Here is a 72,089-nt window from a genome sequence, read left to right on the forward strand (position 1 = left end):
ATCAAATCATGTTCAATTTAAACTTACACAATGACATATGTCAATTATATTTCAACAAACCTGGATAAATACTATTGTTCCTTTGCACAGTAGATAAAGAATCCACTTTTTCCCCTCATAACCAGAGGGTCCTAAATTACATAGTATTTAAAACTGAGAGAAAAAATGTCATTGTACAGAATTCATGATATGTTTATCTCTGGCTCCAGCTCCGAAAAAAATAAACCAACTTACCAGTTTTGTCTGTCTACAATATTTAGCAATAGTTCTTTCACTCTGCCTGCTCTTGTTTTTATTGACTTCTCCCTGATGATCAAAAATATTCTTGCTCATAGATGGAACTGGAGGTTTTCTTGGGGAAGCCATGCCCACTCTGCAGACCAACCCCAGGTCCCCAGGAACTTGGCCCAAGGCAAAGGACAGTGGCCCTGAACTGTGTTCTTCCCACCTTATTTCAGAGACTTAACTTGGTGATTTTTAAACAAATTTTGTACGCATAGTAAAAATAGCAAATGGCGTTAAAGCAAATATTAATCATAAACTTATTGACATTTCCTATTTCTACCTCTCTTATTCTTATTTTATTATGAACATGTATTTATTTTATAATCAGAAATATTTTAAGATTTTGTTACATGGCTTCCAAACACTCAATAAAATGTAACAAACAGATGAAGGTTTAGGGGGATGGGAATAGAAATTTAGAGGCAATTACTCTGGCAGCAATGAAGTGACCATTGACAGGCTAATATCAAGAAAAGTGACAGAAAAAGGAGCACATTGAAATCTATTGTCACATAGAAATGTATGCTCATTTACGATGTTGAGCATGAGTAATTGAGAAAAGGTTAAATATAGTGCCACGGCTTGTGTGTTAGTGTAGAAATGTATAAACATGTTATAAAAATTTAATTCCAAACTGTAAAAAATAAATTGCTTGACATACAAAGGGGTAAGAGCAAGCGATTAGGAAAATAACAGTTAATTAAATACCACTTTTTTTGCTTCTGGGTAAATGAGACATCAATATAGTTCCACATAAATATGTACTAAACTGTGCTACATTTAGTTAGCTATTTTCAACTGTCTAGTTTTTGCCTAAATGTTGTCATTATAGTCTGTTAACTTTAATTTGCTGAGTGGAAAACAGAAAAGGCCCATCTTTAATTACTGAGCCATGGAAATTCCAAACAGGGAGAATGATACCCTCGGTCTTCGTGGCACGGAAGGTGCTGACAGTGAGGTAGGCCGCCTGCTGTCTGCTAAGAGGCCTCACTGTCCTATCCAGGGCGTCCTTATAGTACAATAATTCCCTACAACATTTTCCCACAGACATATAGAAGACACCAGGCAGTTTTTAAAAGAAATCTAGAAAAATCTTATTTTTAAAAATGTCATGCTTACAATATTTAATCACTTTGAACCTAAAACGAGACCCTCCCTTTTCAAAAGGTTATTGTGATGCATGTCCAGCTTTCCTCATTCAGGTTGGAAAGGCTGAACCATCATCAGTTTAAAACTAGCTCTATAAATCTTCTTTCAATAACTAACTCATATGCCAATATTCTCTGACTGATATATAATACACACCTAAAAGAGACATTGCCAATTTCTGGGTTAGAAAAGTTCTTTTATGTTTTGCAAATTAGATAGACCGATACTGTTATATGAAACACTCACTTACTATCCTCGATTACTCCATTTTTGGAGTTATGTTTCAGAAACAGTAGATTCCCCTGGACACTTTCGTTCCCTTGGGGTCAAAGCACCTGTGGGTGTCTCTAGATATCAATGTAGTCACTGCAGCATTATACAAATGTCAGTGTGGAAGTGCCCTCACTTCACACACTCCACCAACTAAAGCTAAGTTGGTCACAAATTTTTAAGCAAAACCCAAAGTATACTTCTCTCTAGTTTAAAAGAACCCCATAATATTAAGAGTGCTTTTAGCCTTCCTCTAAATAGAAAAAGTGTGTAGTAGAGAAAATGATGAATGACGTTTGCCACATAGATCTCTTAGTAGGTGGTCATGCCTCTTTCAAATTTCTCTAATATAACATGATTGTCATCCTAAGTCTGTTTCCCTGTGATGAAATTCTAGCCCGTGCTACATTTTTCAGATGGAAGATATAGGCTAGACAATGAAAGCTTTCACATATAAACTAATTCATCTCAGAAAGAACATCAAGTTAGCATGTCTTGCAAGAGTACATAACCATTAGCAGTGTCTTTGTTAGAAAAAAATCTTGAAAAATAAATGGGGCTTACAACTCAAAGTACATGTAGCATCTTATAGTTACAAAGGACGGGTAGAAAAATCTGATTTAAGAAAAGAACACTAAAAGGTCCAAAGGTTCCAGTAATGCTTTAAATCCAAAATTCATTCTCATATCTAAATCAAGAAATAAAGACGCCCTATTTGTAGAAGTTTTTAATATAGCAGTGTCTTCCTGGTTTTCTGAAGTTTTGAGATGAGTTTTGTCCTCTATTTTCTTCCTACAAATATTTTAAAGCCTTCATAATCTTCCCTTTGCCCTGTCATCCTCTGTGAGCTGTGCTTTCAGAGCTTCAATAAGTTTTCCACTTCGCTATCTAGAGACGGGCTTTCAAGCATGAATGACCTACTCTAGTGGTAGATTAAGTTTAGATCTCATTTAGGTGAAAATTACACAGCAACCAAGAATTTAACTGAGTGGAAATTGTTCTTAATGCACACTCTATTTTTCAAGATGGCACATATAACCCTCATTGTAAACAGTTTATGTAAAAAGAAAAAAATTGTTTCTTAAATCTCATTCTTGGATCTCAACAAAAAATTGTTTGTACATTCCCAAATAATGCTTAACTTTCCTCTAATAATGTTTAATATTCTGAAATTAATTTTTAGCAAGAAAAATTAAACTACATTTAAATAAAGTTAAGAAAGAGGTTATATATTTGTCTTCCTAAAGCATTGTCCACAAATGCAATGGACTAAAATTCAATTATATAGTTATACATGGTGGATGCCTCAGTTAACTCATATCTTCACAAGCCACATGAGGAAAGACTCTACTGAATTAGCAGGGTAGCACTTCTACAGGTCATCAGAAGAGTTTCCTTGCTGTTTGATATAAGGTTGTGATGGCCCGAATTAAATCTATTTATATCCTTATCCCGTTATATCTTCAAATCTCACCATCCACCATATGTTCTAATATTTATATTTTATCTGATCTGTATTTCCAATCCTGCAAAATGACCAATCTTAGCTTTTTAATATTTTTATCTATAATTAATCAATTGATATAAAGAAAGTGAGAGAATTAAGCCATAAACAGAGTTGATACTACTGTAATATACTGGTTAAATGATTTAACTTGTTAGACTACTTAATTTTACATTTCAATTTTATTACTTGTTATCTGTGGAGCCCTGGATATGATAGCAGCACCTACTTTATAAGGTTAATATGATGAAATAAATATATAGAAAATGTTCTTTACACTATACCTGACAGGACCCAATAAACACTGTCATTATAATTAACAAGACAACATTGTCATTTGAGAGTAAAAATGAAGGTAATAATAATTCCAATATTCTGTTACGTGGATACCTTGATTTCCTAAATCCAAAAACTTCATCAGCAGATATCTAAGAATCAAAGGTAAGGCAGAAATGGAAAGAGACAAGGTTAACATTTATTAAATGTTAAGTAGATGTCAGGCATTATTTCAATATTTTTAAACCTTAGCTCTTATCCAAGTAAACTGAAATACCACCAAACTGACAAGCATAAAGCTAAGATATGAACTCAAGGCTTTGAACTGGCTTCTAGGTCCAGCCAGTGTCATCTAATTAAAAAGGCAAACAAGTAAGCAATTATCTATAAGGCAATACACATTGTATTAAGTACTATGTGAGACTGAGGGGATTAATCAATTCCAATTTGTCAGAATCAAATCAGGCAAAATAAAAGAGGTGGCTCTGAGTTTATTAAAATATGGGAAAAGAACAATAATAAAAAATTTGATATAAAATAAATGATCACTCTGTGCATGATTCTAATGCTTTAGCTGTGAAATATGTACTTGAGGGTGAGGAGATGTATTTTGGCAAAAAGACCAGACTATCAAGATTTGAGATAGAAGGACCATCATAGTTGTGTGTACCCAATGTTTGTGTACACAGGGGAAGAGACGGTGATAAAACTAGAAATGCAAAGTAAGGCCAGGTTTTGGGAAACTCTCTGGATACCATGTTAATAAATTTAGACTTTATCCTAGAGGGAAAAAAATAAGTTAGGTTTTAAGCCAAGGAATCATATAATCATATTTGAATTTATAGAATAATAATTGTTAGAGAGATAAAAGATGGAGTAGAGTTGGTGGTTCCTGAATTAACAAAAAACAAAAAAAAACATTAAAAACAAAAACACAGATACATTGCTCAAATTAAAAAATGAAATAAGTTCTAACTGTTAAACTGGTAGTGTGAATGGATCTAGGAGAGGTGGACACAAGATACCCTCTGACTTGACAGAGTTTGGTGGAGAAATGGTCACAAATAATAATGACAAGAGAAGTCTTCCAAAATATTCAGGTCATATTGCTAGTAAATATGGACATGTTTCTAGTAAAAAACATGTTTCTAGTAAGAAACAAGTCCATAATCCCAGGGAGAGAACACAGCTAGAAATAATAATAGACCATGGACAGGTGAAAGACCATTGACAGACAGATGGCTAGAGTTCATAGTACACCCATTGTGTATTTTTTATGTTATTGTAAGAATGTGTAATGTATATAAGATGGAAGTACTGTGTATTACTTCTATATAAAAATGTGTGAAAGTTCACGCCACAAGAGTAAATGAAGAAAAAGAGATTTCTCATTTGGGAGAGAATATGAAGTAATGTAAGAATGCTAAGGATAGACCTTTGGGAGACTGGGTCCACATAAGGGACAAGCACATGAAAAAAAGCATTAAAGAAGATTGGGACATTGAGACAGAGAGGTCAAACTTAGGGGGGAGACACAGTAAGGAAGAAAGTCAAGGGATCCCAAGGAGAATGGCTACAACAAATCAGAAGCATTCATTAATACCAAACACTGCAGAGAAATTCATCAGAAAAACTGGGGGAAAAGCCATTGACCAGGCAATTAAGAAATTTCTTCTACATGATTAGCCTTTCTGAAGACAGTAGGGTGTGGCTCAATGGTAGGTTAAGGAGTACAAGAAAAATTTCAAACTTTTATGATTAAGTTGGCAGTGAAGAAAAATATTGGGATAGCTTAAGAGAAACAGGAAAGTTTTTTTAAGATAAGGACAGACGTTTTTAATACGTAAGAGGAAGAGAGCAAAAGGAAGTGGGACATATTTTTAAATGGTCTACACAGGGAGTGACAGACAGAAGGAGATTTGGGGAAAGAAGAAACTGGCAAAGAGCAAGCAAGAGGAAGCCCCCCAAAGAAATACTCTGTTACCTGAAGCAGAAGAGAAAGGAAAACAAACTGGGTGCAGACAGAAGTTATTTTGAGCCTGAGAAGAGAGAAGCTGAGAGATTTCAGCACTGTGTGCATGTGAAGGGGCCTGTGCAGGCACAGTTATGTGGTATGAGTTGACTCATTTTGCTTCTTTTATTAGTAAAGACTGAGATGAAGTCCAAGGCAAGAGGGAAAAGCAAGTTGGGCAGAGGTTTGAAACACGGATAAAGGTTTGAAATTTCCTCTTTGAGAGGTAGAGAAATCAGCTGACTAGAGATAAGAGGACTGCTGGGCAGTAACTGAGACTCAGTTCCAAATGTTGGCAATCCAGACAGCAGAGGTGAATATTTTTCTTCATCAGCGCCTTGTAATTTTGGAGATAATTCCATCTGGGCTTGGCATTGTCTCATGTCTGGGGTGGAATAACAAAAGGACAAGAACAAAGAATGATTTTAAGACAGTTATTAAAATAGCTGAGTCAGGAATCTAAGTTTAGTATATAGGCCAAAGAGACCAGAAAGAGGGAGGGTGGAATAACAATAATGATAATGATGATGACAATAATAATGTTGAAAAGAAGAGGAGGAAGAGGACAAGAAAGAAGGAGAGGAAGGACAAAGAAGAGGGGGAGGGGAACAGGAGGAGTAAGGGAAAGAGAGGAAAGAGGGGGAAGAAGAGGAGGAGGAGGAGAAGGGAGCAAACACTTGAAGCTCTCACTGTGTGCTCGGCACTGTTTTATGTATTTTACATGTATCAGTCCCTTTAATCTATGTAAAATCATGTCATGCACGCAAAAAGTAGGTTTACTTCCACCTGGCTTAGTGGCTCAGTTGGTTGTGCACGGAAAGACTGTAGGTTTGATCCAGTCAGGGCACACACCCAGGGCTGGGGTTTGATCCCTAATCAGGACTGCGAATGGAAGGCAACCAATTGATGTTTCTCTTTCACACTGATGTTTCTCTCTCTCTCTCTCTCTCTTTCAGCAATAAAAAAATACCTTTAAGTGAGGACAAAAAAGAGAAAAGTTAGGTTTATTTCCTAACCTTATGTACACTCCACATCATATTCTCACTTTTAATGTGCTTCCTTTACAAGTACATTTGTATATAACATTTCCAGGACATATGGGCAATTTGTTTTCACTGTGTAATTCACATTTTAGATGGCTCTGTTTCAGCACAGGAACATTTAGTTCATTTTTCAAACATCACACTAATGCATGATTTAGGAAGTAAACAAGAGTTGAAAATAAAATCCTGTAGGATATTCTGTTGTTTTAAATCTGAAGGATTCAGTAATCCTTTAAATCTGTAATCACTAAAAAAGAAAGCCATTGTCACTAAATCATATGTAGCTCAACAGAAACAACATAATGAAAAGTTCTCCAAAGAATAGTTATTGTTAAATGTGACTATGAAATAATAACAGTACTTTATCAGGCTATTTATAAGCATGCTATTTTATCTGAAGTTATTGAAGTGTATTATTTCTTACAGTTCAGGTTATAGCAAATCCAATCGTGGTACTCATGTTACCAAATGTAAAAAAGCACTTCTCTAGTATTTGAAAAAGTATAAATATTCAGCAACAAACATAAATGAGATGTACCTGAATTAAAGCTGGCCTACTAGACCACGTCTATAATGAAGAGTTTACCACCCTGAAATAATCTGTAAGTTGATTTATTTAAACATGATTTATTATAACCACAAAACTACATGTATAATCTCTATATATTTATGTCAGTAATATTTGTAAATACAGTATATTTATTTAAAACTTTTACATCTTATTGTAATCATCACAGAGAAATTTAAGTTAAAACAGTACATGATGATAATTTATACAATTCTGAATATAATATTCTTTCACCTTTCCTTAAACATCACATCTTAATTTAAATTAAATACATTGTGCCTACTATTATTTGAAGATACTTTTCCCTCATAGTAGCCTTTCCTATTCTCTCTCTCATTGGTAAGATTATTTTTTACCTTAATTCTATCTGTAGCACCTTTGGTTCTTTCTATTTTTATACTATGAAAATATTTAGAAGCCTCATTTTAAAATTTTTAACTAAGCTTTCTGAATAAGATTAAGTCCAAACTTTTCCTTGTGACGATATCTGATCTTTAATGAATAACGTATGTAGAGTTTCCAATGAATTGTATTGATAACTAATAATAGTGCCCTAATCTTTTTGAAATTGCTCTCTGTCTTTAAAATCTGAGAAACTAGAATGAGCACAGGAGATTGAATGATGTTCAGTCACAGAGCATGTGAAGATTGGAACTGATATCCTGACATTCAGAATCTCACCACATTAATCAAACACAGAGAGGGCTATACCCAAATTTCCCATATCCATTCCCTAAACCCTCAGTATCCTTAAGGTTAATTTTTAAATCCATCTGGGAAGGCATTTTTAAATTTTCAGGAGTTTGAATAGCCGCTGTACAAAAAGCTTTCATGTGTAAATATATCTGAAACAGGCAAGTGATAGATAACACAATAGGCATTTTTTTTATCTTCCCAGCTTCAGGCTTTTGCTAGCTTATAAATTTTTAGAGCCAAAATGCTATTGAACTGATGACAGCAACAGACAAGAATTTAGAGACAGGAAGATTCCTTCAAACAGACATTCCCCAGACAAACTGATAGCACTTAAGAGTTTAAGTGACACCTCTTCTCTAAAATCCCTAGAACAAAAAAACAAAACCAAAAAAAAGCCATTGAATCTCATAGCATCAGACATAACCTGAAGCACGATTCATCCCTTGGATTATGTCATATCACCCTATAAGCCTCTGTGTTAACAAATCATATAGAATATGGCTCCACTTCTTTTCCTCTGGGAAGTGATTAGGCAAAATGTTCTATATTATTTTCATTTGCCTTTGATTGAAAAATAGCTGGCTGCCAAGAGGAATGTCCTATTAGGTAAGTTTCTCTATTTTTGTGTCAATTAAAAATATATATTTATGTTGATAATAGCCTGGAACATATTTAATTGAAATGTTAATAAGTTATGCATGATTAGAAAATAGTTGTATAAAAAGCATCTTTATATGTCCTTAATAACAATAAAATCATTTTTAATCTATCATAACATTGAATTCTAAATAGAAATGGGCCTGTGTGCTGTGTTGAAAATTATCCATAACTAGCAACCAGGTGGCCTGAGTTTGAGTGCCAGATCAGTCACAAACTACGTTGAAGACTGTGTACAAGTTGCTTTTGCTCTCTGAGACATAGTTTCCTCCTTCTTAATATCGACAGGAAAGAGCCAGGTGATTTTAGGCCCTTTAGAGTCCTATACTGTGTGTTCAAAGATAACATTTCCCTAAGTCACTAATATATTAGTATATTAGCTATGAAAGGGGCAATGGTCTCGGCACTCAACTAGCCTGGTGGATGACCTGACTTTCTGCTAAAGCATCTGTGGACAGATAGAAGTTTTATGTAAAACAGAAGAAGTTTATCTCCTCATTCAAAAGAGTCAGAGGATTTCTGGAACCTCTTTAAAACAACTCTTACCAAACATATTGTGATGAGTTATGTCTATCCTGATCAGAAACATATGTATTGAATTTTCCCAATGTCTAAAAAGTAAATGAAAAAAACATTACAAAATAAATTTTGAATTTTGCCAAAGCTGAAAATTATGTTATGTAAGACACTCTGTAGATTCAAGAAGTCACTGAGCTCTTGCCACTTAGAATGTCTCCTTTGCTACCCACTGTTATTTTTCTCAAACTATAAGTAGCCCATTGAGCATTCGGTTAGTTAATTTGTTAGGAAAATCAGACTCAAACTCATGTTCTCCACATGCTCAGAGACAGCAGTTATTGCCATCATTCTTTAGGTAGAATGGCCTCTCTAACATTCATGGGTAGCCTTGAAGCTGTGTGCCCTTAGCTAAGACAGACATATCAAGAGCAGGGACAAACAAGACCTATTGCAACCAAAAGATAATGGCTCCAAGTGCACTATTTTCCAAAAGAGAATCGGGATCTGAAGGACGGTGTGCTACAGTGATAGTATCTAGTACTATCAGCAGCTGGCAGCTACATATGATTACCTAAATTTAAATTAATTTAAATTGAAAAAACTAAATTTAGTTCATTAGTTGCAGGAGCCACATCTCAAGTGCTGGATAGCAACACATGGCAGATGACTATTCTACTGAACAGTGGAGATGTAAGATGTTGGTATCACCACAAAAAGCCCTGTTGGGATTTGTTGGCCTAGTGTAATGTCTGGAATGCAATAGGTGCATAATGAAAATTTTTAAGAACAATAAGTTAGTAAAGACATTTTGAGTAGTTAGATTAAGTCTGTTTTCAAAGGGAATGAATTTTTTTCTGCTTTTTTACAAGTTCAAGGTGTCACCTCAATCAATCTTCATCTTTTCAGGATATCTCAATATATACACTAAGCCAGAAAGAGTATTATACTGTTCAGTTGATATTATTGAAGTGGTTTCTAACAATAACTTAAAACATCTATACAACAATAATAAAACATCGATACAAAAACAACGACTCATTTCATCTATAGCTTTTCTCAATTATCATTAACTTTATCTTGTATTTATGTAAGTTTGATTCCATGGAACTCCTTAGCATATACACATTTGCATGTTAATTTCGGATTCGCGGATGAGAACTAAGGATTATCATTCCTGTTTTACAGAAAAGGAAATATGTTGATGCCATGAAATGACTTGTTAAGCTTACGCAGCCATATTCAGAGTTAGAGGAATCAAGTGATTGTTTACAGTAGCACAATTAATAACAGTATGCATCCAGGAATTAAGCCTTATTTTTCTGTCTTAAAATCCAGACCTCCTGGCACCAAACTATGTATAATTTTTTGGCAAATCAATCAATCAAAGTATAAGGTATATATTTAGATTTTTTTAATTTGAAGTTTCTATATCATATCTTAATATAAATAAATACATCAGTAACAAAGTGAGAGAAAGAAGGTATATGCCTAGATGTTGAATTTATACAATTTAAGCTAAAATGCCAGGTCTGAAGTAACAGATTATAAATTTGACATTCCCCCTTGGTCACGTGCACATGCTGGGAAGCATGTTCAGGTTGCTGTCCATGTGGACAGTCACATGCTTCCCATCACCAGGGGCTTTCACTCACATCAACCACAGTGTGCATCATTTTCTGAAGTAGGGCAACATCATGGTCCTCAGCTTCAGCAAATGAAACCTTGATGATTAGTTTCCAAAGATGGCTCCCAATAAGCAATGAGCCTCTAATATTCATGTCTTTGTATGATCTGCCTCCACATTGGATACTGGGCTGACCTTTTGACTGGCTTCAACCAATAGAATGTGGTAGAAGTGACACTATTCTAATGCAGGGCCCATGTCTTAAAAAGTCCTGAAAGCTTTATCTCAGATATTTTTGGGAGCCCTTGAGCCCCCATGTAAGATATCCATCTGACCTGGTAGAGAAAGACCATGTGGAAAATCCATGTGGAAAGACCATAAAGAAATAAAGAGGCCTGGTTATCTTATCATTCCAGTTAAACTCAACCTTTCCAATCATGCCTCCTAAGGCACTGAAAGCCATCTTGAATGTTCTAGTCCTGGCCACCATTTGACCACAACCACAGGAGTAACCCTAAGACCAGCAGAAGAACCATCTACTTGAGTCTTAGTCAATCAACAGAAAGGGAAATGGAGGAGGGGGCAAGGGCAGGGAGGCTGGGATGGAAAAATAACCAAAAACTGTTCTTGAAAAATAACTTAATTTAAATGACTTGTGGTCAGGTGCTTTGCTGTGTATAAATAAATAACCAAAACACCTAGAATTAGTTACAAAACTACATGTTAATCTTCAAAATCATTGTAAACATAGATGCTAGTTAAGGCTTTCTACCCATTGCCTTCTACTCTTGAAAGTCTGTTTATATATACCCAGTGCTTAATTTTTCCTAATACAGACTTTTACTGCTTAAGCAAATCTGGTTGACCTATTCTTTTTAGAACCTCTTTCTCATATTTCTACATCTTGTAACCATAGCATTTTTACTACCTGTAGTATTCCCTTCTTTCTTAGAAACTAGCCTATTTTCATTTTCTTCTTCCAGGAAGACTTTCTTAACTTTATTTCTATTATTCCTTGGCTCATGTATACACATTTTGTACCACACAAATTTGCTGATATATATCTATAGTATATTATTTATTTAGAATGAAGTCTCAATCCAACTTCCTCTTTGAAGACCAGTAGTCTGTTGATTTTCTCCCCCTGTGCAGTATTTCGTATATTGTACTGCTCCACATACAGATCGTGTTCCAGGGACAGACGAAGATTACCAAGCTTTAGAAATAGCTGACTATAATACTAACGCTTTTTAAAAATGTATATAAAAGAACAGTGATTTGAAAGGTGGCTGAACACTAGACAATGGTTTTATCACATTAGGGTACTTTTTCACCTATATACAATCAATATGAGAAGCCGAATCATAATCAAAATTAGCTTCATAGGTACAATGCTACTTCTATGATTTAAATGTCTAGTAACATTCATGTAATAGAGACCTGTGTAGCAATATGTACAAAGAGGTTGTACCCATTGCCTAGCTAGTAAGTCTTTAGAGCGGGCATACTCTTTCCTAGAATGTATTGACTAAATGATCCTTAACTGAATTTTCATTTATTCAAAAATATTGACTAAACATCAAGCAAATGTCAGTATTAGGGATAAAGCAGTGACCTAAAGAGACAAAAATGCTTATCATAGTGGAAGTTACATTCTATAAAAAGTTTTCTGGCTGACTGCTTAGCTACCTAAAATAAATTCTTAAAAATACTATTATGTGTTTATACATATGTTCCTATTGTTTTTCTGTATTAAAAAATTACATCTTACTGAGAATTTTGAACTTGTAATATCATCAAAATTGGCAAGTATCCTGCTAACGTGATGAAGAACTGCTGTTTTCTAGATATATAAGCAGTCAAACCATACCTCTTAGTGCATGAATTGCAAAGTATTAAAATATTAAAACCTGTACTAACATAAAAATCATTATAGACCTTTACTTTAAAAATGACTTAGAATTTTTAAACAAATACAAAGCAACTGTCTAGTGCATTCACATATTTTAAACAAATGCTTATTTCTTTAAAAAAATGGCCACAATAAAAATTATAAGCCAATCAGTTTCATAGGAAAAAATGGCCAAAATAGCTAGAGAGTGAGAGGAAAATCTTATTTGGTACAATCTAATGTCATCCTACCTCTGTTAATGTGAATGTCATTATCAGCTAGCAGGAAACAAATGTGCTTTGCCTTTTACTAACCTAATAAAGTATCCAAGGGTTCATTTATATGTAAGAATTTTTTAAATATTTAACTAGTCCTTTTTCTCCCTATCTCCTACTCTCTAAAAATATAAGTATTTAGTCTTCAGTAATACAGCTTGAGTGACCTGAAAATGTCTGTAAACACATTTTCCCTGCTTATCTAGGGTGCCCTCCATTCATTGGGATCAAATTTAGATTATTTGCAAAAAAGGGACAGCACCTCATCAATGCCTGTAAAATGTCAAAGGGTCATCTGAGCTTGAGTCCACTATTGGAGCCTGGAAGGAATGCATTTACTTTTAACAGGCTTCACGTTTAGCCTGTGAAAAATTAGTATGTCAAGGGATAGCCATTTAAGGAGAGTTAGTGTGAAGTTACTCTACCATTAACCCTCAGGAGTGAATCGACGGGCACTTCAAGGAAGCTCAAGAGCATTAATGGAAAAAGGAAATGATGACAACGTGGAGAATGGTAAAACTACAAGTTATGGTAGTAAAAATGCTAACAGGAATGCTTATGTAATTCAAAGGTTTACAAGTGTGAATTACTAAATGGGGTTTCTAAAAAGATTCCTCATTGTAACTCTAGACTGCTTTTTCTGAATAATCACCTCTGTAATAGAGATACTTTCTCAGCATATTTTAATATCTTCTGCTTTCTATTTTAGAAAAGTACAAGATACATTGTAGCTGTTGTTATTTGTGTCTTATTTAGACTTTCCACTTATCAATGGGAACATATGAAAGAAATATTTTTGCTGAAAGTTTTTACTACAAGTCTTAACTCTTGATAAACTCAGAACATTTATGATCAAATTTTGTGATCTGCTTAAGAGAAGGTTATGTGGGCTCAGGAATACAGAAGACCATCAAGCCAGATAGGTATTTATTAGCTATTTTTCACTAACTTCTGTTTCCTCACCTACTAAAATGAGTATAATAATATCACTTCAAAAGGTTGTTATCAGATTGAATGAGTGTGAAGTGCCTCTAATGTTTCCAAATCCATAAAGGTTTGTCAGGTCTTTGTTATAGACTATGTAAAATAACAAATCATGCTTAGAAAAAATGAGACGAAGAAATTCTTAAGCATCCAAAATATTTAATATTCATTATCACCATCATGCAACCCATTCAGGCTTCTTCCTAAGACAAAAAGAGTAACAATAACACAGTAAATCTTTTTCATTAAGTGCACTCCTTTCAAGAGACTAAAAAGAGATCTAGCAACTCAAAAACAAAGGACAAGAATTTCCCTAAGGTAACGTGCAGATACGGTTTTCAGCTGGGCGCTCCGAAGCCCTCGGTGTGGCTCTCTCACGTGACCATCCTTTGGGCTGAGAATGGAGCGCAGCAGTACAGTTGGAGACTGCCTTGTGTGAATGTGCCTGGCCGTCAGGTTTGTACAGCTAACAGTGTTGACAGAGAAACTTGTGAACTGTAAAAAAAAATAATAACCTGTAGACAAGGGTAACACCCACTCTGGTTTGCTCTGAGAGCAGTTCTTTGAAAAATCAAGGCTATGGGTTACATGATTTTCCAAGAGCAGAAAACTAAATGAGTTTAATGCTCCTTTATTTTGTTACCTTTCAAATATATCGTCTAAATCTCTACCGTTACAGTCCCTTCCTTGTCACTTCAGCAGAAAGAGAACAATTCAGAATCCAGGGAATTATATTCCTAAGAAAGCCAGGCCTATGCAAAATCTAGTAAGAGGATTAGCACAGACTTCTTGCCCTCTGAGTTTTTATTTATGCAGGATTCATAGAGGCACGCTGCTGATTCCCATTTAGCTTGTTATCCATTCTAATCCCATTATGTTTCTGCTACTGTTGCTTCACCCTGAAATGTTCAGTCTGTGTCCTTAGGGTAGTTTTCTCTTTCTGGATGAATTGCTCTTTATTGTCTCTAGCAGACCTCATCCAACTTATTAAAGGCATTTTGAAATGAAATGTCCTTTCCCAGTATCTCACTTTTGGGGGGCAGTGAAATGCCTGCACAGATATGGATAATTGACAAATAAAGTTGTCATTGACAAATAAAACTTACACTGAATAAACATTAAAAAGTGATTATGGCATTGCACAGATTACAGTGGGTAATATAAAGACACATAATGCTTCCTCTGTCTTCATTCAAAGTGATCTACATTTCCTGGGAGGCCTGACCTCCAGAAAAGACAACCAGAAATACAAAGAGGGTCTGGAGTTCAGGAGAGGCAAACAGTCTCAGAAGGAGAAGTTGAGGTAGTCAGTGAGCAGCTGTGAAGGAAGGTTAGAATGTTGTTAAAGACAGTGATCAAGCATAATTTAATTTCTCTTAAGAGGGAATTTCTATGACTGGGGCAAGGGACCCAGTTTTAGCAAAAACAGGGAATTTCTGGAGGCCATTTGAATCATAATGAGGGGACAAAGGTGCCTGAAGCAAAACTTCACCCAGAGGCTTAGGGAGAGAAAAGTTAAGGGATGGGCCAGACTAAGGGGATCATTCAAAGCTAGATCAGGCTGTCAGAAATATTTAACAAGGTTGTATGGTGAAGTGGCTGAAGTGCAATCAGAGAAACTGAGGACAAATCCCAGCTGGCTGTGAGTCCTCGGGAAAGTTACTTGCATTTATTTTTCTAGGTGTAAAGTAAGGATCCTGGTCATTCCCATATCCAGTGCATGCATGAGTATACAAGACACCATGCGCAAGGCGGTCACTAAGGTGGGCCCGGGGCCAGGCACCGTGGTGGCACTAAGGACCGAGGTGAGCAAAACATGGTTGACCCTTGTCATCGGTGGTTTAAGGTAAGGAGTTTCGATTTATATTGGGTTGGATGAAAAGCAGTAACTTCGTTGTTGTTTATTTTAAACAGAGCAGTGATAAAAACTAACCTGGAGGTAAGTAGTCTAGTCATTTTATAGGGGAAGACTTATACAGGGTAAGACAGCTAAGGGCAGATACCCGGTAGGGGCTTCACAGCAGAAATATTAGAATGACTTTCTATTTAAAACTTATGAAAGATCAATACTGTAAATTAAATGGTATTTCTTTCATTTGCATGTTTGGCTGAGATCTGAAGTGGTATAATAGACACATCATAGTTAGAAGGGCACATGTTCCTGCTACAGAATATACTTTAGATTGCACAATCACTATTTCTATTCAATAAAGAAGTGAGAAATTAATAGTGATGCATGATTTAACCTTCCTGAGATGTTACAGCTGATTGTACCAACTTAGCACCAGACTATATCAAGACCAAAGAAAACCCAGGAAATGAAATTATCTCTATCACACATTAATTAAGAAACAAAGATAAGTTAATGGAAAGAACACCGAGCCGAAGCAAAGTGGATGTAGTTTAAGTGCTATTGTTGCCATTGAATCCTTGAAAAAAATTAATCTCTATTTTCTGGCTCTAAATTTCTTCAACACAAATATACAGGAACGGAGGTTCTCAAAGTCCTCCCAGCTCCCAAACTCCAGGATTTTAAGACATAACTCAGAGTGTTGATCATTCTAAACAATCTACTCTGGTAGAGAACATTGTAATGTTTTCTTGAGGGCCACCATAATTTTCAGTGCTTTAATTAGGAGCAGATTGCACCTAAAAACATAGAAGGTTTATATGTAACACGTTATTTTTCCAGTGGTGTGTGAAAGCCAGCATTGCTAGAACCTATTGTTAAATTTTCAGTAATATTAAAGCCAGTTGACATCAGACTGTTAGGTTGGAGGTAATCATGGTGAGATGATTTGTATCCTGTGTATTTGCAAATAATACAAAATATGTTTTTTATGGAAAGCCAGTTGTTAAACATTTGTCAACACATTAGGCACATTAAGTAAGAATAGTAAATTACTACTGTTAAACAACAAAGGTCCTCTGTTTTTGCAGTTTTTGAATTATATTCACTCCAGGCTCAAAATAGTAGGAATTATTTCAAAGAGTAATTCAGAAGAAATTATGCACATTTAAAACAAAGTGCACTGAGATGTCATAAATATCAGAACTACCCTTCCATTTCATCTTTTTATTATTGTCTCAAGATTACTTTCATTTGTATAAATAAAAGCTACCAAGAAAATATGGACCCTAATCCTACAGCCAAATTGGAAAGCATAGTTAGGACTGCTATCTATTAAGAGAGCGACTGGTCCTTAGGGGGATGTCCTAGAAAGTGGATTAGCTTTGCATTAAACATCATCAGCAATAAGCAAGAAAAACTCCCCCTAGAAGCACTGCCAGTGGTTTACCATGAACCCACAGAAAGAGCTCAAGGCAAGCATTACTCCTAATAAATACCTTGATATTGAATCTAGGGGACTCTAAATTTGGTTTGCAAGATTGCCAACACATGTTACAGCACTTCCTGGGGCCCAGCACTAGCACAGAACCATTCCAAACAGAGCCAACAGGAGTGTGTGAGAGAAAAGCTTTAAATCTGGATTTAATTTCTCATAAATGAAATCAATGTGTCTCTTTAAGGTTTTTTGCATGCTTATTGACAAAAAAGGGGAAATACTGCAGATTTACACGCTAGGAGAGTATAGTTCTAAGAGTCTTTCAGAAAAGTGAAATGGTGGAAGCTAATTCATTACAAAATCCTGCCAGAACACTTGGGATGATAGAATTTGCACTGAAGACAGTGAGCAAGTAAGAAAGATTTTATCCCTAGATTCTTTTCTCTCGTTTTTTAAATCAAAATGTATTCTGTACAACAGTAAGAGTAGCAAAATAACTGACATTATTACTATTTGACACTTCATCAGATGTTAGGCAGTGCCAACAAACCTGAGTGGTGAGTATACACCCAAATGCAAGTGTGATTTTTAGAGAATTGTTAAGTTGCTTAAGACAGAAATCAAAACATACATCCTAAGTCTTCATTTCCATCAGGAGTATGAATTTTGTATTTTCCAATTGTGTTCAACACAGGATTTAGTCTTAATTAATATTTCTAGAAATAGGCCCATAAAATGATGTATTCATTCTTCTATGGAACTATCAAGCCAACAACTATTAGAGCTATTAATAATAGCAAAATATTAAAGTGTAAACCATTTAGCAGTCACCAACTTTTACTAACTAGTCCTATAATCATTCTTAGAAAATAAAAAGATTTTCTACAATAGGAAAAGATCTTCAGTTTGAAAATTAATGTCAATGTCATAAGCCTTAGCCCAAGTCTGTGTCCTACGTCTCAGATCTAAGTGTTTTGAATCTATAAATAAACACTTCCTGAGATAATGATACAGGGTGCAGCCAGGGGGCCCCCCAAAAAAACAGATTTGGAATGGTGTCCAGAATTCAAAGTGTATAGAAATATTGGAGAGACATATAAGATGTCCTCACCCCTCCCCCCAGGGGGAAGGGATGAATGGAGCCAGGCCATTGAGAGCTATTTTGCATAGCAACAGTTTTGGAGCTAACCTCTGGAGGAATGGTTATTTAACATATGTATAACCTTTAACTGGTTTCATAGATATGTTAAATAGCAGTGGCCAAGTTTGGAGCCAGGGAGAAGAGAGCAGCTTGGGGACTCAAGATGGAACTAGCAGGGACTCAAGAGGGAACTAGGGGCTGCACTCCTGAGTGAGAAGGGTTTGGACTCAGGATGAAACTAGGAGCTGGACTCCAGAAGGGAGAAGGTTGTGGCGGAGACTCAGAATGTAACTAAGGGCTGCTCTCCTGAGTGAGTGGACTGGGACTCAGGAGGATGTAACTAAAGTCTGGACTCCTGAGTGAGAAGGGCTTAGGGACTGAGGATGGAACTTGGGGAACTCAAGATGGGAACTAAGGTCTGCTCTCCTGAGTGAGAGGGCTTGAACTCAGAACGTAACTAGGGGCTGCACTCCTGAGTGAGAAGGGTTTGGACTCAGAAGGTAACAAGGGACTCCTGAGGGAGAAGGCCTGGGTGAGAGCTTGGAGAAGACTGGCTCCAAGACATGAAGGGCCCCCGCTTGGCCAGAAGAGAGAGAGCCATGCGGTTTCAGCAGAGTGAGGACCCCCTCTTGGTGAGGTGAAAGAGGGAGCCACGTGGTTTTGGCAGGGTGCGGACCCCCTCTTTCCCAGGTGAAAGGGAAGAACCACACAGCTTTGCCAGAATGGAGATCCCTGCAGCCAGGTGAAGAAGAAAGCCACATGCTTTTGGTGGAGTGCGGACTCCTGCAGCTTTGGTAGAAGAGGCCCACGCGGCTTTGGGGTGCCCCCTTTGGCTGCGGGGCCTGAAAAGCAAGAGAGACTTTGACTGGAACTGGGTACAAAGGACTCTTGCCAGTGGACCATGAGAGGGTACCACAGTACTTTGGATTAACTCGAGATCCTGCACAGTGACCCAGCTGACGGTGCCAGCGGCCTGCAACACAGACGTGTGCTCTTTTCCTGATTTACGGTACCCGGAGTTGGGACAGTGGGAGAAGGGAGTGCTGTGTGGGTGTAGGTGTAAACCCTAAAGGACTTTGATATTTTAGTGGAGGCATTAGGCCTGAGTAGCATTAAATAAACATTTTGTTTCCTTTTCACAAATCTCTGGCATTAAGAGATGTCTTTCCAATTGGCGGTGGACAGAAGGGCCCAGTAGATTTTAGTATTTTGTTTTTGGGAGGGGCCCCTGTTGTATAGCAGTTTTGGGCATCCCTAGGTGGGCCAAATATTGTATTGCCCCTCCCTAGGACCTCCTCTTGTTCGGTAACAATAAGATGAAATGAAGAGAAGGACAAGAAATAATCTTAAAAATAAGGAAGGCATCAAATTAAGCTTTCTAGGAATAACCTCATTCTCTTGCTGGTATTGATTTTATTATTCATTATTGAGATTATGAAATAATACAGTGATATAGTTTTAATAGAAAAATTAGCAAAGTTGCTCTCATGCTGATGTAAAATTACTGTAAAATATGAACTCTATAGTAGCTCTCAAGAAAGATAATTATTGTTTGCATGTAGCTGTTTTATTTCTGTTGGAGTAGTTGTATATATCAGTTGGACTTACCAAAAAAAGCATTTGTAAAGCAAAACTATCCACTCTGAAATTCCATTCACTTTCAGCAATGAGAAACAAAACCTGTCAACAATTCATGTCGAATGCAGAGGATTCCTGCTCCTGCTACAAAACTAAAAGTAACCACACCAAACCCATTATAGACATCACACTAACCAAGCCTGACAATGCTAGGGTTGGGAAGCAGACATAATCTTATTACTTGGCTGCAGTTTGGACAGCTTCTAGGCATGACTTGAAAAAACAGAATTCAAAAGATTACTTTCTAAAATGGCATTTTCTCATTCAAGCTTCTGTTTCCAATTTGTATTCTTTCGCACACTCCATTCCTCTCCTTGCTCCACTTTTTCACTCATCCTTTTCTTCCTCTCTTGGTCAGCCCCTCCCTTCCCCTCCTGGCTGCTTGGCCAGCTATTTGTGAGGTGGTAACACACTTCCACGGGGTTTCCTGTTTTCCCAATAGGAACAAACGATGTCAACATTATGCTAATCATGAGAGGCTGGGTTAGCTGATGCTGTCTCCTGTGTGCAGTCATTGTTGTGTGGGGAAGTGCTGGCACAGAGCCAAATTTTTAAGTGAATTTACCAAAGGCCATAATCAAAGAACTAGATTTTTGGAAACATTTATGCAAAACATGGTGATAGGGGAAACCAGATGCTTTAGTTTTTATTGCAACACTTTTGTGCGGTGGTTTTTTTTTTCTCCCCTAGTATAAAGAAGAAGTTTCCACACTTTATCATAGACATGTGCAGTAAACTGTATCAAAGTTTGTCTCCACTAATCTGTGGCTGTTATTAATATCAAAGGAAAAGAGCTATAAATTCTACCCGGACATTACTTCAGTGATGTGAACCTCAGATCTTCTCTAATCCCAAGATTAGATATTTAAATGCTGCTTCAGTTGTACAATATTATCACATCGTATCACTTGGCCCTCTTTCAAACTGGAGCATTTATTGACAATACTTTCCAAGCTGTTGCTAAGTTGTGAGCACTGCACCTTATCTGTTGCTCCTTTTACAACCTGAGCTAGCAAGACTCTGAAAGAAGTGTCCTGCTAATCATACCAACAGATACACCTTGGTTTTTTTCAACCCCTTTAATACAAAAGGTCCTTCATGGTCAAAAACATGTATTTATGCACACTTACTTTCCACAATGGAAAGATTAGTTTTTTTGATTTTTTGACCAATGCTAATTTTATGTTTCTGTTTCTTCTGTTTGAACTTCTTATTGACCTCCTGAAAACCATGTGAGAATAAGAGGAAAAGGCCTTTAAGGCCTTTTATTTGTTTTTGTGAAAGATTACTTATGCACCTCTCTTCAAAATGAATGGTGAATTAAGTAAGCACTTTAGGTGATCAAGTAGAAACGAGTAACCTTACTATAATAGACAATAAAAGAAGGGAAAATAGCTAGGCATAACTGGCAGAAAACATACCTTGTCAGCTGCAAACAGAACTTTCCAAGTTTTCTGGTCATTGGACTTTTACAGATAATGCAATTACCTAAACATATGCACACCCAAAAAGCAACAGTGGATAATATTGAATCTGCTCAGCATCTCCCTGGGACATCTAAGTGGAGATAAGTTGTGAAGCATCTCAAACTCAATAGGGAGCAAAAGTGAGCTGTGGATCATCCCAGCAAATTCACTCTTTTGGCACTATTTTCTTCCATTCTATAGCCAATCATTCAATAGATCCTGTGGCTCAAAACTCAAATCCAACCACCCACACCTCACCACTACTTCTCTGGCCCAAGCCATTATGTGTTCTTATGTAAATTTTTACATTTGCATCTTAATCAGTCTTTAGCCATTTACTTCCCTTCCTCGTATTTTTTCTTAACAGAGCAGCCAGAGTAATTCTTTTTAAAGCATCTCAGATTATAGCAATCTTATACACGGTGGCACAAAAGTAGATTTACAGGTGTGAGTACATGAAACAGACTTTATTCATATAGTGTTACTTAGTAATTATTATATTGTTTTCCACAGGAACAGCTGTAAAGCTGTTCCACCCTCTATTCAAAATTTTACAAATGGGTTCCTTCCCAAAGGAAAAACAGCAATGAAATCCATTAAAATGGTCTACAAGACCATGCAAACCCGGTCATCATCTTCTATATTCTCCACCTTTCCCACTTCCTCCAGCAACACAGGTCTCCTTGCTGTTTCTCCAACACGGTGGCCAGACTCCCCTCCAGGGCGTGTGCACTCCATGTTTACTGGTATTTCGAGTGTCCACAGGAGTCACCCCTTTGCCTCCTTTAGGTTTCAGCTCCAGTGTTAGCTTTTCTGTGATGTGTTCTCTGCCCATATATTTCAATGTTTATGCCTCACATCCCTCTCCATTCACTTTTCTGGTTTCATTTTTCTTCTAACAGCTTTTCATAATCTGTATACACTTTATTATTTACTATGTTTACTGCCTGTTTCCCTCACTAAAAATAAGCTTCATGAAGACAGGCATGTAGGTTTATTTGCTGCTTTATTTGCTCTTATATTCACAGCACATAGAAAGCATCTGGAACATAGAGGCACCTAATAAACATTTATGGAATATTTACATGCCTCTGTATCTTTCACGTAGCATTGATATGTCATCTGTGTTTGGTATGCTTGCATAATAATTTTTTGCATGAGGAGAGCAGAGGCAAAGGGTTGACTAGAATTATTAATATTAGAATGAAGCAAGGAAAGTAAAATCAGATTTTATTTATTAACTTAGCCTCTATTAACATCATTGTCATCTTTTCATTTTGTTAAAGAAAAGTAACAAAGACTGCACATTTTTATTGGCATTTTATTTAATTTCCTTAATAACTGTTAGTAAAAATAATAAAAAATAGGTTTCATACTTCCAGATGTCAAGATCTCCATGTATACATCGTGTATAAGGAAAGGTTGTAAAATCTGAGGAAGATACAAATAAAATGATTGAAACTCAGTACACATAATAAATAAATTGAAACAACTAGACTCACTATTCTGTTCCACTGATCTATGCATCTGTTTTTCATCCCAGTACCATGTTTTGATTATTTTGGCTTTAAAATATACTTTGATATTAATTCATGTAATTCCTCCAACTTTGTTCTTCTTTCTCAAGATCACTGTTGCTACTTTAGGCCTTTTGTGGTTCCATATAAATTTTTGGAATATTTGTTCTAGTTCTGTGAAATATGTCATTGAAATCTTGATAGGGACTGCATTGACTCTACAGATTACACTGGGTAGTTTGGACATTTTAATGATGTTAATTCTTCCCATCCATGAACACAATATGTGCTTCCACTTATTTGTATCTCCTTCAATTTCTTTCTTCAGCATCTTAAAATTTTTTGAGTACAGGTCTTTTACATCTTTGGTTAGGCTTAGTCTTAGGTATTTTATTCTTTTTGAAGCAATCGTGAATGGGATTAGTTTTTTTTTTTTTTGATAGTTCATCATTGGCATATAAAAATACATGTAATTTCTGGATGTCAATTTTGTATTCTGCTACTTTAGTGAATTCATTTAGCAATTCTAGTTTTTTTCTTGGTGGAATCTTTGGCGTTCTCCATGTACAGTATCATGTCATCTGCAAATAATAACAGTTTTACTTCTTCCTTTTTAATTGGGATGCTTTTTATTTCTTCTTCTTTTCTGATTGCTATGGCAAGGACTTCTAGTACTATGTTGAGTAAGAGAGGTGAAAGTGGTCACCCCTGTCTTGTTCCCAAACTTAAGGAGAATGCTTATAGTTTTTGCCTGTTGAATATGATGCTGGCAGTGGGTTTGTCATATATGACCTTTTTTATGCTTACATATATTCCCTCTATTTCCACTTTGCTGAGTGTTTTTATCATAAATGGGTGCTGGATTTTATCAGTTTTTTTCTGCATCTATTGGATTTTGTGGCTTTTATCCGTTGTTTTTTTATGTGGTCAGGATAGAGAACCCAGAAACAAAACCACACCTTTATAGTCAAATAATGTTTGACAGAGAACATTATTAATCAAGTACATACAATGGGCTAAAGATAGTTTACTCAGTAAATGATTATGGAAAAGTTTCACAGATCACGGATGAAAATGAAACTAGACCACTTCTTATGCCACACACAAAAATAAAGTCAAAATGGATTAAAGACTTAAATGTTAGACCCTAAACCATAAAAATTCTCAAAGTAAATATAGGTAGTAAAATCTCAGAGATTGCTCATAGCAACATTTTTCTGATGTATTTCCTCAGGTAAGAGAAACAAAAGAAAAATAAACAAATGGGACTATATCACACTAAAAGGTTTTTTCAGAGCAAAGAAAATCATCAACAAAACAAAAATGACAACCCACTAAATGGGAGAACATATTTGCTGATACATCCTATAAGGGGTTAATATTCAAAATTTATAAAGAATTTATAAAACTCAACACCAAAAACACCACCCATAAAAAATGGACAAAGGACCCCAACAGACACTTCTCCAAAGAGGACATACAGGTGGCTGATAGACATATTAAAAGATGCTCAAAATCTCTAATCATCAGAGAAATGCAAATTAAAACTGCAAAGAGATACCGTCTCACACCTGTCAGAATGACTATCAATAAATCAACAAACAGCAAGAGCTGCCTAGAATGTGAAGAATGAGGAACCGCTCTGCAGTGTTGGTGGGAATGCAGACTAGTGCAGCCACTGCGGAAAGCAGTATGGAGTTACCTCAAAAAAAGTAAAAATGGAGCTGCCTTGTGACCCAGTAAATCCACTTCTGGCAGTTTATCCAAAGAAATCTAAAACACTAATTTGAAAGAATATGAGAATATCTATGTAAACTGCATTATATTTACAATTGCCAAGATTTGGAAGCAGCCCAAGTGTCCATCAGTAGATGAATGGATAAAACAACTACAGTACATTTACGAAATGGAGTACTACTCAGCTGTAAAAACAAAGAAAATTTTACCCTTTGTAACAGCATGGATGGACTGGGAGAACATTATGCTAAGTGAAATAAGCCAATCAGAGAAAGACAAATATATATGGCTTTACTCTTATGTGGAATCTAATGAACAAACTCAACTAGCAAGCAAAATGCAGACAGACTCATAGAGGTAGAGCAGCCTCCTGATAGCTCAGGAGTTAGGGGGTTGCATTATGTGGTACAAGGATTGAGCAAAAAAGAAAAAGAACTCTTGAACATTGTCAACACTGTCGTGATTGCAGAAGGGAGAGGGTTCGGTGGAGGTAAAAGAGAATGTAAGGGGGATAAATGATAATGGAAAAATAAAATTTAAAAAATGAAACAGCTAGGGAATATTAAAAGTCTACAATGTATGATGTTCACAAATCAACAGCTTTCTTGTTTTCTGATTTCTCATTCTACAATGTATTATATTCATCCACCACCAATAAAATATTATCTCAGGGGCTATAAGATATTTGCACAGTAAACTGCAAAAGTATTTGCATTTAATTATTTAATATACAAGTGTAGGTCTTGTGTAAGCCAGGGTTCTCTATTAGCACCTTCTCCAGGTTTTTTTGCTTGTTTTTTTTTAATCTATAGAAGTTCTAAATCCTTCTCAAGATTTCAGCTAATTAGTAGAGAACCACTGTCCTCTGCTCCACTTGTCTTTGTCCTTGTTCCTTTTCACCAGCTGTTTGGGTCTGTCAGCACATGAACTTTGGCATGAAAGTCAGCCCCCTTGTTAGTGGCACAAGAAAACAACTCTGTTTGATATTACTAAGATTTTAGAGGACCCTCTCAGATTTTTGTGTACCCTCACCTGCCCTCACACGTAGTGAGGTCCTATTGCAGGGCATGCAGCCTTCCACCATTTTTCCCCGTTCTTTGCTTTCCTTTCCTCATCTCATTTTTCTCTCTTTTAGAAGCAAAGCAAGTCTCTCTAGCTCCTGTTTAGTTGACCCTTGCATTCTGGTATCTCGATGCATGAAAACACTCTTGTCCCTGGCACTGTCATGTATCCATGCAGACGAGTAGATGTCTTTCCTGGAATGAAAACATTCCTCTCTATGAGTCTCAAGGAAAAATGCTAGTTACAGCCTCTACTACAGTAGTTCTCAACCAGTTCATTGTATAATGATCTAGAGCAAGAGAAATTGTTACTCTAGTAGCCTTTACAAAGTAAACTAAATTCACTTGTGAATAACATAGATAACAAAAGTTATAAATGTTGTATCTATCTAAAGTAAGTTTAGTTCACTTTGCTCAGAAACAATTTTTAGTTCTGAGTTTGTTGAGAGGCATTTCAAATTGGGAACCTAATCAATTCAATTATTCTGTTGCCATAAAATTTAAAAACAAATATTTTTTATAAAAATGAATTATCCACAGTATAAAGATTAAAAATGAAACCCCTACATCTTCATAAAAAGACACTTTGTAATGAAGTAAGCAAATAACCTCAGAACAAATAAAACTTAGTTGTGTAATCCTGACTCTAACTCTGTGGCAGGGTGTTTTGTTTTGTTTCATTTTGCCTCACACAATTATGAAGAATGTGAATGGAAAAGAATATGTAAAGTATTCTAAAGTTGAATTGGCTTGCCTTTATCATACTTTCTTTGTCCTAAGATTCCATCACAATAGTAGCAACTTACAACAAAAAGCAGTGAGCCAAGTCTATCATTCAGTTAATTGTCACTGTTGTTCAATACTGGTATCGTTTCCTTTTCTCATATTCCCTATGCCATACAGGGTTTAAGTATTTTGAATATGAACCCTAGATTAAAATTCCTGGTCAGGAGATATGAGTTAAGATATTAACACATGTTTAAAAGATGAAAAATGTATGGAATTTTATTGAAGGGCCAAACTTATTAGAGGAAACTTCTACTCAGACCCTTTGAATGAGAGGCTTTCAGAGAAAGTAGAAGCTATTCTTTTAAGAAGAATGTTAGAGAGGCCCAGGGTTCCATATTTGCAGCAACAAGAGACAGGGTAGGGCAGGAATTAATGAAAGTAAAACATGTAAGAAACATGTAAAAATGTATAAGGCTGGACCATGGGACTTAAATGATCCACTTCTTAAACAGTTGTATCAGTTGCCTTTTGTGTACCCTCACCTGCCCATGGAGCTTCTATTCACAAACAAAAGTGGTCTTCCAAATTGAAAAGTCGTGCCATGTGCCTGGGGAGGTTCAAGTGTAGAGCCTCAAAAACATCTTGATTATTCTGCTTTTTTATGAGATCCTTGTTCAACTGTGAGGCTCAACCACTTTGTACCACAAAGTAAAGCCTGCCAACCAGCCAGAAACTCAGGCAAACCTCTCACTTATGGGAAAGTCCACCAGGAACGTATTTACTTGCACGAAAGAGAAAACTTAATCAAGATATCTGAAATCATTACTTTTCCTTTCATTTTTTTCTTTTTTTATTGTTGTGCAAGTACAATTGTCTCCACTTTCCTCCACCCCACTTCCCCGCACCCCAGCCATCTCCACCTCCCACCCTCGGTCCTACCCCCACTTTGGCTTTGTCCATGTTCCCTGACAACCCTTGACAATCAAGAACCTCAAAATATATGAGATTTTTGAATTGGCAAAGTCAAACCAAAAATCTATAGTTGGTAGAAGACAGTATAGGTTCCTGTCTTGAACTGAGCCAATGAACTCCTTTCCTGCTATTTTTTTGTTATGAGGTCAGTAAAGTTGGCTTGGTCTCTCTATAGTCATTTAAGACTAATAGATATGAAATCCATAACTTTTACTATCTATGTTATTTTTCTACATAGAAAAAAACCAAATCTATAGTAAGACAGAAGAAGAAAATGGTCACTTAAAGAAAACAGAGATGAGGGACACAATGTTTTGTCAGCATTTAAATTATATTTGTTTATAGTTGTTTCTCAGGCTCAAATATACTTATGCTTTGTAAGCAACTTGGCACTGTCATTAATTCTATTAAATTTCTTTTTTTAAGTTAGTTTGAAGTGATTCCTAACAAATATTATCTTTATAGATTATCAAAGACATTATATATATTTTTTCATAGTGCACCAAAATTAACTAATTCTTCTGAAATTCATATATAAACATTAGATATGAAAAGATATAAAACCAGCCTGAATTTATTTCTTCAACTTGTATTTTCTCCTTCACACTATTCAAATACTGTATATATGTTTCAGTAGCACTGCTGACTTTAAAGATGTCTTTGAGACTTGGCTTTTGAAATTGTCTTCTGAACATTTTATAGAAAGCATTATGGTGTTTTAAGATTTGTGATGGAAGGTGGTAAATACCATATTTCAATTTTGAAGTTAGTTAGAATGTGAAATCTTAGGTACACTGAGTATGTGTGGGCAAAATGAAGATCGAGTGAACATGTTTAACCTCAGTAATTCAACATCTTAATCTCTCAGTTGTGTGCCAGAAACCACTGTGATGTTTTGACCATTGTGTTGTAAAGTATTTTTGTCTTTTGTTATAACAAAAATGATTTCTATTTAATCCATATTGGACCTTTATTTAAATATAAAGTAATACAGCATTTATATTTGTTTAGATTATATACATTATATAATTCCCAAATTTTCAGAAATACGTGTGAGTTTTTTGTTTGTTTATTCATAGAACATTTCCAGCATGGGATGGTGATGTTTGGTGAGGAGTGAGGATTCTGGCCACACCAGTTCCAGTGTGGGGATTTTCCCATTCCACCACACAATTTTTGGATATCAGCTGGATGTTCTATGGTTCAACTCAATTCAGACACTATCTACCCAGAGGTAGCATCAGATTCCACAGGTTAAAAGTTCAGTCCTATATGACTGCCACCTACCACCACCCCCTCCATACACACACGTAGTTCAGACACCAAGTGCTCGCCCAGATTGTCTCTTGTGCTTCTGAGCAACCAACTGTACAGCAGATGTCCCCTTGACCTCTTCCTTAGAGTCTGTTGATTAGATTACTGATTTATCACAGGGGATATTAATGGATACAAATCAACAACCAGGTGAAGAGATACATAGGACAGGGTATATGGGAAGGAGTGTGGAGTTTCTATAATCTCTGGGTAGTCAACTCTCCCAAATCTCCACATACTCACCAATCCAGTTCTCTGGACCCCATCCTTTTGGATTTCTATGAAGGTTTTATTATGTAGCCACAATAAATTCAATCATCAGCCATTGGCAATTGATTCAGTCTCCAGTTCCTTGCCCTCACTGGAGGTGGGGGGCATGGGACTGAAATTTTTAACCTTCTAATCATTTGGTTGGTTTGTCAGGAAATGAGAATCCCCATCCTTAGTCCCAAATTATCGCATTAACATAACAAAAACAACTTTATTGCTCTCAATACAGGAATTCTAGGAGGGAGTTTTAGGAGCTCTATGCTAGAATCATGGACAATGGCCAGATATATATTTCTTATTACAAATTACAATATCCCCAGGGGACAGAAGTACTGTGTTAAAAACAGTCACTTAAGAACCAGGATGATGTAGATAATGGAGCCGTCACCACCTGGTAGCTGTACTAGCAGGAGATGCAACATTCTCATTCACCATAGAAAGGGAAGAGAAAAAGACTGTAGAATCAAACATGTGCTTTTTGCAGCCTTGGCTCAGAATAACATGTGCCATTTTCTCCTTACAAACTGCCATTGGCAAAAAATTAGTCATTTGCCTTGCCTGGCTGCAAGGAGGCTGAGAAATGTAGGGGAGTCGATGGGAAATTGCAGACATTACTATTTCTGGCACAGAACCAAAGTAATAACCCTGCAAATTCACTTCAAGATCATCTTCACTAGTTCCCTGTAAAGAACAATAATATTATATTGCACATCAAGATGCCTTTTATATTGTAAAATAAATCCACTGTTAAAAAATTGTGACAATTACTACAATTTGGCTTTTCACTTAGGAGGAATAATAAAATATATTATTTTATTGATAGTGCCACATTTATAGAGAAAAGCCTTCTAATGAAACTGAAGACTTAAATGCTTTTTCTCCTCAATTAGAAAAAAGTAACTAAAGATTATGAAAATAGTTTAATTATTTTGTCAAATGAAAAGAAAAAACTAACATTTTTCATGTAAGCAGTTTTTCTGTATTGATTCTATAAACTGTACTTGAATTTTATTTTAAAAGTTCCAAACATAATGTGAAATATGAGGTTATTTTCAAATTAATTGGTTAGTAATTTTATTTTACTTACTTAATTTATTTAAACTGAATTTTTAAAACTAATTTATTTAAACTTACTTAATTTATTAAGCAATAATAAGTTACTTAATAAATTACTTAATAAACTTAATTTATTTAAACTTAATTTATTTAAACTAATTTTTATTCATTAAATGAACAGATGGTTATATTATAAAACCTATTAAGAATAGAAGTAGTGGAGAGCTTTATGGACTTATCTTAAAAAATTAACAATGGAATTGTCTTATGACCTGGTGATTTCACTTCTAGGAATTTACCCAAAGAAACCTGAAACACTAATTGAAAAGAATATAAGCACCCCTATGTTCATTGCAGTGTTATTCATAATCGTCACGATATGCAAGCAGCCCAAGTATCCCTCAATAGATGAGTGGATAAAACAACAATGGGGCATTTACACAATGGAATACTACTCCGCCAGAAAAATAAAGAAAATTTAACGCTTTGCAACAGTATGGATGGACCTAGAGAACATTAAGTAAGTGAAATAAGCCAGTCATAGGAAGTCAAATACCATATGATCTCACTCATATGTGAAGTCTAATGAAACAAATGAGCTAGCAAGCAAAACAGAGTCAGACTCACAGATGTAGAGCAAGCTGACAGCTCCAGAGAGGAGAGTTGGGGGTGAGGGGATTGAGTAAAAGAGCAAAAGGACTCATGGACACAAACAGTGTGGTGGTTGTGGGGGGTTGGGCGGGGAACAAGTGAGAGTGGAAGAGGGTTTAAGGGGGATAAATGGTAATGGGAAAACAATAAAAATAAAACGAAATAACATCTGAGAAAAAGAATTGAATTAAAATGCTTATAATAAAGTCTTTAATTATACAGTGATGAGATGTTTATTTACTTAAAATCATTTCTTATTTATGTACCATGAGAAAAGCATTTTCAAAATTCCCACTGATTTTTAAAGATTATCTATAGTGATATATATTTTTATATATATATATATATAAAATTTAGAAATTACGGTATAGAAGAAAGGTCACTGAGCTAATATTAGGAAATCTGAATCCTCAAACTGGCTTGATGCCACAGTCGTCTCCTCAGTAAATCAAAGGTTCGCTGAGAAATGACTGGAAACGCACAGGGCCCTTCCGTGACCCTTTCCTCAGAGGCAGTTTATCAGTAGGAAGGCACTGAGGCCACTGTTTCAGGCCAACTCATGTTGCAACAGATTCATAGAATGAACTCCTTTTGTTTTACATACTTCTCTTCTCTTTCATATGCTTCTGAATGATTTCCCAGGGTTACTTAATTAATTGGGTGAAAAGGTAAAGTAAAACCTATGAGAAGAGATAGAATAGGCAAGTAAAATTTCACAGAGAAATAAATAGCAGCATACAAGGAAATAAAAGATAAAATGGTTTCACCCCATATATGACCTATTGGTATCATTGGAAATGCATTTTATGTCCTAAAATGTTTCATAATCTTATCAAATTAATATAAACTTGCATATTAATTAATATAAACTTGTATAAAATATTAAATGTTTAACCAAAGCTTATCAAATGAATTAAAGCTTATCAAAGTAATATAAAGAATTTATAAAAACAAAAATCCAATGCAAGCATTTGAATTTTTACTCCATTAAAATATCAAAGTATTAACAGAAAACAATGACCTTAGTTCATAGATATTTATGAGCAATATTGGAAATAAATTTCTATTATTTATAAGCCACTCAGACTAGAGAATTTTTGTTATAGCAGACCAAATAGACTAAGACGTTTATAGTATAAAATACACAGCAAGGACATGAATTAAATTAAATAAGAGTTCAAATCTTAATACCAAAAATAGGCTAGAAAGTGGTATTTAATATTGAGAACAAAACAACTTTATTGCAAAATTAGTAATAATACCAGAATGACAAATGCATGTGAGTCAAAAGTCAATTTACACAGATAAAATTCTTGAGATTATCAAGCTAAATGCAGAAAGACCAAATGTTAAAGAAACTAAAGAGAAGACAATATACATGAAAGACAGATCCAGATTAACAAGATGAAATCGAAAACTTAAAAAAATGGTCCAGAAGTTGCGTTTGATGTTATTTATGTGAACTTGAAATAAAGAAAAATAATTAATGTGCAGATAAGAAAAACTTGAGACAAGATGCTCAGTCCTAGTTTAGCCATAGAACTTCAGGGATTAAGAAAGAATTATTCAAGCATTCAGATAGAGAAAAAAATTCACCAACACATGTTGTAGGTGGGAATTAGGTTCTTCCATGGGATAACAGGGAAAGCATCCCATACTTACACATGAAATATTGTGCTGTGACATGTGGAGACAGAACTTCCCCCTGTGTTTCCAATGTCCCATCTCCATTAGTCCATGGAAAAAGTTTGACTGCATCCTCAGCAAGGCCAAGACAAAAAAGCCAGTATCCAGAGTTTCTGCTTCACATTAAAGCACAATCCATCCAGCATCCAGCTGGCTTAACGTTGTGTTTCCAGCTGCTGTTCATTTCAGGCTCCCTCCTAGAGTTTGGGGATGGAGGCTGCACAGCCATGGGCCATGTGGCTGCTGGGCAAGAGAGTACACAAATGAACTTGGCAAGTGCATTACCAGGTGAGCAATGGAGAGGGGGCGCTTCTTTGTTCCCCTGGGATAATATTAGCTTGGGTTTGGGGCAGACCAGGTGACTTCTCAAAATAACAAATCCACTTCCCAAGCTTTCGTGGTCTTTGGATAGGATCACTCTCCAACCAATCCTTCCTTTCCCCAGGCCACTATGGTCCAGGGCCTCCTCCTCCCCCACTTTGACTTCTATTGCTCCTGTCCCTCCCTTCCTCTGCTCCAACCTGGTCATTTGGTACTGGGGGTGTGGGAGCAGGTAGAAAGGAGTATTAATTCCCTTGGTGCAGAAATGCTATAATCCTCTGGGGTGTGAAGCTGTAGCTTCCTGGCTAGCAAGCAGGCTATGTTCCCCATTTTCTTAAGGTCAATGTCTAGTTCCCTTTGCTCCCCTTTACTAGCTACATACCGATGGCAACACATAGATGGAAAAATCAAGCAAGACTCATATTTCTCCATAGAACTATGCAGTGCCAGAAGTAATTGCACAATGGAGACCAGAGCCATGCAAGAACATAACATCCAGCCAAAAAGTTCTTTTGTAAAAAAAAAAGGGGGGGCAACAGACATATTTTGAAGCATGAAACATTCAGGTAATTCAGCAGCCATAAGTCATTATTAATAAAAGGAAAAAAGGTTTCAATGCCCAAACCCAATCATTAAGAGAAGTGAAAGAATAAGCATTCCTGAATTGAAATTCAGAAGTTAACAAATCATTATTTGTCTTTTTCAGTGCTTCATTTTAATCTCCTTATTTTTCTGCTGTTACTTTAAAATTGCCAACTATGTACCTATTTTCTGACACTAAATGTTACTATAGAAAAATCAAAGATCTTTCTGATGTTACTCTTGTGGTTCTGCTTATTCTTTCTCTGAACACCCTTGAATGTTCTAGGTGAATTGTCTTTTCTGTTTGGAGACATGCAGCCAAGTTATAATACCTGCACCGTGTGGTTAGGCAGAGAGCAGGCCTGACTTGCCTTTCAAGTTTCCTTGGCTCTGATATTGCATGAAAGGGATTTTTAAAAGTTTCTATATGCTCCTTGCTACAGGCCCCCCTTATTCAGCCTTCTCTCAGGCTGTCTGTTCCAGAGAAGTTATAATTACGCTGCTCCAGTGCTTTGGGACACAGCAAACCCACTTCTAATGAGAAGTGCTACTGTCTCTGCTCTTCTCAGTCAATAGTTTGATGACTTTTATGCCTTCAGTTTTATCCTAAAACACCAAAAAGGAAGCACATTTCTTCATGGACTCTAATTAGTGCTCTTCAAGTCCCTACTTAGAAAATATTTCTGCCATTTAGTGCACTAGTCCCTGCTCTTCCCTCACAGGCAGCAGGGGCCCGTAGGTCTTACTAGAGCAGGGCCCGTCCTTCTACTAGTGGTTCATACCAGTTCATGCAGAGCCCTGTGCATACTCTCACCTCCCAGACACTGACACGGTACAAAGTTTTTACTTATTCTCAAGCCCTAGCCGCTTTCTGCCCCCCACACAAGAGATAGTTAGACTGCAGCGACAGGGGGAAAAGTCAGAGATGTATATTTAGTTTGTGCGTCAGACATGAAAGTGCACCATCAGAGTGCCTATCTCCTGCTGTGTGGACAGCCTCTGCTGCTGGACCTGCACCCAGATCCACTGCCATGTTTTCATGGAGGCCACACTTCCCACAGGCTAGCCCTAGCCAACGACTGAGGGTGCTTAGGATACCAAAGCAGGCCTGTTCCTGTGAGATTCAGGACTCCTCCAAAGGTGTTTTGGGCTCAAGTTCTCTTAATTTGCCTGGACAGTTTTAGATCCTTTCTACCCAATGGTCTTCCCTCCCCTTGGTCCCAATACAGGTATCAGACCTGCATCTCTTAAGGGGCAGTGAGAGAAATGAGGGTTAAACCCTAAAGAACTGGCTGCTCATCAAAATAACAATAGCAAACAGTACCCAAACAACTATATTCTATATTCTGCTGAAAGAGTCTTAAACTGGAAAACAACACACCTAGCATAATATATTTTTCTGCTACTATTTATTCTGTAAGTTTTAATATTTTATGAGAGTATAAGCAAAATTTATGAACTTTTGCCTGTGGTGAAGTATAAAATAATAATAGATAATATTTAATATAAATGATGTATGATATCAAGCACTTTATATACATGAATTTATTTAAATTTTATAAAACTTTAAGGTATCAAAATTATTTTCCTCATTTTGTTACAGAACAAAACCCCTACTGGGCTTGATGTCCATCACCAATAGGAAAGACATCTCTCAATGCCAGAGATTTGTGAAAAGGAAAGGAAATGTTTATTTAATGCTATACAGACTTAAAGTAATGACCTAACATCTTCTTTAAAATATCAAAGTCCTTTAGGATACCCATAGATTCCCACAATGCTCCCTTCTCCCCCTGCCCTAATTCAGGGTACCGTAAGTCAGGAAAAGAAGCAAATGTCCAGGATTTAGGCTCCTGCCACCATCAGCTGTGTCGGCGTCCAGGCAGGATCTCTAATTAATCCAAAGCCATGTGGCACCTTCTCATGGTCTACTGGCAAGAGTTCTTTGTACCAAATTTCCAGGCAAAGTCTCTCCTGCTTCTCAGGTCACATGGCCAAAGGGAGCACTCCAAAGCCACGTGGTCCTCTTCTACCAAAGCTGCAGAGGTCTGTACCTTGGCCAAAACCACATGGATCTCCTCACAAAGCTGCAGAGAGGGTAGGGTCACCACTCTGGCAAAAGCAAGTGGTGATTCTCTGCTAAAGCCTCATGGTGATTCTCTCTACCCCTAGCTGTGGGGGTCCCCACTCTGTCCAAAAGCACGTGGCTCTCTCTGCAAAGCTGTACACGGCTGTCCTTCACATGGCTGTGGGGGTCCCCACTCTGCCAGAAGTGTGGCTCTCTCTCTTCTTACATGGCTGCAGGGGTCCCCACTCTGGCGAAGCCTCATGGTACTCTCCCTGCATTGCCACAGTGGTGTGGTCCTCCCCCCAATGGCTGCCTTGTGTCAGTTTAAATCCCCACACCAATCTTCCTCTGTACCCCCATTCCTGACTCCTCCTATAATCAGTTACACCTGCCAGCATTCCTGTATTATTCCAAGTTTATAGGGCTGCCATTGTGAGTCTGGACAGGTATGGCCCCATGTCATGGAGCCAATCTTCTCCAAGCTCCCATGCAGGTGCTGTAACTTGGGGAACCTGTCCCCCAGTTACATGTTGGGGGGGAATCCCTTTCAATCCCCCTGGCTCAGAGTGTGGCCACAGCTATTTAACACATCTAAGTGACCAGCCAAAGGCTATGGATATATTAAATGGCCATGCCATGGATTAGCTGCAAGGCTGTGGCTGTACAAAACAGCCCTGCATGTTCCTGCTCCATGTGTCCCTTCCCCTAACTCACACTTGAGGGGGAAGAGGTGAGGATATCTTATATGTCTTTCTAATATTTTCTAGACCCCATTCCAAATCCCTTTTTGGGGCTCCCCTCTTGGCTGCACACTTTTAATTTTACATATGAAGAAAACTAAGCAAAGTCGAAGTAATTTTCAAAGCCACACAGACAGAAGCTGGAGAGCTAAGTTTTCAACCCAGGTGCTCTATGTTCTTGGGTGGTAAGTTTTGCCGTGATACCCTGTGGTCTCTAAACTGGAGCGATCTGAAATCTCCCTATTGATGAACAAATGAAACGCAAGCAACTTTCCTTTGCATGTAGTACTCAACCAGCTGCCCTGACCTCCGATTCCTGTTTAGTTTCTTATCACTCTATTTCAGGAACTTTAACTGTAGTTAAGAGAAATTGAATTTTTCTATTTCCCATACCTAAATCACTCTTTTAATATATATATTTATGCCATCATTTGTGTTCTGGCTTTCCCCCAAAAGTGCTATCCCCCTCAAACACATGTATATGTATCTTATTACTCAATAATTATTTGTTGGACATCTATGATAGACCCCGGGATCAATCTAGACATATATTGTTAAAAAAATAGGCAGTTTGTTCATCCTGAATGGAGCAGATATTCTAGACAGATTTCAGGCAATGCTGTATAAGAAATATAGAGGAAGGTAAGCAAGTGCCACTGCAGAAGAGACATCTCTGGTCAGATGATGTCTTAGCCAAAATTTGAAGAGTAAGAAGAGACTATCTGTGTAAATAGCCCAAATATGTATTCTGAATGAAAAGGGGAGCCATTAAAAGCCTTAAGCAGGACAATGGTGGTGAGAGCTCTGGAAGTGCGATGATGTTAATATGGTTGGGGCAATAGTGGTGATGCAGGGAGCTGGCAGTCAAGGACTGGGTGGGTGATGCTGGAGCAGGGGTTGTGGGGAAAGGGGTAAGAAAAATGCCACTGCCTAAATTGGGGGCCTCAACACCTGGAAAGATGCTGGTACTGTTTATCCTAAAGTGAAAAGTGGGTATATAGGAGAAAACTCCAAGACATAAACCAGAAATTTCTAATCAACACCTAATAGAAGATATCAAGTACCTACTATATGGAAATCTGGAGCTCAGGGTCTGGCCCATGAAGTGATTTTGACTCTCTTTGCCATCAACAATATGTGATTTCCGGCTTCTCTGGGCTCCCGTAAACTTTGTGCCTTTATTTTGCTATTTATCACATGAAATCTTTTGAAAAATATTCCGGCATTTCTGTTCGAGTCAGGCTAAAATATGCAGACAAATACAAGATGTGAAAGCTTTTCCTGCCCAAATCTCACAAATCACCCTCCATTTATCAGCATCTAGGAAATGAAAGTTGCCTGTACCCAATTATTTATTTAATCGTCATGCCCCGCAACTAGATAATACTCATTATTGTTCATTTACATTTACAGCTCCAAAGACAATGATTTGTGTAGAACTTTTGTTTAAAAATACAATTATTGATGGAAATTAATATCTGCAAGAGAGAAGCTTTTGGTGAAATAGTGTACTTATTTTTCTTATGGGTTACTTATCTTTAGATAAGGAGCAGCCATTAATTTTACTCAGGAGAAAGAAATGATTGACCAAGAAGTTCTAAGGATATCACAGTGTATTGTGAGAAGAAAAAATAAATACCATTGCAGCTGAAGAATCGAGAGTGCCAAAAGCCTTTTGTGAAGTTACCAGGTAACTGATTACCATCTGGAAAGGGCATCAAAAGCAAGAAGCAAATGTGAACAGACAAATTTGCAAATATGAAAACAAACATTTTGAAAACACTTTTTACAGACATACCTTAGGAAAAATTTTGCATACTAAATCTATATATTTCACCTTTGTGGAACAGTAATGTACACTGAAATATTTTATCATCTTATACATAATTATGTTTAAAAAACCATTTTTCTGCTGCGTTTTTCTTTTGTTATTTTTCTTCTTTCTTTCTTTCACTTTTCTTAAAGTTAAAGATATTTCAAAGTCACTCAAGTGGTTGTACTGCTTTTAGGATTAATTGTGAAATATAGTGCTGAAATTACAAATTGATTTTAAAGACCCTGCCAAAGTGTTGCTCTGTATTTTAAAATATCAACCAAGCTCAAAGCTGAGAGATTGGAAAAGTGATAGAAGTAATCTACTTACCCTTTAAGTTTATTTCTTTTTACAATTGCTAGTGTTTGATTTCATGGAATGTCATATAACATGACTCTCAAGAAAGATTTCTAATTCTGACACACTTCTAAAGAGCACCGCTTAAGCTCAATGCAGTACTGTCGTTTTCATACCAATAACTATAAAACATTTATTATCCATACCTATGGTGTGCTGAACAGTTTTACTTGTTCCTGAAATATTTTCAACCTTTTTATGGAACTATTAGCACTAATAATAATTTTCAACATGAATTGTAAAATAAAACCAGGTGTGTGGTCATTATGACCTCCAGCCGAAGTGCATTTTCTTATCTAAATATATATTCTCCCCTTTCCAGTTTAATCCCTTAAAAAAGAGCAGTCAGCATCTATCATTATTGTTTCTTCATCAGCTGTGAGTACTAATATGTGAGGTGACCCTTTCATTATAGTAATCACATCTCCCCACTGTGTTCTCAGCCCCTGTTAAACAGTATCCAGCTGAGTGTTTGTTCACACAATTCACTGTTTTCATAGACAAGACAGAAAAGCCAGAATTGGGTTATCACCTAGTTATCGACTATAATAATAATAATGCTTAAAATGTATTAGTATATAAACACTTTTAAGTTATATATAAAATAATGTACCTATATTATTTTACTCTCTCAACCATCCTGTGAATTAGACACTATTATATTTATTTTGAAGTGAGGACATTGAAATTCGTTGAATCAAAGTTACCAGCCTGGAGTCAAAAAACTGACAAATAGAAAGCCGAGATTCCTATCCAGGCTTTTTGATTTCATATATTTTCACTATAAAATATCCTAATGATCAGCCCAAACTCAGTTTATAAGATTGACTCAGAGAATCAGAAGATGCTTATGAAAAATTTACAATCTAGTAGTTTGAGGGATTCATACAATTGATGGCATTTCAATTGCTTTGATAGAAGATCCCAAATTTCTCTAAATTTGCAAAAGAAATGAATTGAAATGGCATTTAGGAGAACTAGAAGTTTTTGTTTTGTGTTGAGAAAGGGACAGGAAGGGAGAATGAAAGGGAGAGAACAATGTGAAAGAGAAACATTGATCGGTTGCCTCTCATACACCCCAACTGGGCACTGAACCAGCAACCTTGGCACAGGCATGTGCCCTGATGGGGAACTGAACCAGCGATCTTTCACTTTGCAGGACAATGCCCAACCAACTGATCCACCCCAGTCAGGACTAGAGTTTTTTTAAAGAAATCACAAAAGTTTTATAAAATTATTTCTACTGTCTTAAACTTAAAACATATTTTTCTGCACCCAAAAATAAAAGTATTTTTGAATATTTGCATTTTGAAGAAGGAGTTATACTCTTACCGATATCTTCATCTAAGGACGAACATAGCACAGATCCTTTGAGGAAAATTAATCTCACAGGTTAGAGCCAGAGCTTCCAGAGAAGATAAGAATATTTTAATTTATGGAGGAGGACTGATTTTTTCTCCAACTATATCGCACCAAGTTCTAATCCAGTTACTGCCCAAGCTATGCTGTAGTCACTCCTGCTCACTTTTAATGGCATCCCTCAAAAAAATCTTAATATTATGCAAGGAACAAAGATCTCATTTTAAAAAGGACATGCCATAGGAAGTAGTTATTATAAGTAAATGTGAAGCATTTTCTCACTCGGTTCTTTATTCTTAATACATGTTTCCCACTTTATATACTTTATATGCATGTTATTGTGTCTCACAGAGGAAGTAAAATTGTGATGGTAAAACAACAAAAGGTACATAAACTATTTGCAATTAAATTTACATAATATTAAAGATAAGTGGAAGTTAATTAATAAAACTGCCATTTCAGGACTTCCGGCCAAGATGGAGGTGTAGGTGGACACACTATACCTCCTCGCACAACCAAAATAAGGACAACAACAATTTAGAAACAAAAAACAATCAGTACTGACAGAAAATTGAACTGTATTGGAAGTCCAACAACCAAGGAGTTAAAGTAGATACATCCATCCAGACCTGTAAGAGGGGCAGAGTTGGGCACCTGGGACAGAGAAGGCTTGAGGCAGGGTAGCTGGCAAACCCAGGGACTTAGGGTGGCAGCGGGGGACCCATGGAGAGACGTAACACGTAAGGGGCTAGCGGGCCCGGTGGTACCATATTTGCATGCAGGTAAACCAGGCAAAACTGGGAAATTAGACAGACTGCACAACCCAGGGTCCCAGACAGGGAAATAGAGCCTGAAAACATTGATTAAAAACACCTGTGGGGGTTGGGTGGCAGCAGGAGACACTTCTAGCCTCACAGGAGAGTTCACTGGAGGAACTCAACAGGGTCCTAGAATATACACAAGCCCAGCCACCTGAAAACCAGCACCAGAAGGGCCCAATTTGCTTGTGGGAAGCTGGGGAAGTGACTGAAATCCAGCAGAGAGTGAAGTAAGCACTGTTGTTGCCTCTCGAACCCCTCCCCCACATACAGCATCACAACACAGGGATGAGGGTTGCCCCACCCAGGTGAACATATAAGGCTCTGCCCCTCACATTGTAACAAGTGTGTCAAGACTAAAAAATAGCCCAAAGAAAAGAACAGATCAAAGCTCCAGAAAAAAATACAACTAAGCGATAAAGAGATAGCCAATCTATCAGATGCACAGTTCAAAACACTGGTAATCAGGATGCTAACAGAATTAGTTGAATTTGGTTGCAAATTCAATGAAAAAAATGAAGGCTCAACTAAGTGAAATAAAGGAAAAGATACAGGGAACGCATAGTGATGGTAAGGAAACTGGGACTCAAATCAATGGTGTCAACCAGAAAAAAGAAAGAAACATCCAATCAGCAAAGAATGAAGAAACAAGAATTCAAAAAAATGAGGAGAGACTTAGGAACCTCTGGGACATCTTTAAATGTTCCAACATCGGAATTATAGGGGTACCAGAAGAAGACAAGGAAGAGCAACTAGTGGGAAAGTTATTTAAACAAATAATAAAGAAAAACTTCCCCATTCTGGCTAAATAGACCTCCAGAAAGTCCAGGAAACTCAGAGAGTCCCAAAGTTGGACCCAAGTAAGCACACACCAAGGCACATCATAATTACATTATTCAAGATTAAAGATAAGGAGAGAATCTTAAAGGCAGCAAGAGATAAGGTTACCTACAAAGGAGACAGTTACCTACAAAGGAGTTCTTATCAGACTGTCAGCTGATTTCTCAAAAGATAACTTGCAGGCAAGAAGGGGCTGGAAAGAAGTATTCCAAGTCATGAAAGGCAAGAACCTACATCCAAGATTGCTCTATCCAACAAAGCTTTCATTTAGAATGGAAGGGCAGGTAAAGTGCTTCTCAGATAAGGTCAAGTTCAAGGAGTTCATCATCACCAAGCCCTTATTGTATGAAATGTTAAAGGGACTTATCTAAGAAAAAGAAGATAAAAAAGATGAAGAGTGAAAGGACAGCAAACTCACAGTTATTAACAACCACACCTAAAACAAAAGCAAACTAAGAGAACAGCTAAAACAGGAGCGAAGCCACAGAAATGGAGATCATATGGAACATTAGCAACAAGGGAGTGGGAGGGGAGGGTGGGGAAGGAGGTACAGAGAATAAGTAGCATAGACAGTGGGGAGAGAATAGGGGGAGGGCAAGAGTAGTGTGGGAAATGTAGAAGTTAAAGAACTTATGACACATGGTCATGAACTAAAGGGGGGAAGGTGGGTGGGAGGGGTGTGCAGGGTGGAGGGGAGTGAAGGGGGAAATGGAACAACTGTAATGGCATAATCAATAAAATATATTAAAAATAATAATAAAATGAAAATTTATTTTAATTACTTTCTTCTGCAAAAAGTGTTGTGAGAAATAAAGGAAAATAAAAGAATATGTGGCTGAACCTGCTTCAGTAAAATCTTCAGTGAAAACTAAACATCAATCCATTGTGACTAAGCAAACTGATAGAGACTTGAGTCTGTAATAGAAGATAAAACTTAAAACTATATTGGAATATAGTTTTAATGAATGTGTCTACTTACTTGGAATCTTATTTAGGAAAAATAAATGAAGCACAAAGATTTAAGAGGCAAAATGCAAGAACAATCTTATTTTTTTATAGATGAATTAAAAAATTTCAGAGATGTGTAAAGAATTAAAATGAGCTACCATGACCAGAGCTGAAGCTTGATCAACCAAAAGTTTGGCTTTTGCTGATGAAGAAGGAACATTTGTGTGTGTACACATATCACATAATATGTACTTATGTATATATGTTATATATCCAGGTATATGAATATTAAGAGATACTAACAGTGCTTACTTCAAATTAAAGTAACAACATTGGCTGCATATTTTTTATAAAGTCATTTTATAACAATCTATGCTATTCTCATATTTATATACATGTATATATGTATGTGTATATATAGTGTGTGTGTGTATACATAGTGTTTATATACATATTCATAGAGAGAGAGAGAGACAGAGAGAGATTTGCCATAAGCCTTTGTGTGACACGTGGGCACTTTCTCTATGAAAACTCTTGTATACCCACATCATATCACCTCTCAGCATCCACAAAATGAATGTTACTTGGAGGTTATTTCTTCACTCTCCTTTTTCTTATGCCAATTCATCACATCATTGTAAGTTTGATATTTACTCCTCCCTATAATCCATCTCTCCAAGACAATTATTTTTTACAAAGGTGGCTAACCTTTTAAAATTGTGAAAATGAACACATGTTAAGAATATTCGCCATAGCAATGACTGAATTAGAAAAGTGGTTTATAAGCTGAGATGCTTCCTGAGTGCTCTCTTCTGAATTTTCTTGTGTCTTAAACCCATTTGATTTTACATGGACATCAGACAAACCATTGTAACTGTGGTTTTATTCATAGTCACATCAGAGAATAAGATTACTTTCGTTTACTGTGAGATTAAAGCCCTCCCATAAGTGTGTGTTTTATAGCTACTGTTATGTATAAGCAATTACAGCTTAAAACTGGAAGCAAACACACAGAATTCATCCAGTTGATTCAGTCTAGAGGCTCTTAGACAAGTCACTCCTCATTTGCCTGACTCAAGATAAGTAGTGTTAACACACTCATTACTCATCAATAAAACAAGAAAGATGAAAAGAATGGGAGAGCACTGGATGTGATAAATGACAAATAAAATGTTTGGAAAAGTGAATGTAACAGTCACATGGAGATTAAGATAGAACATATCTTTGGGTCATCCCAGTTAAAAGACTGAGTACATTCATCAGGGAATTCTATAGCATTTGGCAAACATGTTAATTATTGACCTAAGAGAATCCTGACAAAGGTAATATAAATACCCAGCCCTTATCATAAATCATCACCAAGTATTATAAACTATCCCCAGGAAGATCATGGGTTTTTTTTTTCAGCATAAAAAATGTGAAATTTGAGGTCATGGTACCAGCCTGATGTGGAGAATTCTTAACCTAGTGGTACTCTTCTTGTCAAGCACAGCTTGCAACCAATCTTAAAATTAAAATGTTCAATCAAGAAAATATATTTTTATTGACATACTCCACTAAGAAAAGTAGTGCAGCTAGTATCCCCAATAAATGCAAAAGCAGGACTAGTTTAAGAGAAGATATTAGTTCTTTTGGAATTTAGCTAATAACATGTATACCTTGTTTTAGACAAAGGAAAACATGAATATAGTGAGGGCATGTGTGGCCTTGCAACATGCCACACATTCGACTGAATGAACTCCAATATGGAAATGTGAGAGCGTCAGTACTGCAGACTCACCAATAGAAATCCCTCCAACATTTTTGCTTGCTCACTTCAGAAATCATCTAACCTTAGGAGAACCGAAAAGAGAACACCAGAAAAACAAACAGTCATAGGGTTCCTTCCTGGCACACTTAATAAAGTAAGCAGAAGGAAGTCTCTAACACTTCAAGGAAGGTGAAGTAGCATAGCATGGCTCTTCACTATTGGAAAGTATTAGCAAAGGACAAATCATCCCCCAACTCTGGCTGTCGTGCAGACCATGATAAACCAAAACAGAACTGAGCACATAAATAAGACCCATACAGAATGGCCAACCAGCTGACAGATTACAGATGAAATCTGGATTTAAAAATAACCTCAGACATAAGCCTGATTTTACACTTTTTACCCTAGCAATGGAAAGTCAAGTATTTCAATTTTAGATACAAAGTGTCTTTTAAATGGTAGCACTGCATAGAGGTGTGTTTGCTGCAAAGCTATTAAAATGTCAGCATCCCTCATTTTACCAGGTCCTCCCAGGATCCTGAAGGCCATGTTGGTTTGCAAAATGTTCTAAAGATAAACATTTTAGTTGATTTTTTTAAAGAAATCTGCCTCCTTCTAATCCAGCTTCCCCTTCATGTTTGCCCTCTCATTTCTGGTGAAAATACAGTAACCAAGGATATTTTTGAGAATCACCTAAGAGGAAATTATTTGGAGAAATGTTTAGTTTAGATTTACAGGAGTATAGTTTTAGGATTTGCAGTGGTTTCTGTGTGTAGTTAAGTTACTGCTAACCAGAGTCTATCTCCCACATGTCCTCCTGCCAACCACTGACAGAACCAGAGGTGGTATCATGAAATGAACATGTCTTTGAAGGCTTAGTATGTGGATACCACAGCTGGAAAGGGGAATGAAAGAAAGGGAGAGAGAGTGAGAAGGAAGAGCAGGAGAGGAAGGGCTAGAGGGGAGGGGGAGGAGGGGAAGGAAGGAAGGAAGGAAGGAAGGAAGGAAGGAAGGAAGGAAGGAAGGAAGGAAGGAAGGAAGGAAGGAAGGAAGGAAGGGAGGGAGGGAGGGAGGGAGGGAGGGAGGGAGGGAGGGAGGGAGGGAGGGAGGGAGGGAAAGGAAGGGATGAAGCACAAACTACCCTTTGAACTGTTTTCTAATCGCTGAACAGTAAAGTTATAAGTTAAGGGTTTTCTTCTTATCAATTCCTAGACAAACTACAAGTTCTCCCTCAACAGAAAAGTATACACTTAGTACCAAATACTTTCTTTCTGTATAGAAATTATATTCGAATTTTATCGGAAATTCTGTTTATAGAACACAAGGCCAGCAGCACTGATTGTGGGTGAAATCACCCACTTTCTACATGCCAACATATTGGGTCATGTCTACATATACCTGACTCATTGTGGCCTGATGAAGTCTGAAGTTTCCAGATGAAAAGGCAAACAAGATTGCTACAGACAGAGCAAGCCAATGTGAAGAAACAAATGATCAGTGGCAAAGTTGCTCACGTATTCATTGATCAAACCATGCATGTACTATTAGTGTTTGGTTATACCATCATGCAGCTGGAGATTCCTCATCTGGACACTAATGAAGGGGAACTTTTTCAGTAATCTTTAAACTTCTTTATGAAAACTAAGGAAAATCTCATTAAAAATTAGTAGATATGAAAAAATAAAATGGGCAAAGAAAGCAATATAATTTATACTGACACTGAGGAGTAAATTATGACTATATAATTAGACCATGCTAAAAGCAATAATTCATTAAAAGGAAGAGGCAAATTTTGGGAAAAAGTAGAATAGACAGAATATTTTAAAATACAATTAGTGAAGAAGAGTAAATCTTATAAATACATTGACAAAGACATAATCTTTAGTGATTTACACAAAATACTGACATGCACAAAATAACAAAACACAGAATAAGCCTTTATAGCAAGGGCATAATAGAGAAGAAATTGGTTAATGCTCATGTAACCTTGAAATGCCATGAAACCCTATAGCTCAAAAATAAAAGTTGATAGTTTTGTAAAATTTGAGAATGAGCCTAAAATTTTACTTGATATTACTAAAATATGACTTGTAAAGTTGAAAGTTCTCAGATTCCACAACAAAAGGAACTTTATTAACTATTCCAGAAGATATAATAAATTGACTATGTAAGAAGATTACAAAATTGTTATCATATAAAGAGACAGTCAAAGAGTATGCAGATTACTGCCAAACAAAAGCAAATTAAGAATAGCCCTGGCAGGGTGGTTTAGTTGGCTGGAGTATTTTCTTGTGCACCACGAGGTTGCAGGTTCAATTCCCGGTCAGAGTACATATGTAAATTGCAGTTTGGATCCCTGGTCCAGCACATATGAGAAGCAACTGATTGATATTTTTCTCTCATATCTATGTTTCTCTCTCACTCTCTCCTGCTCTCTCTAAAATCAATAACTATACTTGGGTGAAAACTTTTTTTAAAGTCTGGATAAAAATTATTATAGAGATATGTCAGGCAATTAATTTAAAAAGTATTACATTTTTAATGGATTTTGAACTGTATCTTTTTGCTTCTTAAATTTTTTACTTCTTGGCATGTTTTTCCATATTCTAAATAACCACACATTTGTAAATCTAATTTTAGATTTTAATGTTTTATTATTTTTCGTGAGGAGGACACCTCCTTGGATAACTTAGGTATCACACACCATAAACGTAGATTCACACCCAGAGCCCCCCGCCTTTGACATTCTAGGAGCTGGGTGAATTCTCAATTCAGCAATTTTCATAAGAGTTGATAATAAGCTATTATTTAGAATAATAAGAGTGCCTCTGTCACAGATTGTTATAAAAATTAAATAAAATACACATATTATAATGTATTAAAATGTGTGAAGCTATATAATTTAAAGATATTACTTTCTTATTGTGCAGTCAAATTTCCTTTTAGAATGATCATTGTTCTTGTTTGCACAGAGCATGAAACTACACTTACATTAAGCAACAATCAAGAAAAAATGGCCAAAACCATATCATTTAACTTAAGTACATGGAAGAGTTTCCAAACACTATACCCTTGAAATAACCTTTGATCTTTTTAGGTAAAATATCAGACTCATCTAGATTATGAAGAATATGAATCATTTACTTTGAGTCTTCAAAAAGATCTAATCTCAAGAGAGATTAGTAAATGACTACAAATTGTTTTTTAAGTTTTCAATATGCTAATTATACTCCATTGGGGCCTAAATGCTCAATACATTCTAGGCACTATTTGTAAATCAAGGACTTCTGAATGTGTGTTTCAACAGTATGTCACTGTGCAAATTTTTCTTGTAAGATGTTGGTGGGAAGAAGAGAAGAAGCAGTAAAGAGGGAAGGAATGAGACCATGAGCTAATTCCAGGAAGTGCTGCAATGTCTCAGACTTTACATCTTACAGACCCTGTCTGTATCTTCTTCACTAGAATTGGCATAAACATACTCCTGAAATGACATACCCAAGAGGACATAAAACAAGATGTGTCTACAGATGTTTTGAAGTTAACCTTGAAGCAGAGAATAAAATGGTCTATGAAAGTTTAAATACTTCAGGGAAAAGGAGGAGGAGAGAATTTGAATGGTGATTTTTTCTACTTTGAGGCATAAAGCATTCTTCCCTTTCCCCTATCCTTCTCTCTCCAGTTCTCTAAGAAAGGGGTTAAATCTAAGACTAAAGCTGAAACTAAATTTCGGTGACCCTTTACCAGCAAGTGCTCCCCTGGGTACCTGTGAACCACCTTTACTGGGACTGGAGACACAAGTGGGACGTGTGCCCTTGCAGCTTAAGCCAGATGGAACTGGTACAAACAGAGAGTAATTTCTTACATAAGATCAATGAATTTAAACCTGTCTGATGTTGTCCATGAGTAATTTGGAATAGATTCAGATAGTTCCCAAACCACAGTATTTGGGCTTTAGCATGATCTTGTCTGGTAATGATTTAGATTTGATAACAGGCCAGAGTTCCAGTTTCTTACTCCTTCTTTCCCCAAATTGATGTAGAGAGCTGTGAATTTATCATGCACCAAAATCATTTTCATATTGGTGTCTTACCATTTTACAGATAGACCATGTTTTCAAGAAAAATAAAAACTAATTTATGTTCATATTTTCCATTTGTAGAACCCATAACAAATATTTAACTTTCTGATGGTTAACTTTCTACAAGCTTGTTTCAGTTAGTAAGAAATGTGACTCTGCCCGTGGCTCACAAAAGCTCCATGCGTGGCACAATACAGTTTTCAGAACAGACAGATGGAAAAAGTTTATTTTCAGTGTGAAAAGCCATAATTTATTCCTTTGTAAATAAATAAATTAAAGACCATTCACATTTGGATTTGACCAGAAACAAATGCGAAGTGCCTTCTCTAGTATGCAATGGTAGCTTTAGCATCCTTCCGTGTAGACAAATCTCGAGCCAGCTACTGGCATTGGTATTTAGTGAATAATAAAGAGTGGAGGGGCCGGGTAACTACTATAGCTCTCAAGAGCCTGGGACAACCCAGTACTGCACTAGGGCCATGTGCATGGCTCTGGAAAAATAGTTAATATGACATTCTCAATGATACATATACAAAATAACAGACTCTTTACTCTGAATGTCATTATGTTATGTGAAAAAGAAATGAAGGAGTTGTAGAATACAAGTCTTCCCAACTTTATTGTGGCAATTCTATTTTTCCAACCCCTTCTTAAATTTTTCACATAACCTTTTTTCAAATATCCCCAGTACCCTGGTCATTTCTGAGTAAATGGCAATCTATGTCTCCCTTATGAGGTAATGCCTCAGACTAAGGAGCATGTTTTGAGCGTGATTTGACCATTGCACAGCAGTGAGTCTAATACAGCCCTCATCTAGCCTTTATTTGTTTATCAGTGCAGATACCCCAGTAAGTATTTATAGGGCACTAACAACAATAATAATAACAGCAACAAAAATAAATGAAAGTGAGAAAAACACACAGTCATGGGAACTCACCAGACCATGAACTCCACCCAGAATAGAATGACATCTCTTCCACTACTTCCCCAGCATTTACATTCTGCCTGGGTGATATAGTCAGTGCTCAATAATGTTTGCTGACTGAATTGTACCATAGCATAGTGGATTTGGACCAGATTTATCAGAGCTGTCCAGATATAATCATAATCAAATCAGAATTAGCAGTGATCTGTGGAGAAGCAGTTTCCCAAAACCTCAGCAAACTGAAGGCTCAGAAATTATTCAACACACCTGTGCACAGATTTTTATATCTTTTCAAGGGAGCATGTGGCCATGCTAACACTGACCTCAGTGCAAGAACCAAGAAAACTGAATGTGTGTAAACATTCCCTGAAATAGACATACCCAGTTTGATGGTACAAGACAATCCAAATGGTAAGTGCAAAGGGACAGTTGCTGATTGCCTCAGATCCAGCAGTTTTCACTCACTGCCATTGCTCTGTGAGTCAGGGAAGCTCAGGACAGTTTTGTCCCATGGATTCCTGCTCAGTATAAACTTACCGATTTCAATAAAAATTTGCATCTTTATCTAATTAAGTTTGGAACTTCATTTAATCTTATACTGTGTGTGTGCACATGTGTGCCTGAGGTCTTTTTCAATTCAACTGGAATTCTTGTGACCATAAATTTTAAAAACAATATATTAACAGGCAACAGTATGCTCTATTAATAAGAATGAGTCCTTAAATAAAATTAAAAAACAAAAGTTAAAATATTTTACCTTCAAAAAAGTTTGGATGAGATATAGATAGAAAAACATGTTTTGATATAAATAACAGAAAATAAAATGTAATTATTTGAAGCAAAGATAAGGAAATCAGAATTTGTAGTTGTGCCAACTAAATGCATATGTAATTGCAATATGGACAAATTTCTAACAACTTTCAGTATCTACATTTGATGATAGATGATAGATAGATAGATGATAGATTAGATTAGATAGATAGATAGATAGATAGATAGATAGATAGATAGATAGATGATAGATACATAGATAGAAGATAATGGGTAGAGATACAAACAGACACATATGCACTCCAGACACTGTAAGGTTTGGAATGCGTATGTGTGTCGCATTATTCAATATCACATTATAAATAGAGGTGGAAGTTTTCGTGAACACGAAAGAGCAAGGGTCAACATTACAGATCTTGTATAAAGTGAAAAGACAAAACACAGAAGCCAGAATTTATGCATAAATCAAGAAACTAGAAAGAGGTTGTTTCTCCCATAAAAAGAGAACTAGAGTTAGTGAACTAGAAAAAAATTAACATTGGCATGGAAAGGAACACAGATGTTGGCCACATATTAGGAGCTATGAGTTTAAAAAGAATATCCACCCCACACAAAAAGTGTACAGCCCTAATAGACAGACACTTGCTCATAAGGTAGAGAAACTTGTGTCAAGAAGAAAGAAAAAACAGTCAAGAAGCATTTGACTTGTGGGGATATTACAGAAATAAGCTTGGAAATGAATTACTGCCTCCCCTACCTACATCATGCACAGGACTCCCATAGGTTGACAGTTTTCCCTGAAGGCATACAATTAAAATGTTTAAATAACAAGAGGGTACAAACATACCATGACAAAAATCAATAGTTTCAAAAAACAAAAACTCTCACACAAAAATATTGGAGCAATCTGAAAATGAGGTTAAAGTAAGTATTATTAAAATGTTTGAGTAAATAAAGTAATAAAATCAGTGGAAATATTGAGATATTGACTAATTTTAGACATTGTTTAATCAAATGTATAAATATATACAGTTTGTTTAAACTTCAAATCATATGTATGGGGTGAATGAGACGAATTCACAGAAAGAATGAGAGATGAAAACAACAACAATCAATAAAATATCAAGAAAAACATATGTTAAGATGATGAAGACTTCCGCCAAGATGGAGGCGTAGGTGGAAATACCTTGCGTCCATGCACAACCAAATCTAAAAACAAAGTTTTAACAATAATAAACACAACCAAACCACACAGAAAATCAACAATATGGAGTCCGAAAACAATGAAATGCTCAGCTAAACCGGTTAGAGGAGTGAAGCCAGCAGTGGAGCGGGTTGGCAAAAAAGATCCCCAACCGGGGTGGTGCACAAGCAACCAAAGGCATGGATTCCCAGGTGCGGGCTAGCTACGGGCACACAGGGAAGAGGCGCGGCTGGCTGTCTGCGGTAGGTCGAGCATTTGCATGCAGATAAACCAGTGAAGAGGTGAGCATTGAGACCACAAGGCCCAGGGCAGCAGGCCCGAGCGAGTGGCGGGACGGACTGGGCAAGCAGAGAGGACCGCCACTGCTCCCTCTCTGACCCTGCTCCCACATACGGCATCACAAACTAGTGACCTGAGTAGCCCTGCCCTGGTAAACAATTAAGGCTCCATTCCTCATACTTAATGGGCACGAACAGACCAAAAATGGCTCAAGAACAACTCAGAGCCCCAGAGCCAATAAATCTAAGTGATGAAAAAATAGCCAAACTTTCAGATGAACAGTTCAAAACACTGGTGATCAGGATCCTCACAGAACTGGTTGATTTTAGTCACAAATTAGAGAAACATATGAAAGCTAAACTAATTGAAATGAATGGTAATGCACAGGAAACCAACAGTAATGGAAAGGAGACTGGGACTCAAATCAAGGGAGTAGACCAGAAGAAGGAAAAAAAATGACCAAACAGAAAAAAATGAAGAAACAAGAATTCAAAAAAATGAGGAGAGGCTTAGGAACCTCCAGGACATCTTTAAACATTCCAACATTCAAATTATAGGGGTACCAGAAGAGGAAGAGGAACAGTCACCAGTGGAAAACTTATTTGAACAAATAATAGAGAACTTCCCCATTCTGGCAAAGGAAATAGACTTCCAGGAAATCCAGGAAGCTCAGAGAGTCCCAAAGAAGTTGGACCCAAGAAGAAACACACCAAGGCACATCATCATTACATTAGCCAAGATTAAAATGAAGGAGAGAATCCTAGAAGCAGCAAGACATAAGGGGACAGTCACCTACAAAGGAGTTCCAATCAAACTGTCAGCGGATTTCTCAAAAGAGACCTTACAGGCAAGAAGGGGCTGGAGAGAAGTATTCCAAGTCATGAAATCCAAATACCTACATTCAAGATTGCTCTATCCAGCAAAGTTTTCATTTAGAATGGAAGGACAGATAAAGTGCTTCTCAGATAAGACCAAATTCAAGGATTTCATCATCACCAAGCCCTTATTATATGAAATATTAAAGGGACTTGCCTAAGAAAAAGAAGATAAAAAAGATGAACAGTGAAAGGACAGCAAACTCACAGTTATCAACAACCACACCTAAAACAAAAGCAAATTAAGAGGACAGCTAGATCAGGAGTGGACCATAGAAATGAAGATCGCGTGGAGGATTAGCAACAGGGGAGTGAGAGAAGGAGAAGGGGGAGAAGGTACAGAAAATAAGTAGCACAGACAGTAGATAGAAAATAGATAGGGGGGAGGGTAAGAATAGTAGGGGAAATATAGAATCTAAAGAACTTGAGACACATGTTCATGAACTAGAGGGGGGGGAATGGTGGGGGAGGGGTGTGCAGGGTGGAGGGGAAAGGAGGGGGGGAGTAGAACAAATGTAATGGCATAATCAATAAAAAATGTTAAAAAATAAAAATTAAAAAATAAAAGATGATGGAATTATAATCAAACACATTAAAAATTCTACTCAACAAAAGTTCATTAAACTTACTTATTAAAGTAGAGATTCTAAGCCCTGGCTGGTGTAGCTCAGTGGATTGAGCACAGGCCTGTGAACCAGACAATCGCGGTTCGATTCCCAGTCAGGGCACATGCCTGGGTTGCAGACCAGTTCCCTGCAGGCCAATTCCCAGCAGGGGATGCATGAAAGGCAACCATACATTGATGTTTCTCTCCCTCTCTCCTTCCCTTCCCCTCTAAGGATAAATAAATAAAATCTTAAAAAAAAAAAAAAAGATTAAAAAAAAAAAAAGTAGAGATTCTGATACTGGAATACCTGCAATATCACTATATTTACCAAACAGGTTTAAAAGACCATAACACAGAAACGTTAACATAGAATGAAGAGGGGGGAGGAACAGTCAAATATTTGTCAAGACAATGCTTTCATAAAGATATTAACAAAAGATAAAAATATATTAATAGGTGGTATTATTCATTGATAAAAGAAACAATGCTCTAAAAAGATAAAACAATCATAAGTATGAAAGTATCAAAAATATAACCTCAAATTTTGTAAGGCAAAAATATAAGACAACAAGGAGAAATTTAAAAATCCACAACACCTTAAGAGATTTTCATTTGCTTCTCTCTGAAATTTCTCTCTCAAACACATAAAATATTTGCAAAAGTGTAGATTTAAACAACATAATCAATAACATATCTAACATATGTATGTAGAATTATACATTCAACAGACACAGAATGCGTATTCTTTAAAGCACATATATTATTTCAGAAACTGATTATATGGCAGCCAAAAAAAGGAAGCCTCACTTAATTTTATCTATCCATTTCAAAATAATATTGAAAACAACAGGGCTTTGAAGATCCTTCTAAGGGAAGACGTTGGGGGTTTCAGTCGGGGAGTGATGTGATCTTTTCTCTGTTTGAAAAATTATGTGGCTGCTATATTGGTAAGAAGTTGCAGGAATGAAGGATGGTCAAAGATAAAAACAAACCAGATTTCTTGATGTATAGAAGGGTAAGGAATCTAGAAACAAAATCACTGCAACAAAACAGTGGAAAGGGGAATTATGAATGAACTGTTCACAGAAATTACATAGAAATAACTATTATGTGGGAATACAAGTTTTCTGTAGAAGAAAATTATAGTTCTGTCCTAGAGTTAATGCATACATAGAAATAAAATGTATTTAATTTTTCTGAACTGTTTTCTGGTTTTAAGAAAAGTACATTTTAGAGATGAAATGAAGCCCAGAAACCACACCTTTGTGGCTGCCCTGATGAGTCAGATGGCCTGCTAGTCTCTCTCACCACCCTCTCCCAGCCTTCCACATCCCTTGCTGGATGACATGTGGCTCCTTGGGGTCTTGGCCACCACAATGGCTTCAAAAGAAAATAATGACTCACTGTGTACTCACCAACATGGCTTAATTTATCAAAAAGGAGATCACTTAACAAGGTAATTTATCATCTTTTACCATGCATAGTGCTCATATTCAAAGTTCTCCAAAGAATACACTGAAATCTGCCATATTCTAGGGGAAAAAAAAGTTAATGAATAAGTGAGTGGCCAAAGGAGGCTCAGTAAGAGAAAATACTCTTTAACTATGGGGCTTTATATTAAAGACTCGGACAGAATTTTCTAAGTTTGCTTCCCTAAAGGACATGAATCTATTTTACCACAATCTTCTAATTTTAAAACTCCACATCCTACTTTTTTCCTTTCCTTATAAGAAGCTGAGTGTTGGCTGAGTTTAATTTTACAACACAATTTTTTATTTGCCAAGCAATTAGGAAAATTTTATAACCACCTTTTTTGTTTGTTTCCTCTTTATACCCATGAGATCATATACACATACATTAAACACTACAGTTTTTTTAATTTTTTTATTCTGATTATAAAAGTAGTTTTTTTCCCTATTACTTACATAAAGCTTCCTTGGTACTCATTAGAGCTCTTGTTATCTTCACTCTCCTAACATCTCACAATTGCCTTCTGAAGCCTTCAGAAGTAAAATGCCTCTTCTTCTACTAGGTAGTCATTTAATATAATTTGGAATTGTTGATCATGTGTTCAGAAATTCTATGCTGTAGACTCTCCAACACTTATTTATTACTTTGTTTATAATGGCCATTCTGACTGGTGTAATGTGGTATCTCACTGTGGTTTTAATTTGCATCTCTCTGATAGCTAACGATATTGAGCATCTCTTCATGTGACTCTGGATCCTCGGTATGTCCTCCTTGTAGAAGTGTCTATTCAAGTCCTTTGCCCATTTGTTAATTGGGTTGCTTGTCTTCTTAGAGTGGTGTCATGTGAGTTCTATGTATATTTTGGAAATTAAGCCTTTGTCTGAGGTATCATTAGCAAATATGTTTTACCATACAGTTGGTTCTCTTTTTATTTTAATACTGTTTTCTTTAGCTGTGCAGAAGCTTTTTATTTTTATGAGGTCCCATTTGTTTACTCTTTCCTTTATGTCCCTTGCTCTAGGGGACATATCAGTAAAAATGTTGCTGCATGAAATATCTTAGAGTTTCCTGCCAATGTAGAGAAAAGGGGATCCTAGTTCATTGTTGGTGGGATGGCAGACTGGTACAACCACTATGGAAAACAGTAAGGAATTTTCTAAGAAAACTAAAAATGAATCTGCCTTTTGACCCAGCAATTCTACTGCTAGGATTATAACCTAAGAACCCTGAAACACCAATTCAAAGAACCTATGCACCACAATGTTCATAGCAGCACAATTTACATTAGCCAAGAGTTGGAAGCAACCTAGGTGCCATCAGTAAATGAATGGATCAAAAAATATGGTACATATACACAATGGAATTCTATGCAGCGGAAAGAAAGAAGGAGCTCCTACCCTTTGCAACAGCATGGATGGAAATGGAAAGCATTATGCTGAGTGAAATAAGCCAGGTGTTGAAAGACGAATACCGTATGATCTCACCTTTAACAGGAAGCTAAACAACAAAACAAATAAGCAAGCAAAATAAAAACAATGACACTGAAATAGAGAACAGGGGGACAGTGACCAGAGGGTAGAGGGGAGGGAATTTCAGGGGAAAGGGGGAAGGGTTTACAAGAACTAGTATAAAGGACACATGGACAAAAACTAAGAACTAGTATAAAGGACACATGGACAAAAACTAAGGGGGGGTGGAATGGGAGGAAGGTGGGGAGCACTAGGTGGTGGGCTGGGATAAGAGTAAAAGTCAGAAAACTACTTGAACACCAATTAAATAAATAATTTTTTAAAGAATTCTATGCCATAGTAGCATGATGGAAAAACACTATCATCAAACTAAGAATTATATATGCTCTTTTAACTGACTTATGTTGTTATCTGAAAAATGTACCAGAGAAAAAAATGTGATCATTACATTGTTTGTAGAATAGCATGCCTATAGAAAGAAAACAATTTAAATTTAAGCTGATAGTTACATAGAGAGAAAAACATGTTTTGATGTTCATTAGGATTATTCATTTCAGCAAAGGATGTTATGGTCAGTGAGTTCCAAAGGACGGTGTGGGAGGGTGTGAAATTGAAATTATACCATTGGGGGGAGTTGAGAGGACATGTGAAAAATCAGAACATGCTATGCATAGCCCCCACCTAAATCTTAGATGATCACTTCATTACCTGTCACCTAACAGCTTGTTCATAAATTTTTCATTTCTAAAGTCTGTTTTATCTGAGAAATTAATAAACTATATACTGTGATGAGGTTAATAAATAATTTTAAGCCCAAGTATTTAGAAGTGAAGTATTTATAAAAAGCATTATATTTATAAAAATAATACCTAAAGATTCAAAATAATCAATGCAGGTCACTTTTCCTTGAATTTTGCTTACAGGAGTCTTTTGAAAAGAAATAATGATTAAATGTATTTAATATTTTATCACTTGGCATATATTTACATGCCAAAAAGAATAATCAAATTATATTTAAACAAATGTGTTTATATTCCTGTTTTCAACAATCATTTTTTACACTCTTTACCAAGTATAAAGCACAATGCTGAGTAGCATAGAAATGTGGTATGAAGAGTACCATCTCTTTCTTCAAAAACATCACAACAAATAGGAGAGCTGTGTACACAAGTAGATGTTGTAATAGAAAGTGTATTAAAACATGCCACAAGTGAGATCAATATTGAGCTATGAGTTAATTTTTTCATTCAGTCACTCAACAGTTGGTAGAAGAATTCCATCTAAGTACCTGACACTATTCTGGGCATGATGGATAAAGAGAAGAAGACCAACAATAAACAAATTAATAACTTTTCATAATGATTTCAAAGTGCAATCAATAATTTAATACAAGGTTCTAGCAAAGGATTATAAAGTAGTTTATTGTTCTATTATGCAGATGCATGGAACTAAGGATTCAACACTTGCTTTGAGTCATTCCACATTCCAGAAAGCCGGCATTTATCACAATTTTGACTCTCAGTGCAACATCTGCCCTGAGAGCTCAATTCCAGACATATGACCTTACATCTATATGGCATTTCAGAATTTGCTCAATTATATTTTCCATCTAGTGTCAACAATAGGTTACTGCCACCAATTCAATGCCAACAGAAGTTCCCAACCTGGGGTGCAGTAAAGAAGAGTCTCTGTTAAGGTGAACAGAGGCCTCTGTAAAAAATGGCTACTGGACTCTGGCTATGAATTTTGGCCCAGAATACACCTTGGCAGATATATTCCCTCTCATGGTCCACATAATTAATCAAGTAAATAGAACAGTAATTAGTATTGCTATTTTTCTTTAGAAGAATAAACTAAACATCAGACAAAATAACATAAATTAGTTCCTAGTCCAGTGTTCCTTCCACAATATGATAGAGCCTTTGAAATAGTCAACCTGATACACTGAAAGAACAGTTCCTTTCACTTGAATGCAAACTGTACATCTGCAGAAATATGAGGGAATTTTTCCATAGGGAACAAAATGGTTAAATTAAGAGAACAGAGATTGTTGAACAGTGACATTAATGCTAAAGTCAAAAAATTTACTTCTTTTTTCATATAAAAGGAAAATCACAATGTTCAGAACTATTTTTTTACTCGATAAAATTTCACAAACCAAATTTCCTAGTTTCTAAGATTTACAGTCTTGCTTAATAGTTTTAAATGAAGACCTTTTCTGTATAGTATGTAGCATTTGTTATTATTTTTACATTATATCTCTTTTATCTTACTAGAATTTCATGAATCAGGAAATATTAATTCTGTCTTATAGGTAAGTAAATTGGCATTAAAAAATGAAGGTGACTGGCTCCTAGGCCAGCATTATTTTCACTATGTTTTGCACAGGATATTTTCTGCTAATGTTGAGTGAATATGTCATCACATGCAATGCACACACTTTGAACTACTTTGAAAAATGCGCATAAGATCAAAAAAGGAGAAACTGGTGAGGGAAGTAATTCCAGGAAATTCCAAATATAAAATAAACTTTCCTGATTTTTGAAACTCCTTCCTTAGGTTAGTTAAGTACTCATAGCAAAGCTTCTATAATGTCTAATATTTATCTCTATTATTCAAGTTATGGGTCCCAAGGAAGGGAATACTTCCTACTCACATATGTATCTTCAGGACCATATTAAAGTCTGTTGACTACAGGCCCTCAGTAATCTTGGTAGATATATCAATAAATTAACTACACATTTTTATTGTTAATATTGTTAAATGTTTAAATCTTCAGGTAGAGACATTATTCAACCTGATCAAAATAATCAAGAGATTTAATCTAGATACCTAAGGTGGACATAGCAGATCCTTCCATTCTTAACCTTCATGTTTTCAAATTAAAGATTTCTACAAAATGTTTAGGATGATTTTTAAATATGTTTTTTATTGTAAGACTTCTAGTCATTAAATTATCTGTAAATCCCTGTATTCTGTTGATACCATATTGATTCCTTAGCAGAAATTAGGATTTCTGTGACTTATATGAGAAAAATAAATGATAATGATGGATTTCAAGTGGGTTAAAAGAAGAAAGAGCATATTACCACAGCCTTTATAAATCACTCTTCCTTTGTTGATGCACAAACTGTCAGACCCGCTGTTATGCATAATCACGGGCTTTTCAAACTCAAACACCATTGCAGTTATCAGTGAGGAGGTCCAGACCTGATCATTTTCCCTCCATGAACAGCTTGGTGGGATGAATGTGAAAAGAAGAGAAATGTGATCTACAACTGATTCCATTTGGATTTAAATTAAGATATACTATGTGTTAAAAGTCACTTTTAAAACATAGAGGACAAATGAACTTGTGGCTTGCTTCCCGGGGCTTTCTTTCTAATTTATTATTGGCAATGGAAGAACAATGTGACAGAGACAATTGCCAGTGACTGAGCAAGGTTTTGAGCAATTGCTGAAAGTCTAGAGCAGGTTTTTCTTAGAGTTGACAGCTACAGTGAATCATCTGCAGCGCAAACTTTTCCACAACTACTCCAGTTATTGAAGGAAGATAGATACAGGTCTTTGAAAGATCTAGAAAATGATGCTCGTCAACTTGTGGATGATCTCAGAGGCAATGAGTGCTGGGACGAGAACATGTTATCAGAACTCAGGGCACGTCCATCAACACATCAGAGTGAGATTGGCAAGGACCACTCCATCCCACTTAGGCAGTTGCACAGATTTTTGGAATTCGTATGGTGGAACCTGCAATCTTCAGAGAGAATGCAGATGTGATGTTGCTGAAAACCAGGATAATACTAGTCAAATAAGCCCCATCGTTGATTTTCTGAAGCCAAAGATTTAAAGAAAGGATTTGAAGAATCACAGTGTTGCTGTTGACATGTTGTGGTTGAATGTTTTATATACTGTTTCTAATAAAAATCATTGAAGGTAAAATACATCTTAGGAATTTTTCATAGAATAATAATCTTCCAACTTAAAGGGTGAAAGAAAAAGATGTAAAACTCTCTGAAAAATATTAATTCCACACATAATTAGGTGAAGAAAGAAGGCAGACCAGAACTAATATTTTGAACAATTAAATATAACAAAGCAAATAATAATCTTAAATACCTAAATCTGGAATAGTTTCTTCCATATTGTGAGAGTGTTAATCAAAAAGATCATAAAGCCCTGGCTGGTGTAACTCAGTGGATTGAGCGTGGGCTGTGAATCAAAGGGTCATGGTTCGATTCCCAGTCAGGGCATAGGCCTGGGTTGCGGACCCTGTCCCTAGTGGGAAGCATGTGAGAGGCAACCACACAGTGACGTTTCTCTCCCTCTCTTTCTCCTTCCCTTCCCCTCTCTCTAAAAAATTTTTTAAAAAGAGATAATTTTTTTAAAAAGACCATAAAAATATTTTTAGAAGAAATCAGTTTTCAGAGTGTTGGGACAGTAATCCTAATTATGTCAGTTATCTTGAGATGACAGCAAATGTATAGGTTAGTCAATAGGACACAATATAAGCCATAAAAGAAATTTTTATCTGCCTTCTGTAATGTAAATCATTTTAAGAGTATAACATTTTAATGAAACTATGATAAAAAATCAGAAAGATACTGGGAAGAACCTAGACACCCATTTAAAAAATAAAATAGAGCAGCATAGCCAATAGAAAACCAACCAGCAATCCATCACTTTATTATTCACTGCTTCTCTTTTCTCTCAGTTTTTTTTGTTTGTTTGTTTGTTTCTCTCTTTAAATACTAATCTACTTCAGGACCAACATTTCTCTCAGATGCTGGAAAGCCTGTTAGTGTGCAGCTTTAGTTTAACATTCCACACACTCCCAAAATCTCGCGTTTCTTCTCTGAATAGAAACATAGGTAGCCTGGCAGACTGGCAGACACTCCCTCTCCACAGTACTGTAAAGAGACTTCGAACAGTGATTACTGAATGAAAATCTAGGCTTTCTTCAGTGTGTGGTGAAATGAGAGTAAAAAACAACACAGTGAATCTTAAATAAAATAAAATTTATTTCTTTTCTGTAATCTGTGCTTTTCCATTGTTAAAATTCCCTTTATATAATCAGAAGATGTTAATAAAGGATGGCCACTATTTGATTTTGCTCTTCATCTTGATAAAACAAGAATGTCAAAATTATGCAGCCTGCATCTTCAGCTTTATTTATTTGTACTAGTCTCTAAAAGCCCAATGTTTTGAAACAACAGGTTCAGTTTCACAGGGGAATAAATGTGTTGCCTATTGAAAAAAATGAATTTAATTCATATTACTGTTTTTAGCAAATATTGCTTTTTCCCATGAATTATATATCTTTCTAGTAATATAAAAGCTCTAAACTGTGGTGTGTGTGTGTGTGTGTGTGTGTGTGTGTGTGTGTGTGATGGTTCCTGATTCTGTGTCCGTATGTGTTTTCATCTGCATGTTTTTTTATTCTCCTCTTTAACCCCATGACTCCTCCATGCACCGGCTCATAGATATCACGAGAACAACTTCACCCAGACTTCTGAATCTAGAGTTTTCTTGCTTAGCATAGCTAAATGTACTGATGACAAAAGAAGGCAAACACATTTTAAATCCAATACAATCTAAAGCAAGTTCTCAATAAGTTGGTAATTAGAGCTGAAGTGTGGGTTGGGACAGAGACAACAGAGCACTTGCAGCAGAGGCAGAAGGGAGTTGCCCTCACTATAAAACAGGGCTGCCAAGGGTCTGGGGCCACCACGTACAGTAAGAGATGCATTTCTCAGTAGAGCCCAGAGAGCTCATCCACAAAGACAGAACCGGCCGTCCACAAGTGGAAGTTTCGTCCTTACTGCATGCAATGCACTCTCATATTTTTTCTGTCATTTTTTAAAGTTGAGCACATTTGTCATATTAATATGATGACCCATTAAAGTGTCTTAGGCTAGATATTGTCACCATAAAGCATACATAATAAGGTTGTTATTGAATTTTATAGCAGTATAAGTTCAAAATAATAACTTTCCTTAAGTTGGTGTAAAATTAAAAACAAACTTATCAAATAATTTTCTAGTGTGTTACCTTTGAATTCCTGAAGGAAATAAACAAATATTCGTATCTCGTGTTTCTCAGATTTCCTTTGATCTGATGTTTGGCTCTATCTCAACACTGATTAGTTTTTCTTCAGATAAATTTCTTCTACACTGGAAGAATAAGAGAGGAAAGATAAATAAAAGGTTTTTTTTCGGTAAACTTTGAGGACCCTAGTTCTAGCATTGATGATGACTCAAACATTCAATTAAGATTCTAAATTGTATATATGAACTTCTCAGCAGATTTTTTTAATCATTGAAGAAGTGAGTTAGTTAAATTATCAATTTCAGGTCTATACAATAAATTTTATAATAAATTATCTGCAATGTTTCTTTTCAGGGTTATATGATAAATTGCAATGTTTCTTCTCAAATTTATAAAATATAAGTAAACATTTACATTGGTAAATATGTTAGTAATATTGTTAACCCACAAAATAAAAAGACCTTTGAAAGTGAGAGGCAAACAAGCATTATTTGAGATCAATAAGAATAGCTACTTGGGAATCATTAGTTCAAGAAGAAGCCCGAATAATGTTCCAAGTGGGAGACAAAGGCAATGGGTATATATGAGAAGTGAAAGTGGAACAGTTACATTAGTGGAAGGAAGGCATTGCTCTTGGTGCGGATAACATAACATAGTGATGTTAATTCTAAACAGTGTTTGTAATTTTCAGTTTCATAGTCATCAATTCAGTAGTCATATATATCTGCTTTCTTACCTTTGCGCACAGCTCTTTGTAGGCTTAAGGTTCATTAGGCCCAGTCCAAAGGTAGTTTAGCCCTATTTTAACATTCTGAAGATTTGAGGCATAAGACGTGCTAGGCTAGTCCCATGGCATGGAAGTTCGGGCTCCACTCTAAAGTGGCTCCATTTGTTTGGAATGTACACATCGATGTGTGTGCAGGAGTGGGGTGGCAATGTGTGTGTACAAACACAGGCAGTTACTTTGGTGAGGAGAACAGGCTTGGAATCCAAAAAGCAGTGGTTCAAGTCCTGGTTCCAACATCTTTTGACTGTGATTTTTTAGAATTTCTTCTAAAATTTATTCTTCTGCAGATGGAATAATAATCCCACATGCTTTTCAAGCTGTTGTCAGAGATAAATTAGACAAAGTAAACTAAAATAAAGTGCTATAAAATTATTAATTATTACTATAGATTTCAGGATATGGTTTGTTATTTCATGCCTGGGAAAAATAAAACTGCCCTCACTGACCATTTCAATTGATTTACATGCATGAGTCTAATCTTATGCGTTACGTGAGGCATGTAAGTGGAGGGAAAGCAAGCCCCTTCAAGTCAAGGGCATTATAGTGAAAAGATTAATAATACAGTTGAGATCAGAAGAATATCAAATTCTGTATTTTCTAAAATCTTTATACCTTTTAACCATTGTTTTGCTTTTGTTTTGGGGGAGGTGGCAAAGTTATATTCAGAGACTGCTTTTCTCTTCGCCAGACATTTAACACAGGTTTGCTGTGGGAGTTACAGTAATTTCATGTCAACAGCATACAGGATAATATCTCTTAAAAGATCAATAAATAAATAATATACTCAAAAATTACAGATTAATCACAATATTCTTCCAGGCAAGGGAAAATAGAAGGAATCGATCCAAATTTAACAGGGGTGTATCTTTTTGTATGAGTTTGGTTTCTCAGGAGAGGTGGCTTGATCAATTACGAGCTGACTTCCAGCGCCAGCACCAAAGAGAAGAGTCCACTGTTGCTACAGCACATCGCCAGGGAGACACAGCAGCTTGTGCTGGTGAACAGGCAAGACTGTCCCGAGGGTTATCACTCCAGGGACCACTGTTGGTTTAGCACCACTGCTGACCAGAGTCGCCTCAGCCATAGTGGGAACAAATGTCTTAAGATCTTCAGAGAGCCATTTAGGTCAGCAAAGTGTGCTTTGCCCAGACAGAAACTCTCACAAACACTCAGTATTTATAGTCTAGATGTCCCTTTGTCACAGTTGTTCCTCCAATCTTCTTATCACTAAGCCCCCAACAGGACCCCTCAGCACGTGGGTTGCTGGGTGCTTATCAATGACGACAGATGTGATGATGACACACTGACACAACTTACTTGATTCTTATAACAAAACAACTTTACCTTGAAAAGCTTTTCTTGTCTGTCATAAATAAGTGAATCAAAACAACTTCACTTAGGTCATAAACAAATGGATTTGAAATGTTAAACCAACACACAGCATCAAGTGATTGCTACTAAGAGCAGTTCCTGTACTCTGAAGGACTTAAAATTTCAGCTTCTCTTGGCTTTTTAAAATTAACAACCATGTAGAATATCTAGTCTGTGGACTCCAGCAGTTTGCAAACAAACTATGGCCCATGGGTCAAGTCCAACCCATCACCTATTTAAAAATTAAAAGTATTTTGTAAGCATGAAAATTAAATGAAATTCAAGTTCAGTATTCATAAATAAAGTTTAGTATGAACACAGTGTAGGTTAGTGATTTTTCAACCCATTTTTAAAACCAAAAGTTTTAAAAACATGCAATACCTGACTATTTAAGTCAGGGGCACTGACCTCTTTTCCCTTAGATTGTCAAATAACAAAATGATGCCTGGCTGGTATAGCTTAGTGGATTGAGCACAGCTCTGTGAACCAGAGGGTCCCACATTTGATTCCCAGTCAGGGCACATGCCTGGGTAGCGGGCCAGGTCCCCAGTGGGGAGTATGTGAGAGGCAACCACACACTGATGTTTCTCTCTCTCTTTCTCCCTGCCTTTCCCTCTCTAAAAATAAATAAAAACTTGAAAAAAATGACAACAGCCAACACAACAATAGCCATCAGGCACAAATGAATCAAAATTATACCTGTTTTTTGTCAGATCATCAAAAAATATATTTGGTGTGTGCCTCAGACTTTTAGTAATTAGTTTATTTGTTCCATGAGGTGAAAAAGATTGAATATCACTGGTGTAAGTCATTCACTAATGTGTTGTCTATAGACGCTTTCAGGTTACAACAGCAGAGTTAATTCGTTACATTAAAGATCATGTGGCTTTTAAAGTCTAAAATTAAATAATATTCTTTGGTTCTTCACAGGTTCACAACTCTAAGCTACATACCAAAAAGAAACTCAGAAACTCAAGAAAAGTGAATGATGGTTATTACCTCCATAGTTAAATCAATGGAGTTATTTTAAAATATAGCAAGAACGATTCTTAACCACAATAACCGTGTATTTGATATCAAGAGTATGCATCTTTCAACGTGAACTACACACTCATTTCTGAACAGTGACATTGTATTGTGCTTCAAAACCTAGTAAAGAAAACAAATAGTTTTACCCACCTGACAGTTTCTACCACACACCCAGGAAATGAGATTAGACATTATTAATATAATAGAATAGATGCAAGCTTAAAATAAAGCCTAAACACGATCTTCCATAGGTCTTTCATCTATTATCATAAATAAAATTCAGCATTCCTAAAAGTCTAATTTTATTCTGATCAAGCTGTATTTCATCAGTGCAGGGACTATAAAACCACTGATTTCGATGAAAGTTAATCACTAGTATTTAAAGGGGGGAGAGTATTCTATTTATATATTTAGCAGTGCCAAATATATAAATATATGAGACTAACAAATAAGGGACTTTTATTTATTATTTTTCAAAAACTACTAAAACAAAACACTTAAAATGCCAGGCAGAAAAAAGGGATTTGTTGACTTTATGAGTCAAAGAAAATACTAAACAGAAACATTCAGAATTTTCTTCTTCTAAATTGCAAGCAAGTTATAATTTTATCAAATAAATAATGAATCATCACTATATCATTATTTTTTAACTAACAAGAAGCAATTGTCACCAGTCAGATAAATGTATAAGGTATTACATAAACTATAATATGTAATGTTTGACCTTCACAGTCTAGACCGGTGTTCTCTAGACTGGGAGGCACCCCACACATTCCTCACTCTCAGCATGAAACATTGTAGTGGGAGAAAAAGTATTGTAAAAGCCCTATTTCCATTGTTGCCTAGCTTTTTATGATATGTATTAATATAATAATACTTATATATATATTAAATTAATAAATATACCTCTGAAGAATATATCATGAGAATAGTTTACTTGCAGGTACACCTAGCTGAAAACTATTTGTGTAAGTTAGTCTGGTGTGGTACTGAAGTATAATTAACTGCAATACTATAAAGAATGCTGAGATAAGCTATGATAAATGGTCTTAAAAAGGTCTGATTTCTCTAAGACTCAGTTTCAGCATCGAAAACCACTGCCCACTGAAAAGAAGCAAGGTTCCTTGAATGGCTGATTCCAATCCTGGAGTGGAAAATGCAAAGAATGAGCCTGGTTCAAGAGTGAGAAAGCTATCAAAAACCACTGAAGGCATGTCCAAAGGCAAAAGGAGCTCAAAGGGACTTCCACTGACTAAAAATATGACAATATGGATAACATCCACAAGGATAATAACTATAAAAGATTGCCTGTTTAAATTCATAAGCATTGGTCACTTTTGGAGGATGATAGACAACTAATTAATTTGAAATCTATAAATAAAAGAAAATAATGCAGCATTTGTTCTTTATTAAAAAATAATAAGCTAAAAATACTCAAGGTAGATAAAGAAAAATAAAGGATAGATTATACCATGTGTATGAAGTAAAACAAAAGGGTTTTTTTTTCTAACCTACGGTATAACTCCTATTCTTGTTGTCAGTAGAAATACTAAACCAAAACTAATAATGAATTATTTTTCCCAAACTGTTCAGAGCTTGATGCCCTAACTGGTTGATTTTGTAAAGACAAATAACTCTGCTACCTAATTTAAAACCTCTTGGAATCTATTGCTCAGATTAATTCTTTATAGATGGTTAAAGTGAAGAACTTTTAATAAAATTGTCTCTCTTTCCAGTGGTTAATTCTTCAGACCTTAAAAATCCTTTCAAGCTGATAATGTTTCTTTTTCTTCTTTTCCTGCCAGCAGAAATGAAGCCAAATAAATGCCCTATTCCACCGTTCCCTTCAAGGATATAAATGAGGCGAAAGTGTCCTGGCTTTGCCTTCTAAGCTGGTTAAAATCCCTATAGCCATTTGCTTATCTCAGGGGGACTGGATAGCTCCTTTAAATTAGATTTTATGTGGTATATCCCTGTGTTTTGAGAACTCTCTGGGCAGCAGTAAAAAGTCTCATTCCTTAAAGTGGTGCAATGAAGATGCCTGCTCATTTCCCCTTATGTGCTTTCCTACACACTCAACACGTAAATATTCCTCCCCGCCACACTGCCTGTGAACCTTTTGAGATACGAACAAGATATTTTAACCACAGGACAACAGGACTGGGGAAATAAGCTCAAAGTATAAAATTATTTTTAAATTTTAAAAAATCATTTTCTCCTTCATCCTTTCCCATTCTGATCACTCTATACACAACTGAAAAAGACATAGTATCAGTCACTAGGAATTAAATAACCCAATTTTATATCTCAATTCTTCCACTTAGTTTATTTAGTAGGTAACAAAAATCTCTAAGGCTCAGTTTTCTCATCTGTACACAGGAAATCATCATCATCAGCAGCAGCAGCATCATTGCTAACAAACTGCAACATTGAAAATTTAAAAATAAACATAAAGTTGCCTGTATAGCAAATATATAGTATAGCTGTCAACACAATAATAAAATCTCACTTGAAGAATTAAAAAGTATCAGATTTTATATATTCTATAATATCTATGTGCCATGTAATGTGATTATATATATATATATATATATATATATATATATATATATATATATCTGTCCAGAAGGTATCCTGCCACATAATATGAAAAATAGAGGCATTTATTGAAGAAGACAAGATACAAGAAACATTGTACACAGGACAATGACACTTCAGTCCCCTTCAAAGTAGGCACCTTGGGACCTCACACAGTTCTCCCAATTATCATCTGCTGTCATGCCATATTTTCCTGAATCTCATCGACTGTCTGACATCTCTTTCCTTTCAAAGGTGATCTTAGTTTTCAAGTTCTTCAAGTGAAAAACTTGAAGTCACAAGGCACCAAATCTGGGCTATAAGGGGTCTGAGTCACCTGATGTTTCATCAAAAAACTGTGTCATTATATCATGTTTCCACCTCATTTGGACAGTAAAATTATGTAAGAAATAAGCATTCTGTTTTACTGGCAGAGTGTTATATCCCAAAGGAACCATACATTTAAAACACTGTATTGTAGACATGCAGAAACATGAAGGTGAAATGTGCATTTGAGGGTTTCGGATTAGCACTAACTGTGTTATTTTTCCTGAAGAAATGATATTAATAAAGAAATTGAAAGAGTTCCTAGTGAATTACACTAATAAGATTCGAAAATAATAAATGTGTTAGTGAAAACTGAGAAAACAAGCCTAACTACTATTGATTTAGAGCGCATAAAATCCAGCAGCTTGTAGAAGTGAATGGAAGGAGCAGTGCAGGGAACCTGGAGACAATCCACCTCAACAAGGCATAGAGTCAACCTACAGCCACCCACAAGGGAAGCAGTAAAGAGAATAAATAAACTGACTCACTCTTTACTTGCCTTCTGGCCTCTTGCTTATGACTGCCTTGGTCTCACCTAACCAGAGGTCAGAGGCAAGAGAACCCACCCATGTAGTCTATTCTGTGTAGCAGTGTGGGTGGAGAGCAGGGTGGGAGAGAGGAACTGAGAAGCCAAAAAAAAGGAGGGTAGATAGCAAAAGTGTCATCTGTGCATGTCTTCTATTTTTCTAGAGCTTCTTTTTAAAGTTAAAAATCTGTTATTCTATTTTTACCATTCTAGAAAATTCTTCTACATATTTAAAATCTAGAGCAAAATTATTAAAGCATGCATTTAAAAAACCTTTTCTTAAAGGGACAAATTTTATCTTTGCTTCTTTATCTATTATGTCTCCATACAGTTATTAATTCCTACCTGCCACATATGGTAATGAGCATCAGAAATGACAAACCAAATAAGTGGGATTTTTTCAAAAAACCCACATTCAATAGGAAAAAATGCTAATTACAACCATGACTTGATAAGTGAATTCAGTTTTGTTGGGACCCATTTCCTGACTTAGAACATTCATGAAAATGATTTTTCTCCTTACACTCACAAATGATGTGCACAATGCTTTTATGGTGGCATTTGTGGTAACAATGTATACTTATCCTACATAGCCAACATATTAAAACCCAGTGCTCAGAATTCTAAAGCCTGAGACTATGTTTTTCTCACCGTTTTGACACCTTTCTTGATCAAGATGATTTTGCAGCAAGGCTTTATTATTCTTCTCTTCAATTTGTATTTTTAGAGCTCTTCATATGGTCCCTGATTTTTATAAATTCTTTGACTGAATGTAGTGAGGGAAATGTACCATGGTTGTGTAAGAAAATCATGGCTCTTGTATAATACAAAATGATTAGTCTTGGGATTTGGGCTTTGGCTCCTGAGACTTACTAGCTTAAAACAACTGTTTTTCTGGACCAGAGGTAAATGTGCAATATTTCAGAAGTATGGGTTTAAATGAAAAGCATTAAACTAATCCTCACCTATCTGCCCCAGGGAAGAAGTGGGCAGAGGGACCTCCTTAGAATTCCTAAGATCATCTTAGGCATTAGTATTAAAGGTTTTTAGAAAAAAATATATTTGTGGGGCTAGTGATGTTTTCTAAATCAGCAGTGTTCTATGTGTAATAAAGTTAAGTCAAGCCAAGGTCAGAGAGTTGCTGGGTAAAATGATTAGGTGAGACATTCAGAAGAAACATGAAAGTAATTTTTCTCTCCAGCAAAAAGTACAATGCGAAGAACAGTTATGCTGACATCAGAGAAAACTGGGTTCTAACTTAAGCTTTCTTTTTTATTGTATTTGTTTACACTATTACAGTTGCCCCCACTTTTCCCTCTTTGCCTACCTCCAACCAGTACTACCCACCCCTGCCAAGCAATCCCCATACCGTTGTTCATGTCCATGGGTCAAGCATATATTCTTTGGCTAATCCCTTCACCTTCTTTCATCCAGTCTCTCCCTTCTTCTGTCAGTGTGTTCCATGTATCTATGTTTCTGTTTCTATTTTGTTCATTAGTTTATTATATTCATTAGATTCCACATATAAGTGAGGTCATATGGAATTTGTCTTTCACTGACTGGCTTATTTCACTGAACATAATAGTTTCCAGGTCCATCCATGCTGTCACAAACTTCTCCAATAAAAGCTTTCAGAGAAGAAAAAGGAAGAAGAGAGGAGGAAGAGGAGGAGGAGGAGGAGGAGGAGGAGGAGGAGAAGGAGAAGAAGAAGAAGAAGGAGAAGGAGAAGGAGGAGAAGGAAGGAAGGAAGGAAGGAAGGAAGGAAGGAAGGAAGGAAGGAAGGAAGGAAGGAAGGAAGAAAGAAAGAAAGAAAGAAAGAAAGAAAGAAAGAAAGAAAGAAAGAAAGAAAGAAAGAAGAAAGGAAAATAGTCTAACAAGAAAATGACACTTGATATTTATCTATCAATAATCACCTTAAATGTAAATTGCTTAAATACTCCACCAAAAGACACAGCATAGCTGAATGGATAAGAAAACAAGATGCATACATACAACAAACTGAGATCAAAATACACACAGATTAAAAGTGTAAGAATGGAAATATATATTTTATGCAAATAGAAAGGGAAAAAAGGCTGAGGTAGTAGTACTTATATCTGGAAAAATAGACATTAAAACACAGGTTATAGTAAGAAACAAAAAAGGACACTACATAATGATAAAGGAAACAATCCAACGAGAGGAAATAAACCTAGTAAACATTTACTCACCCAAGTAAATAGGAGCACCTAAAGATATGAGGCAAATCTTTACAGACATAAAATGGGAGATCGACAGAAATAAAGTCATAGTCAAGAATTTTAATACTTTATTAACTTCCGTGGATAGATCTTCCAGGCAGAAAGTCAACAAGAAGACAGTGGCCTTAAATCACACACTAGATCAATTGAATTTAATCTGTATCTTCAGAGCATTTCATCCCAAAGCAGTAGAATATACATACTTTTCAAGTGCACAAAGAATATTCACTAAGAAAGACCACATGTTAGGACTCAAAAAAGTCTCAATAAATACAAGATTAAAAACATATCAAACATCTTCTCTAATAACAATGCTATGAAACTAGAAATCAATCACAAGAACACTAAAAATGCACAAAGACATGGAGGCTAAAGAACATGTTACTAATCAATGAATGAATTAAAAATAAGATCAAGGAAGAAGTCAATAGATAACTTGAAACAAATGAAAGCAAGGACACAACAATCCAAAATCTGTAAAACACTGAGAAAGCAATCTTAAGAGGGAAATTTGTAACATTACAGGCCTATCAAAAAAAAGCTCAAATAAACAATCTAACTTTACACTTAAAGAAACTTTAAAAAGAAAAGGAGCCAAATATATCAGAAATGAAACAGGAGAAATAACAACTGATACCAAAGAAATACTAAAGGTTGTAAGAAAATATTATGAATAACTATACAGCAACAAACTGGACAACCTTGTTGAAATGGATACATTTCTAGAAACATACAATCTTCCAAACCTAAATCAGGACAAATGAGAAAATCTGAATAGACAGATTACACCAGTGTGATTGAAGCAGTCACCAAAGAACTCCCAACAAACAAAACCCCTGGACCGGGTGGCTTCTCTGGTGAATTTTACCAAACATTCTGAGAAGAACTAACACCTATATTTCACAAACTACTTCATAAAATTCAAGAGAAGGGAAGGATGTCAAACTTATTTTCCAGGATAGCATTATCCTAATTCCAAAACCATAAAAAGACACTACAAAGAAAGAAATTATAGGCCGATATCCCTGATGAACATACACACTAAAATTCTTGACAAAATATTACCAAACTGAATACAGCAATGCATCAAAAAGATCATACACCATGATCAAGTAGGATTTATTCTGGGAATGCAAGGATGGTGCAGCATTCACAAATCACTAAATGTGATTCACCGCATAAACAAAATGAAGGATAAAAAACACTTGATCATATCAATAGTTGCAGAAAAAGCATTCGATAAAAATTAGCACCCATTTATGATGAAAGCTCTCAGCAAAGTGGGAATAAAAAAAGTATACCAAAACATAACATTAGCCATATATGACAAATTCACTGCCAGAATCATACTCAATAGAAAAAACTACAAGTGTTTTTCTTAAAATAGGGAACAAGACAAAGGTGTCTGCTTTCACCTCTTTATTCAACATAGTACTGGAAGTCCTAGCCACAGCAATCAGACAAGAAGAAGAAGTAAATGGTATCCAAATTGGAAAGGAAAAAGTAAAACTGTCATTTGCAAATGATATCATACTGTACATAGAAAACCCCAAAGATTCCACCAAGAAACTACTAGAACTGACAAATGAATTCAACAAAGTAGCAGGACACAAAATTAATATCCAGAAATATC

Source organism: Artibeus jamaicensis, unplaced genomic scaffold (genome assembly GCF_021234435.1).
Source record: "Artibeus jamaicensis isolate MK-2021 breed Jamaican fruit bat unplaced genomic scaffold, CSHL_Jam_final scaffold_3222, whole genome shotgun sequence".
Classification (NCBI taxonomy): domain Eukaryota; kingdom Metazoa; phylum Chordata; class Mammalia; order Chiroptera; family Phyllostomidae; genus Artibeus; species Artibeus jamaicensis.